General features: G+C 39.5%; 1 protein-coding gene across 1 annotated transcript; it reads right to left on the reverse strand.

Moving 5' to 3' along the window:
* Positions 1–2604: 2604 nt before the first annotated feature.
* On the reverse strand, positions 2605–25436 carry VPS4B (vacuolar protein sorting 4 homolog B). The gene is made up of 11 exons (XM_049900265.1): positions 25154–25436; positions 23192–23303; positions 21674–21830; positions 18747–18814; positions 15140–15259; positions 12534–12690; positions 11919–12067; positions 11146–11227; positions 9475–9694; positions 6774–6914; positions 2605–4040 (listed from the first exon to the last, which is right to left on the reverse strand). Exons 1-11 carry the CDS (start codon positions 25178–25180, stop codon positions 3939–3941), a joined length of 1335 nt encoding a protein of 444 aa, XP_049756222.1. The 5' UTR covers positions 25181–25436; the 3' UTR covers positions 2605–3938.
* Between the last annotated feature and the right edge of the window lie 46653 nt (positions 25437–72089).

Below are 72089 nucleotides of genomic sequence, written 5' to 3' on the forward strand. Positions count from 1 at the left end.
ATATGTATTTAAAGGTATCTGATACTTTCTGATACTATTGTAATTGGTATTGTTTTTATAATTTCAATTTCTAATTGTTCCTAGAGAATACCAAAATACAATTAAAATTTTTATTGATCTTGGATCTTTAACCCTACTAAATGCGTATAATTTCTAATAGCTTATTTTTAGATTATCTCAGATTTTCTACATACACAATCCTATTATGTCAATAATGGCTATTTTATTTCTTCCTTTTTAATCCTTAAGCCTTTTCTTTTTCTCCTACTGTCTAGAATTTTATGTACAAAGTTAGAAGAGAGTCATGATAGCAAGCACCTTTGTCTTTTTCCTGATCTCTGGGGAGTAAAGTTTTCAAAAATTAACAAGTATGTTTGCTACAGTTTTTTTTTGTTTGTTGTTAAATTAAGAAGTTCCTTTCCAGTTTATAGTTTTTTAAAAATCATAAATGGGTGCATTTTATGCTTTTCATGCATCTATAATTTTTCACCTTTATTACTATCCCCATTGCCGTTGGGTCAATTCTAACTCATAGTGACCCTATAGGACAGAGTAGAACTGCCCCATAGGGTTTCCAAAGCTGTAATCTTTACGTAAGCAGACTGCCAGGTCTTTCTCCAACAGTAGCTGGTAGGTTCAAATCACCAACCTTTTGGTTAGCTGCTGAGCACTTAACCACTGCACCATCAGGGCTCCTTTTATTACCATAAATGCAGTGAATATTAATTTTTCAGTTTTAAACTACAAGCAGTGCTTGCTTTGCATGGTACCATCTTAACTGAAACTCTTGCCAATTTCTGCAAGGTGAATATACCGCCACCACGATTTCTGTTGTATGAATACAAACATTAGGTCACTGGATTCAGCACTAGGAAGTGATGCGCACAGGTGTGCAGTCAGTTCCTGTGAGCTCGTGAGCCAGCTCCCACACACCTTATGAGTTCCCAATACCCCGGACAGAAACAATCACAATTTCACTAGACCAGCAGCTAAAGCCAGTTCAAATTACTTGTTCTATAAAAAGCCTCACAGATCATCCCTGAAGTAGGTCAAAATTGGGACACAACTTGCTTATTCAAGCCTTTACTAAGTACGCAGTAAACAGTGACCCAAACTATGCTAATTGCTAGCGAAAATGTAACTCTTTGAAGAGTTTACAGTGTACATAGTCTAACAAGATTAACAGAACACACTTGAAACTTAGAGGAAAACCTCTAATACTAGCCACTAAACTGCTACAGAAATTCAAAGGCAGGATGGGGATAGTTTAGGAATTCTTTCTGGAAGAAATTCCATGGATCATGAGGTGGGTCTTAATGTAGTACCAGATCTGGACTAGCAAAGAGAAAATGACACCATGTTGGAGCAACAGAATGTTAAACATGAAGATCTTGAGGTAGAAACAAGATGGCACCTGTGAGAGCTCACAGCCTTGAGAAGACATCAGTGTGGATGATGGACACTGTGTTGCTTTATGTGTGACAATGTTAAGCAACATTTATAGCAGCAATGTTAGGTGCATATGCTTCCATCTTTTAATGATGCTTCAATTAGCACTAGTAACCAAATACACTCATTCTGTTTCCTTGCATGTAGGCCACAAGGAACTCAGAAGTCAATACTTTACTGACAGCTTTATAAATAGAGCCCCTATAGAGTTTTTAAAGGAGCCCTGGTGCTGCAGTGGTTAAGTGCTTGGCTGCTAACTGAAAGGTCAGTGTTTGAACCCACCAGTTGCTCCACAGGAGAAAGATGTGGCAGTCTGCTTCCATAAAGATTACAGCCTTGGAAACCCTATGGGGCAGTTCTGCTACACTTGTTCAACAGAATCATCTCGTCAGCAATGGGTTTGGGTTTTTGGTTTATACAGTTTTCAGGCTGAAACAAACTGCTCTTAAACACCCAGGGTGGAGCTTATGGAGATGCTCAAGCAGGGCCTACTTGTTAACTCAGAAAATGTCTACCCAAAATGTCTTGATGGTCAAGGCCCAGAGAAACAGCACATACATTCAGGCTCCTCTGAGTATGTATCTGTTCATGAAGATTATATGGAAATAGCCCATAATAAATCTAAAGTTATTAGATCCCAGGAATAGTTTTAGACCCAGAAATTTTTCTAATGAACCGTGGCTGGAAATGACATGAATATTGAGACATAGCTCTGAAAGCATATATAAGCATTAAAGGTGGCAAAGTATCCACTTATCATCAACTCTACACTATTTGGTCACATATCTGATCAACTGAGTAGAATAATCTCCTCAAAACAAATTTAGGACTCACAAAAAAAATTATGGATTTCTACTATAATTACACAATTAATATCAATACTATGTAATTCTGAGGCTGATTAACAGATAAAGAATGTCAGTTACAAGACATCTACAAAGTCAGTTTTGGTCTGACAAGTTAATTCCCAGCCCTCACATAAAAGTTACTGAAAAATAATTTTGATATACCCCGTACCCAGTGCCAATTTTCATATATAAACTCAATTTAGATTTTTTTCTTAATGATTCCTTTGCATCTAATCAATTTAGACAGTATTTTCTCTAACACAAAAGGTCCCCAAATAAAGAAGCATACACAAAATATAGCCAATAGTAGGTTGTACCAATTTACTTCACATAAGGACAGCATACTTCAGGCCTACGATTTCAGTTTAACATCAACAATCTGTACAGAAAACCAAAGGCAACCGTATAGCATAATATGTAAAATGTGCAAATATACTTTAAAAAGCAAGTTTATTCCATAGCATTTGCAAGGTAGAGCTTTGTAGCAAGTAGGGAATCTACCTCATTCTAGCTAGCAACCAACAGTCTTTTCTTGTATAGCCAATGCAACTGTACAAGGCACAACTTAGTGTTGATACTAAAGTGTAACACACATCTTCAGATTATTTATTTGAAGATATTAACAAAATATCATGTTTGCATTTTATTATTTAATAAGACATCTACTCATTTCTAAAGCTTCATAAAGCATTACGCTGATAACATATGTGGCCAGGACAAACTGTTCCCTGAACTTAAAAGGTAAAAGCCTTTCTATGCTGTATTGTTTTAAAATTTTTTATATGCATATATATACACATACATACCCCCACATCACACAATAGGTCACTTCCCTATTAGCAAAGGTTCCCGTTACAGTATTTCATGACAGAGTTATTTAAAAATTACATACTTACTTACCAACTGTTTTGGTCAAACTTGCTACAAAAGACACTGAAACAGACAATTTTTCCACTTCAAGGTAAAGACAATGCCTAATTTAGAAAGTCTTTGCCTTGAGATTGCACAGTGAAAGGCATTTAGTTAAATACAAAAGCTTGCTGGTTTTAAAGAAAATACTTAAATCCACATGGAGAAAAAAGTCAACCTATCAGAAATTAAGAGTACTGGCTGTAACACAATTCAAAATTCTTCAAACCCAATCACGGTGCTCTTTGTGGTTTTATCATATATCGCCCATCCCTGAGAGTAAAGATTCTATCATTTTTAATAGTAAATAAATTTGACTTTGATAATAAGAATGATGTTAAAGATTTTTCCCCAAAATATAAAATAGGCCTTATTTCACTTTGGTTAAAAAAAAAAAAAAAGCACTCTTTGCAAAGACCACCATTCATAAAAATTGCAAATATTAATCTATCAATTTTAATCTGCTTTTTTACTGGGTAATTTCTATTATTTGCCATTCATATAGCACTCATTTCTTTATAACGCATTATTTTATAATTTTTGTTAACAGGAGCATTTAATAGGTAATGGAGGAAAAGTACAGTATAAAACTTAAGGGAACTGTGAAGTGAGATCTATATATCCCTGTGGCAAGAGAGAGTTTTAAAATTGGAAATAATCTGAACGCCATCCAAGAAAGGCAAAAATATCTAGGAAAGACTATGTATGGTAAACCTCTTCCTTGTCTTTGGCTTAGCCTTCTTGGCCAAAATCTTCTGTAAACTTCTTTAATTTCAACAAATCATGTTCATTTACCGTGGGTTTTGTGTTTGATAGCGACCGTAACATATCCGACTGTCAGGGAAAAAAGGGAAGGAGGAAAGTATTAGTAACAGATTTGGTAAAATAAAAGTTACATTATTATAATGATTACTACTTCTTTTAACCTAAGGTTAAATATGAACTTTTGCCATGTGCCATAAATTATGGACAATAAACTCTTATTCTTTCTAAAGGTGCCCTGGTGGCTCAGCAGTTAAGTGCTTGGCTGCTATGCTAACCACAAGGTCGGTGGTTCAAACCCACCCAGCAGCTTCGCAAGAGAGACCTGGTGATCTGCTCCCATAAAGATTACAGCTTAGAAAATCCTATGGGGCAGTTCTACTCTGTCACAAAGGGTTGCTATGAGTTGGAATCGATTCAATGGCACGTGACAACAATAACATTCTTTCTAAGGACATCACTGATTATGACATTGAATTGCATAGAAACTTTCAATTCCTCCCTCTGTCTTGATCAAAACCAGAAGCATAATCCTCTTAGCCTAACGATTAAGAAGGCCCTCAAAAATATGTTCACAATCTATTTTCTGACCTTTTCTGTTTTTTTTTTTTTTTAAACAAACGCCAGTGTTCCGAGCAACTGCAATTCAAAAGGTATATAGTCATTTACCTGTACTTATATGCAGAATGAGCCCTGGTGGCATAGTGGTTAACAGTTCAGGTTGCTAACCAAAAGGTCAGCAGTTTGAATCCACCAGCCACTCCTTGGAAACCCTATGGGGCAGTCTTATTCTGTTCTATAGGTTTGCTGTTAGTTGGAATTGACTCAATGGCAGCAGGTTTGGTCTGCTTTTACACACAGAATATCATTTTATCAAAATCAATTAACCTGATTTTTTAACTAGTTAAAATTAAACCATAAAAGAAAGAAAATATACTAATATCAGGGATTCATTAAGAAAAAAAAATCAACTTCTAGGCTGCATCTCCTGTGAAACAGTACGTGAAAGGTTAAGGATCAAAAGGACCACCCTTCGTTACAGCAAATTCTTCAAAGGTGGAAAAAGCACAAAAACTTTTAAAAATAATTTATCAAGGGTTGAAATAAATAACGGTTTCTGATTAACCTCTCAGATAACCATTAATGGTTAATTAAACCCACTGCCATGGAGTTGATTCTGACTGACTTACAGTGACCCTACAGGACAGAGCAGAACTGCCCCACAGGGTTTCCAAGGAGTGCCTGATGGATCCAAGCTGCCGACCTTCTGATTAGCAGCCAAGCTCTTGACCACTGTGCCACCAGGGCTCCTATGGTTAATTAGCAGACAAAATTTATCTATTTATGTATCTACACATGCATATTCACGTATTCATATCTCTGTATACATATACATGTGTATATACCTACATGTATACGCCTACATATATATCATATACAAATGTCTCCTCTGGAAATTGTTAATCCTGCCTTGAAGTTCTTTGAAAATAAGTAACCGAGGCAGAAAATTTTAAAAATTGAGAGTGTTCATCAACAAGAAAAAACATAAGCATATTAAATGTAACTTTTATAACCATAACCTCCCTTACAATATACTACTTAGTAAAAGTATACTACTGTAAATTGTTTTAACTATTTCAATATAAACCAAAACTCTAACTTTTTGTAATAAAAATTCTGTGGCTCAGAATTTCAAGTATTTTTAAAGTAGTGCATTGCTTGAACTTTCTAATGGAGCCTTGAGAAGTAAAAGTGAAAAACACCATTTATGAATACTATTATATATGAGTGGGAGTTGACTTGATAGCAACGGGTCTGGTTTTGGGTATGATACACATATACACGTAGTCCCTGAAGACATGTTCGAGTTATGATGACTCCCACTTGTGACCATTTTGTGTGTGTGTGTGTCCTACTGTTAGTAATATGTTGCAGTGCATGATTTGCTTAAAGTATCCTTCTCAGATGTTCACCTGCAGATGTTCAGTTTTATGATTTACTGTTCAAAACACTACTGTATTTATAAAGATACTGATAATAAAAGGCAATAATAATGACAATAAAAAAAAAAGATGTTAAGTATTCGACTTATGTCAGAACCAACTTACAACAGAGTTGTTGGAATGGAACCCCATCCTAAGTCAGGGACTACCTATAAAGGTTACTGAGTATTTAAGAAACTCTGAGATCACAAGGGGGGAGAAAAAAAAAACTCCTCCAATCCTGCTTTTTAGTTACGTCATAACAATGAGTTATGTAATGTATATGAGCATTTTTGGATAATACTTCATTCAAATTTCAAGTTTTACTACCAGAAATAAAACAGAAGGTCTATAGAAAACCTATGTTTTTGAAAAATAGTTTTTTCACTTAATATTAAAATTTCCTCAAAGACCAAAATATATTTTAAATGTAATTATTTTTATACCTTAAGTTCAACCCACCCTTACAATTTTTTTGTAAGTGAATATATATATATAAAAAAAGCCAAACCTGTTGCCATCAAGTTGATTCTGACTCACAGCGACCTTATAGGACAGAGTAGAACTGCCCCATAGAGTTTCCAAGGAACACCTGGTGGATTCGATCTGCTGACTTTTTGGTTAGCAGCCATAGCACTTAGCCACTACACCACCAGGGTTTCCAAGTGAGCGTATCGGATTAAATAAACAAGCCTGATCATACTAACATTTTCCAGCTAATCTGCAAAGATTAAGTGGAAAAAAAAAAAATTTTATCTTCATTTGAGAAATTACAAAATACAATGCTTTAAATTTTTTCTTAAAGGAAAACAAAATTTCAAACCATGGAAACAACTGGCTCCAGAAGTTTATCGCCAGGGACATCCATCCACGTCATTTCAACGGCACCAGGGTCACCTGGAGAACAGGGTGTTAGCAGATCATCTACTATGTTGTTAGGATCAGCCCGTGAAGGTCCCCGAACCTGGAATAAATGATAACCTGAAATGTTTATGTGAATCATAAACTAAGATTTAAGCCATTCCTCACGAAAGCTGAAAATACATTCAAATCTTATATTTTGTTAACATGTTTACTTCTACAAATAGAAAGGAATTTACAACAAAAAGTGGTGATCTCTAGGTGACGGGATGGATTTTGGTTGATTTTCACTTTTACATTGATGCTTTCCTACAGTTTTGAAATTTCCTAAATTGCTCATATGTTCACAGACAAAAAATGAGTTTAAAAACAAAAAAGGAAGAAACAGTTACCTGTGGCTAAGACTTCTCTTTTCTCTAATGCTTATTATGTAGTAATAAACTTAAGAGACCAAAAATACACATTGAAAATTCTCTTAACTTTCTCTATTTTCCACAGCTGAAACACTTCTGTGATATACGGAAGCTCTAGCCTGAAATTACTGAGTCCTTTTATTTCTTTCGACAAAAACGCCTTCAAATATAAGTGCAAAATTAAATGCTAAATGCAATTTCAGTGCCATTTTATGATTCGCCGTAACTGAATTAAAATAAAAATTTGTAACATTAGCCAGAAAAAGAGCCTCTGTGACATACCAAACCAAACAAACCCACTGCCGCTGAGGTGATTCTGACTCTTAGCGACCCTACAGGACACAAGGAGGACTGCCCCCCAGAGTCTCCAAGGCTATCAATCTTTATGGAGGCAGACGGCCACATCTTTCTCCCGGGGAGCAGCTGGCATGTTCAAACCATCAACCTTTTGATTAGGTGCTGAGCGCCTAACCACTGTACCACCAGGGCTCCTTTGTGACATACAGTCACATAAAATGTTTAGATTGCTACACATGTCACTTTTAATATTTGCTTTATAATGATCAACTTTAAATACCTTAGGAATGATGAAGGTGTGGAGAACTAAACATTCTTGCTTTAAACATTTAAAGAACACTGTTCAGTTATTATTGTTAGGTGCTGTCGGGTCAATTCTAACTCACAGCGACCCGATGCACACCAGCAGGAAACAAAGCCTGGTCCTGCACCATCCTCCTAATTGTGGTTTATGTTTGAGCTCATTGTTGCAGCTGCTGTGTCAATCCATCTCATTGAGGGTCTTCCTCTTTTTGACTGACCCTCTCATTTTACCAAGCATGATGTCCTTCTCCAGGGACTGGTCCCTCCTGATAATATGACCAAAGTATGTGACATGAATTCTCGCATCCTTGCTTCTAACGTGCATTCTGGTTATACTTCTTCCAAGACAGGTTTGTTCGTTCTTCTGGCAGTCCATGGTATAGTCAATATTCTTCACTGACACTGTAATTCAAGAGCATCAGTTCTTCTTCGGTTTTCTTTATTCACTGTTCAGCTTTCACATGCATGTAAGGCAAGTGAAAACACCACGGCTTGGGTCAGTTGCACCTTAGTCCTTAAGGTGACATCTTTGCTTTTTAACACTTCAAAGAGATCTCTTGCAGCAGATCTGCCCAATGCAATGTGTCGTGTGATTTCCTGACTGCTGCCTCCATGGGTGTTGTTCGTGGATTTACGTAAAACGAAATCCTTGACAACTTCATTCTTTCCTCCGTTTATCATGATGATGTTGCTTACTGGTCCAATTTTGAGGATTTTTGTTTTCTTTATGTTGAGGTGTAATCCATCCTGAAGGCTGTGGTCTTTGATCTTCATCAGTAAGTGCTTCAAGTCCTCTTCACTCAGCAAGCAAGGCTGTATCATCTGCGTAATGCAGGTTGTTAATGAGTCTTCCTCCAATCCTGATGCCTTGTTCTTCTTCATATAGTCCAGCTTCTTGGATTACTTGCGCAGCATACAGAACGTTAGCTGTTATTATTTTCACTGTGTTAGTGAGCTGTAGATGCACCAGATTCCCATCAAGGATGTTCTAGTTATATCAAAAGCAGCTTCAGAATGATGTATTTGTTTCTACACTTAAGTAAAATATTAATACAGAGATGCTTCAAAAATCGTTCCAGAGAAAACTTTAAAACATTTTAAGACTACTAATAATGTCTATTAATAAACTAAATTTTGTTTGAGAACTTATTTTCAATGAAAAAGAAATATTTCTATTACATAGCCCACTTACTGAACTACTACCAAAACTGAAACTGCTCCAAAATCCTTTGAAGAGAAACCAAGGATGGTCTCGAAACTTGCTTTTAACAATATATGTGAGAGGGCAGACAGAAGTTACTTACCTTTTTTCTTTTTATCATGCTTCTGGTGAAAGTTTACAGCAAAGTTAGTTTCTTATTCAAAAATGTATACACATATTGATTGCAATCCCCACAATGTGACAGCACTCTCTCTCTACCCGCCCTGTTCCCCGTGTCCATTTGTGCAGTTCTCCTGTGGACTCCTGCCTTCTCATCTTGCTTTAGGGCAGGAGTTTCCCATTTGGTCTCGTATATCTGACTGAATTAGGAAGCATGGTCCTCACATGTGTTATTGTTTGTTATATAAGCTTGTCTAATCTTTGTCTGACAAGTGGGCTTTGGGAGTGGTTTCTGTTCTGAGTTAGCAGGTTGTCTGGGGCGACTTTACCTTTTTAAAATGAGTGGCGGACTGCACTTTTCTAACAGGCTGCATAAGTGCATCTCGCACAATGATACTAATATCTGCCCCTGAATAACCATCGGTTTTCTTTCCAAGGTCTCGGAAGTCTGTTTCTGTTAGGCTGTTCTGAGTGGTCCCCAAGTGCAGTTTAAACATTGCTGCTCGTGCATGGGCTTCAGGCAAAGGAATATAAATTCGTTTCTCAAACCTGAAAATGAAATATAAAATACATCAAGGATATTAATATACATATTAATGTATATATGCATCTTTAACTTTGTTTGAAAATTAGGATATTTTCAAAAAGAAACAAGATATTTAAGTATTCTCAACTATGTAAAGTTAGAAGTATTGGTGGTTCAGCAGTAGAATTCTTGCCTTCCACACAGGACAGCCAGGTTGGACTCCCAGCCAATGCACCTCATGGGCAGCTATCATCCATCTGTCGGTGGAGGCCTACGTGTTGCTATGATGCTGAACAGCAGAGCTTCCAGACTAAGACAGGCTAGGAAGAAAGGCCTGGCAATCTCCTTCTGAAAATCAGTCAATGAAAACCATTAGGATCACAATGGTCTGTTATGTGTATTTTATTAATAATTTTGCTGGCCTTCTTAGAATTTCAGTATTTGGAGATAGGGAGGAAGCAATGAGGGACAATTTCAGTGGTCTGTTCAGACTCTTTTTCTCTAGGTAACTTCCTGTGAGAAGAATTTAAAGTTCCCATCATCTCTACAGCTGGACTCAGAATTAGGACATTTTTCAAAAATACACAGTGTATTTCTTCCTTCATATGGGATGGTAATCTAGCCTGCTGGGAAACCATCAAGTAATGGGATACAAGTGGCAAAAACCGAAGCGCTAATTTTTGCCATGCAAAATTAATGAAAGGAACAGGCAACTGTGATGAAGTAAAGAGTGGAGAGTCTATACACCTTTCTAGAGTTGAAGATTCATGTTAAATTTAAAAATCAAAGATGAAATTTTTAACTAAATACATATCTTGGTTATCTTACTTTGAGGTATGTAATTGTCATTTTGCTAAAATTGCATATGAAGGCTTTTCACTGAAACATCTAACTATATTTGTAAATTTCTGCAGTATCGGTGTCTGTTAAGGTGAGCCAACCAAAAAAACCAAATTCACTGCCATCTAATCGATTCCAACTCGTGGCAACTCCATGTATTTTAGAGTAAAACTGAGTCCACAAGGTTTTCTTGGCTGTAATCTTTATGGAGGAAGATCACCAGGCCTTTCTTCTGTGGTGCTATGGGATGGGTTCCAACCACCAGCTTTTATGTTAGTAGTAGAGCATAAACCCTTTGTGCTGCCCTGGGACCAAGGTAAGCATTAAGCCAAAAAACCAAACCAGTTGCTGTCGAGTAGATTCCAACTCATAGCAACCCTATAGGACAGGGTAAGCATTAGGTAATGTATTTGCCAATGGGAAATATTCCAGTATGTGCACATCGCGTTTCTTCAATATAGCAAGCAGACAAAAAATGCCTGTCTTTCTTCCCCCAGGTGGAGGTCAGCAAGGCAAGGCCCATTAAAAATATCCTGAAAAGTTATCAGAATACCTCCTCATTAGACACAATGGGAATTATCATTTTCTTGTTACATCTATAGTCAGGAGTAAGATATTTACTGTGTCATCATACCTTCGCCTAATGGCAGAATCCAGAACCCAGGGTATATTTGTAGCTCCGAGGACCAAAATTCCATCATTGTCCACACCAACTCCTGCATCAAGATACGTAGCGTTTTAAGTAGTTGGCCACTTTAGTATTCTTTAAACCTTGTCTGTATGTCCTATTAAGACTACCAAACCGAACTCATTGCTGTTGAATCAATTCCAACTCATAAGCAGCCCTACAGGATACAGCAGAACTGCCCCACAGGGTTTCCAAGGAGTGGCGGGTGGATTCGAACTGCCGACCTTTTGGTTGGCAGCCTAAGCTCTTAACCACTGCACCACCAGGGCTCTCCTATTAAGAACTGTGGTGCTTTTAATATTAAAGTAGTCTCATCTTGAAAAAACTATACTTAAAAGAATATTATATTACTAAAATAGGTAAAAATATTTCCAAGATTGAAATCTCCTAGATTTATAGACAAATACTCAATATTCTTTTCAAAATATTTCTTGAAAGGTTTCACTGGAAACCTACATATCACTTTTACTGAAATTGTTCCTAGTATGTTATAAGTGAATATGTTATTCATCTTACTATTTATACCAGTGAGTCCTACAAGATGATTACAGCTGGGTAAAAACCATGCGTGCACCTGGAGGACAATTAGAATGAAACAGAGCATACTGAAGCAGCTGAGTCTGTTAAAACGAAGAGATTCTCCTTGCATTATTTTTCCATTATTGCTATAATACTGGTTATAAAATAAATAGAAACTTAAAAAAAATCAATAATATTACCTTGCATTTGAACTAGGAACTCTGTCTTAATTCTGCGTGCGGCTTCACTTTCATTTTCACTTCTTGAACCGCAGAGAGAGTCAATTTCATCAATGAAGATGATGGAAGGTTTGTTCTCTCTGGCAAGTTGGAATAAGTTCTTAACAAGCCTGGAAATTAAAAAAAAGTTTCAATTTCTAAAAGGTAGCTAAAAAAAAATAAAGACTAAAACAACATAATATGCCAATAATACAGGCGCTCCACGGATTAAAACACCGATCATGCTTCAGGTACAAAAAATAAGAATGCCATACTGGTTAATCCACTTTACACCTTGTCAAGTTACACATGTATGTTATCTTTTCTCTATGAAATAAATTTCAAACTAGGATCTGATCTGACAGAGGTATGAATACATATGTCACCTCTCTGAATGTCTATATATGATGTAAGAAAACTATTACCTCAGTGCCTGGCTGTTTAAATATTTAAAAACTGTATTAAAAAAAAAAACTTTAAAATTATCTTTCACCTTCGTGCTGTAACTCTTAAGTATCTCTCTAATTTCTGAACAATAATATTTCATACAAGTAACTATGAGACCCCCCCGCAAAAAAAAATCAATTTACTACTTACTTTTCACTTTCACCTAACCACTTAGAAACAAGGTCAGAGGAAGACACCGAAAAAAAGGTTGAGTTGTTTGCTTCTGTTGCTACAGCTTTGGCTAAATAGGATTTTCCCGTGCCAGGTGGCCCAAATAACAGGATGCCCCTCCAAGGTGTTCTCTTGCCTAAAATGGTACATTATAAAAATAACATCAGATTTTTAAGACTGAGAATTTCAGTTACATAGACCTGAAGAGGTTTTTACCCCAATGCTATCAGTAAGAATAAGAACTACTTTAAAAATCAATCACTCTAAGGTAGGCATGTCTTAAATGTATTTTATTTGCTGTTTCTAGAGAACACTTTGTCAAAATTGTGCTTAGGTAGATATAATCCTTCTAACAGGAAGTTCAATTGCTTGCTTGCTTGCTCATTCATTCAACCAGTATGTACGGAAATCACAATGCAGACAATGAACTATGCAGACAAAAGGACCTCCAACCACTCTGAGCTGACAGAGTAGTCAAGGAAAACAGTTCGGTCACAAGGCCCATTCTGCTCATCTCCTATGTGTACTGCTCCACACCACCATGTTGTAGGATAAACTATACCCTCAGGAAAGAACAACTGTAAATATTTTATACGTTTGACTTTTGCAGGAATAAATGCAACACAGTTTGGATGACTTGCAAAAATTGAGTTCCAGTCAGTTCTTGATTCCACAATGAAGCACAGATAGATTACCTCTTATTCAAATGAGAGGTAATGGTAAGCGGACCACCTCACATCCTAGCTTTACCAAAATATAACCAGCAAGCAAGTCTCAATTTTTCAAATGAGAAATGATAAGACTGGCTAAAATGAACTGGGCTAGGTTATGGCTGATAGTATCAAGCACGCATTTAAAAGATCACTACCTGCAAACTGTGGGTGGGTACATAGTATTGGCAAAAGGATAAAATACTAATGACTAATGGCAAAATGAAATATTGCTAGATTTATTGTTATGAAAGCCTCAACTTTTACTTGAATATATTTTCCTAACTTAAACGGATGCGATTATAAATCAGCGTTCACCTAAGTGTGGCAGATACACCACAGGTGGCATATTAAGCGCTTTTAGGTGGTATATAAATTTTACCATTTAAATAATTATTAAATAGTCATCTTTTTAATGTGTACTAGAAAAACACTCATTTTTAATTTTATAGTAGATACAAGGCAGTCTTTTAAGATCCAAGTATTGAGAGAAATGAGTGAAATGACTTAAAAGTTCAAAAACAGGCAAAATAACCTATGGTGTAAGAAGTCCAGAGAGAGTGGTCACCTCTGGGAGGAAGGTGGGCAGGGATTGAAAGACGCAGAAGGGGGCTCTGGGTGATGGTGAAGTGCCATTTCTCAATCTGGGTGATGATTACACAGGGGTGTTTACTATGTGACGATGTGCTACACTGAACACTTAGGGGTTTGTGCACATCTCTGTGTACTTATGCTATACTTTAACAAAAAGTTTAAGAAGTGACTTAAAGAAAGATATTTAAAAAAAAATGCTACACATATATGGCAAAGTCCATGAAAATGACACATAAATGACTCTCATTGGGAAACACATATGTAATACAACACAAAATGAGCTCAGTAGTATTCTTGTACCTTTATAGAATTATGATGCCCACTTTTACACTTTGTTTCACATTCCTGCAGTTGGGCTGTAAGTCGTAGGGGAAGCTGGTGGACAATGCTGACCCACAGGTTCTGTGCTCCCCATCACTGCCCTGTGCGACAGCACTGTCTGGACCTGTTCGCTTTGAGGCCAACATCACAGACTTGCTCTCTACACAAACCAGCTTGTTTTCAAAAGGAAAAACCTCTGCTTCTCTGTTAGCTGGCAGGGAGAGCCCTATCACAGACACAGGCTACCAGTCACAAGGAGGACAACACATCACTCACTCACTGCTGGGACTCTCACGCCAACTCCCCGCAGTTAGGGGGCAGCAGCATTCTCCAAACAGGAAGAACCAGCTGTCCCTCTGCTACTAGAGGACAAACACTTCACCCGAAACTCATCAACCATTCTGACTCCTCTTTGAAAAACGGGAAAGACTTTCAAAAAACTAATACATGTCCATTGTACAAATTCAGAAGAAAAAAATTCCCTCCATAGAAAAGGTAAAAATCACATACTCTTATCTCCTAGACATATATTAACATTTTCATGTCCATCCATCTATAGTTACCTCTCAGCACACGCACTTCCATAACAAAATGGGATCATACTATACATATTTTACAACTTGCTTTTTGATCTTAATATAGCATGGACATTCTTCCATGTCAGTAAATTATAATATAGATCTACACCATAATTTTTCATGTTCACATAGCATTCTACTGCGTGATGGTGAACTGAACTGCCCTAGCCCCTACTGGTAGACATTCAGCTTGTTCTACATTATTTATGTATTTTAAAAAGGAACAAACATCTTTGTGTAAAGATGTATTCTCTCCTTATTAACAATCAGAATTTGAAGTAATAACCCAAGATGTGGCAGACAAGAATTCACAATGCTTGACATTAGTCATCAACATGTCCTTCAAAAATCATCAGACAAAAGTATTTAATAGTCATCTCACCCGTAAAAAGATGTGGGAATTTAATAGGCAGTATCACAGCCTCCTTAAGGGCTTCTTTGGCTCCTTCAAGACCAGCAACATCGCTCCACTTCACATTTGGTCGCTCCATAACAATGGCGCCTACAAAAAAGCATGCCATCTTTAAATTAAAGACTATTTTATCAACTTTACAAGATAACTTGAAATGATGATGCTAAAGAAATGCATTATAAAATTGCTTGGAAAAGCTTTTTGTGTTAAAGAATTTAATGAAATAGTGTGATGAGGAAGCAGTTGTAAGTAAGAGTCAGAAGCCTGGGAGGGGCAACCAGACAACCCAGGGGAAGTCACTTAACCTCTCTATCTCAGCTTCCTAATTTGTGAAATGAAGAGAATACCATCTGCTCAACCTTCTTAGGTGGGCTAGTGTGAGGCTGAAGTAACATTGAGTACTAGAGTGCAAGAAAAAGCATCAAACATTACACAAAGTACCTATAATACTTGAACACAGTGATTCTGGAGTATCAAAAGAACTCATTGAATGAGGTTGACCCACTGTTCCTCCTTTTCACCAAGAGAAAAGGTGATTTAATGCCCTTCTTAACCACAAAAAGAAAATACGCTCAACTGAAGACAGAAGAGAGGAGAGGGGAAGGGAGATAAGAGGTGGGGGCAAGAGAAGAGAGAAAAGGCATATTCTAGTTGATCTGCAAAACTTCCCAGAGATTTGCTAAACTTTCTATTTGGCTCTTCAACAGACTTATCAAAGCCTTCCTAGTTTTCCAGTGCATGGAAACTGCTCAACTACAAACTACTAACCAGCATGTTCTAAGATGAAGTACAGCCATTTTAATGTAACAAAATACCACCGCTTGCACACTGCACTTGCACCATTTGCACAAATTATTTTTATATACCACTTCCTCCTGTTAGGAAAGATCATTTATTATTCTAAGACTAGTTATAATCTGCAATGTATGTCACAAAATTATGAAAATCTTTAGTCAGTAGGTTCAAATGAAATGAAACCACATTTTTTAGCATTCTATGAGTTCAGACTAAGTATAAGGTAAGAAAAAAGTCAATTCCCTTTTTTCTATGTTCCATTCAGATTACCAACCCCACATGAAAAAATATTCACATCATACAACAGGATTTTGGGTCAGTTAAATCAAAGTAAATTTACCTTATATATGAGCATCATCTAGTTAACTCAAGATTTTTTGCTATGAATTTACCTTCACATTTAACTAATACTTCTCTCCTTAAATTTAAAAGGTGACTTTGTAATGTTTAGCGATAAAAGGTTATTTAAGTGCTAATAATATTAACTACAAGGAGCCCTGGTGGCCTATTGGCTAAGTGCTCTGCTGCAAAGCAAAAGGTTCGCAGTTCGAACCCGCCCAGTGACTCTGTGGGAGAAAGACCTGGCAATCTGCTTCTGTGAAGATCACAGCTCAGAAAATCTTATGGGCAGTTCTAGTCTGTCCCATGGGGTCACCAGGAATCAGAACTGACTCAACCGCACCCAACAATAACAACAATAGCAACATGAATTACAAGACATGGCTTAACGGTATGTAAGATTTTAAAAAGGAGGGGCTGTTGGAAAATAGAATTAAAACACTTTGCCAGTACTTCCAATTATATAAATTTACATTTGATTATACTATTACCTATAAAAAAAAAAAAATTACTGAATACCAAAATAAACTAATAAAAAAAAACCAAACCTGCTGCCATTGAGTCGATTCTGATTCATAGCAACCCTATAGGACAGAGCAGAACTGCTCCACAGAGCTTCCAAGGAGTGCCTGGTGGATTTGAACTGCTGACCTTTTGGTTAGCAGCCATAGCACTTAGCAACTATGCCACCAGTGTTTCCAAAGTAAACTAATAGAAAACTCAAATCATAAACCCCGTTTTTAATTTTAACAATCAAATACTACACTTAATGTCATAACCTAAACCAGAAGTTAAAGTTTTAAAATACTGTTTCAGGAAAAAATAAGAAAAATCCAAAAAAAAAGAGGATATTACACCGTGAAATCCATCAACAAACCATTAAATTAAAAGATGGACAAAAAGGACTCTCGGATATGAGAGGTGAGGACTCCTTTCGTATTCCATCTTCATCCTGAAATTCCAAATAAATTCCTCACTTAAATGTTTTAAGTGTTTGCATTTCTCTGTGTCTCTGGTTCTGCTCATAGCTGATAGGGAATTTAAAGAAAAATCCTATACTAAAATCTATCGTTTTCCAAATTAATGATACAAACTCCAATTCTTAATGTGGAGAGTGAAGAGAGTAAGGAACAAAACCAGAACCAAAAGAACAAAGACAGAAAATGGCTTTTTGCATTACAACTGAAATAATGTCACTTCTCACAGGCCACTGGGTCACCCAATAAACACTTACTGAGAACGTAGTGTCTGCCGGGCCTGCTCTGGCAGCAGATACAGAAGTGCAAGCTCAAAGTTCTGCCCTTGGACTATATCCATCATTGCAGTTCTTGGTATATAAAAATACTTTCTATCTTTACTAACTTTAGAATATGATCCTTATTATAGTATTCTAATTACTGTATTCTCCTATACAGCCCAGTGGGGTTGATGAAACACAAATCATCACCAAAATGAAGAGACCAGTAGAGCAGAGGTCAAGGCCTGGCCAAACTTGGCTGAGCTGATATAACAGAAATCCTTCCCAGTTGTGCATTCTATTTGTTAAGATTCAAATGAACAAAATAGATATTACTGATGATTGAGCATAAAATTCGACTTGAAAAAATCATCAATTAACATACCAAAGAACAATCAAACCACAGCAGTTAAAGAAGCCAGCAATTAAATACCTGCCTTTTTCAGATACATAAGAGCTACCATTTACTGACCCCCCAGAATGTGTCAGATATAACATTAGCCAATTTTACATGGTCATCAATCTCTGAATAGTCCTGAATGAAAAATGTTATTAATTTCCATTTTGGAGATGTGGACTCAGGCTCTGAGAGGGTAAGTAACTTGTCTAAGATTCGACAGCTTTTAAGAAGTGGGTCCTGGAGTGGATCCAGACCCAGATCTGAATGGAACTAAAATCTTGCCCTTTCCATTATGCCATTCTGCTAGAACAAAAGGGCTTCTGTAGGTATGGAAGGTAAAGATGGAGAACTTAAAGGGAGAAAAGTACATGGAACACTGAAAGAGCAGGGAGGAAACATGAAATAAACCATCGATGAATAAGCTACAGCAACGGTAACAGTAACAACAGCCAAGTGGAAACCCTAATTCATCCTGTCTTGACAGCTGGTTATAAACACACCAACAGATTTTATAGTGTGCTGATAGTATAAAGGCTACCTTCTGTAAGAGGGGGCAAATAAGACAAAACTAAAGACAACAAGCTGACTGAAAGCCTTTTTAAGGGAGATGTAAAACCAAACAACATTTTTAGTACATGAAAGGAAAAAAAAAAAAAATTAGAGACCCTACAAACTCTATGGAAAGTGCTGTCAACACAGCCAGCATGTGATGGTTGGGGACCAAAAGCATATGTATAAGTCAAATGAGCAATTCACTATGAGTCTTTTCAGTAAGATATTAATTTAAAAATAAGATCTAAAGCAACCTTGAAGCTGGTTCTGCAGTTTCTTTTTTTCAGGATCATCAGATTCTCCTTCCCCATCACTGTCATTCCTAATAAAAAGAATTTGATATATTCAAATGATCACTCATTGCTAGCAAAATAAGGTAAAGACGAAGAAAAGATTAACCTGAAACATTTAGAATTTAAATAGCAAAATAAGACACTCACATTAAAAGTTATGCTTATTTTACTATTTTTAGGAATACATTAAATAAAATGGTAAGCAGGCACATTATCAATAGAGAATTATAAACAGGACAGGGAGAAAAAGATCAGAATAAAGTCAGGTACCAGCTCCACATTCCCACGACATGCATACATACGTATGTATTAATATATAAACACAAGCCCTACATCTCAATCCACTAAAGATTTAAAATTACAGGGAATCATAAACAATAACAACAACAACAAAAAAAACAAGAACAGGAAAATATGAATTAGAACAAGAAGCTACAACTCTGAGGAAAAAACCTGAATACTTATTATCTAAGGTACAAAGGTCTACAACCTTAGTTTAGAGGTTTAGATGGATGAAGCTTCCTGATAAATATGAACGGAGCCCAAAAAACAAAGATCAATCCAGGAACTTCATTATCTAGAAACTTATCCTGAGAAAATAATTTAAAATGAGCTCAAGGGTATGACTACAAAGATAACCATGGCAGCACTGTTCACAACAAGGAAAAACAGAAATAACGTATATTCAATTACAGGGATTAGCATATGATCGAATATATTACAGCCTTTATAAATGTTGTATAAATACCTTCCTGGGAAGATATTCATGATACAATGTGGAGTGAAAAAGTAATAAACTATGGTATCACACCATTTTTTCATATAAAATATAAAGGTGGATAAAAAGCATGACAGATTTTATCTCAAAATGGGACCGTTTTAGTAATCTTAGAATGGTGGGATTATGGGGAAGCAAATACTGCCAACCATGTTTTCTTGTAAAGGCTTATTCTTATAAAAACTGTCATTCCTAGGCTCCCTTGCAGCTAGGGTTCCACATGAGGCCTAAGTTCCACCGCAAAGACACAGGTATGCACTACTTAGAAGGAAAATTCGAGCAAAATGAAGTGGGGGCTGCACACCAGATAATATCTGGTGACGCACTGGTTTGGCTGAGGAAGCTGCAGCAGAGGTCCTATTGGTGGCTCCCCAGCATCAGTGCTTGGGAGGGGAGTTGGCAGCAGCGGAATAGCTACTTAAACAAACCTGGCATGGCTGGGCTTTCTCCTAGCTACATGGAATCCAGGCTTGACTCTTTAGCCCAAAAATTCTGTAAGTAATAAAAAAAAAAAAGTAATACCCTGTAATAAATGGCTTTTTGTTTAAATTAGCCAAAGTGCATTCCTGCTATAGGATGGCTGGTCATCTCAGGGGAAGTCATTACAGGGTCTTCAAGAGGAAGAGACCACGTTTCTGCTGGAAAGGGCGCTGCAGGGAGAGATGGGGTTCTGGGTGCTCGGTCAACTGAATTCTTCTCAATATTTTAAGTCCAAGTTTGGATGCCAGTCTTCTAATAAATGCCCTAACTTTCACATAAGAAACCTGGTCAAGTTCAACCTATGTTGAAATTCAATAAACCACGAAGTCAGACTGTGGTCTGATTTTTGTTGTCAGAGCTATGCCTGCAGAAGACAAACATTCTCAGGTGTCACCAAAGCTCCTCAGGCCCAGATCACATCCTGAACAGAGAATATAAAACCTTGAGCTTGTAATTTGCAAACTCTCCTAGCTAGTTTGAAGCAGCCGGTCGACTCTGGGTCTTACATTCTTCATGTGCTTCAATATATGGTCTATGGTAGCCACCACAAAGCTCTCAAAGCACTTCACTCCTGGTGATCAGAGGGGATTACCTAGGTAACTCGGGCCCCTGCATACTGTGAACTAGAAGTACCATATTCCCTAAAGCTAGCCAGAACCTCTCTGCTTTCAAACTCAACAGGGCCAGGTAACCCCAGTCCAGATGCTCATTCTTGAGTTTGTCATCTGGAAACACTCTGGTACCAATTAATAACACTCAGAGAGACTCTGGTTAGAATTTGCACCTTTTGCTTAGCACAGAATTTGGCATGCATACATTAGCTGTTGAATAACTAAATTCTGCATCTGTAAGTGATATATCCCCCACCTAAGGAGATATTCCAAAAATGGGTTTCGATGTTTATAAATTATGTTTGTTGTAACTCTAATGCTGATCTACACTAATTTTATGTAAGATAGCCCAAATTTTTATGATTGTTCTTCATATTGTCCATGTGGATAGTATTCACTAAGAGCCCCACTAGTCAAAGGATTAATTCACAGATTACTACCATTAATTTTAACTTCAAAATTACATAATGGGACCCCTCGTGGCACAGTGGGTATGAGCTCGGCTGCTAACCAAAAGGTCGGCAGTTCAAATCTACCAGCTGGCTCCATGGAAACTCTATGGGGTAGTTCTACTCTGTCCTATAGGGTCGCTGCAGGCAATAGGTTTGGTTTGCTTTGTTTTAATTACATAATGGCCAGGGGGTACATGTTTTCCCCTTCTACTAGCAAACATCACAGAAAACTATTTGAACCGTATCATCCTAAGAGCCTGGCTTAAGCTGGATATCAGCAAACTTTTTCTTTAAATGACCTGATAGTAAATATTCTAAGCTTTGTGGGCAAAATGGTATCCGTTGCAACTACTCAACTTCGCCATTTTATTGCAAAAAGCTGCCACAGACAATAGGTAAATGACTGGGTGAAGCTGTGTTCCAATAAAACTTTATTTTTACAAAAACAGGAAGCTGGTCAGATTGGCCGTTGGGCCATCCATAATTACCAATATCTGGTTTCAGCAAAGGAAATTTCACAAATTAAAAATTAAGAGACGATAAAATCCAACACTCTAAAATACATACCCCTTCTCCTCAGATGGACTGGGCTGTCCCTCTTTCACTGGCTTCTGTGGTTTTTTCTCTTTCTTTTTCAGGTACTCCTTCAGTTCTTCTGCTCTATCAAGATATTCTGTACACTTTGCCCTGATACTCTGCTTGGCTTTATCACCCTGGGCTTCATCTATTGAAGGGAAATGACAGAGATTTTTTCCATTGGTAGTCTACACAGGAAAGGTTTAAACTCTGAAGAGAGATACTTTCTAAACAAGGAAAATATTTTGGGGGAAAGAGAGAATAAAGATCACCTCTAGTTCAGCATAAACAGTGATTATCAACTCTTTTCTGCTCCCTTCCTGAGCAGGGCCAGAGGCCAACAGTGGGTAAGAGAACATGATCTCAGCAAGACAATAGGACATTTTAAGTTGGTGTAAAATAATAGGAAGAAATTAATAGTCTGTACATTTCAAACTCTTCTCTCACATTCAGTGCATACAGATGAAAACTGCTTGTCTCACACAAAACCAATTAAGAAAGACAAATATAAATAAAGCAATATTAATCATCTCCGTTAACATCTACCTAAGTTTTATTTCAGAGAGTATAAAAAGTGAAAGAAATCCCACATGTTATATATACCACCAATACAGTAACTTCACTTTATAAAGGCCTCTGCGAGGCTATTTTCAGAAGAGGTCTTCACAGTGAGTGCAGTGCATTGGACTAGACCCATGTAACTTTGCAAATCCACAACTTACCTGTTATGATTCATTTTAGTTTAGCTTTGACACAACACCTCAAAAGAAATCTTAAACAATCTAATTGCCAATTTTTTTTTTTTAATAACTTTAAGTTTACTAGCAAGATGTCCTTTTTTAACACATAAACCAAAAACCAAAAATCCAACCCATTGCTGTTGAGTCTATTCTAACTCACAGCAACCCTACTGGACAGAGTAGAACTGCCCCAGAGACTTTCCAAGGAGGACCTGGTAGATTTGAACTGCCGATCTTTTGGTTAGCAGCTATAGCACTTAACCGCTACACCACCAGGGTTTCCTTTTTAACGCATACAGCTCTTAACTCACAGGTCTGGCATTAGGTTTAACATCCGTGAGGGCAGGGGTTGTTATCCAATTTTTCTTCACTGTTTCATCCCCAGTGCCTGGCACGCGGTATACGTGCACTACGTATTTGTAACATACACAAATAAAATGTCTGCCAACCTATTTTTAAAACAGAATATTCTCAAACAGATGCTAAGAAAATGAGTTAAGTTGAGATTATATAATTTGGGTGCATTATCAGTAAAATAAAAAATGATCTCCATTGACTGACATTTTAAGATGGTTAGGTGCACAAAGTAATAACTGCCATCGTTGTGCACATCTGTTAGCCAAGTCTCAGTACAATATTTAAAAGTCACTGCAAAGTAGGGAATTTTTCATACGGATGGTTTAGAATTTTCTGGCATTATATTGCAATTTTTATTAAATGAAATAGAATACTCGTTTTAGTGTTTTTAAATAAAAAATAAACTGCGTACATTTAACTACATGGAGAAAATACTGCACAGCATGTTGATAGAGATGAAGGGCTTCCTCATAGTTCCCAGCTTTGTCCTCTTGTGTGGCTCTGCTAGCAAGGTCTATGGCTTTCTGTCAAAGAGAAGCAAAAGAATACCATTAAAATCAAAACATAAGCTGTCAGAAGTGAATCATATTGGAAACTGTTGTGTCCGTTTTACATAAAAGCAACCTCAAGACAAATTTCCTGCGTGCCAGCATTTATATTCGAGTAATTCCAGCTCAGCCCTCACTCCCTAGTTCCACACACACATATCCTATTGCTCACTGGACATTTCCACTTGAATGTCCCCACAGGCATTTCAAATTTATCAAGTTTAGAGCTGAACTTATTTTGCTCCCCAATCTCCACCCCAGCCTCAAGTATGCCCCTTCTGTATTCCCCAAACCAACTCCTACCCACTCAGATATCCAATCCAGAAATTCAGGAGAAAGCCCAGACTCCTCCTTTTCCCTCGCTTTCTAAATGCAGATCCATGCCTTACTAGTCCCCCTCTTACATCTTTCTCTTATCAATCCTTTCCTCTTTATTCTAATAGACACCACTCTAACTTGGACCCTCACTGTATCCCATTTCATAGAACCCTGCCTCCTAACTCGCCTCCCTGCTCCCAGGCTTCCTACTAGTCAAGTTTTTCTAAGACAAAAACCTGATCACAGTACTCCATTGTTTAACCCTTTTCATGCTCAGAGGTACCTCTAGGGACCAAGCGCTTTTTCTGCCTCTGAAGGTTTATTGGGAAGCTGCTGCACCACTAACCAAAACAACTTCCTTTCCGAACGGACTAGAAAGTGAAGATCACTGTATCTTAGTTCAATAGTCTTGTTGGAAAAGATCAACAAATCAACACCCCACTTATCCCTTATTGTAGAAAATTAGCCATAGTTGCAATTATATTTTGTTAGACATAAAACACTTATTTTCATTATATCTTAGTCCAATTTTCAAGATAAAAGTGCCAACCAAGATGTCACCTCTATTTTTTTTGTAAAGTTCTGATCTATTTAGGTGGGTCCCCTCTGAGTGGTCTTTCTTCAGGATCAACTATTCTGTGTTAAGGAGGCCCTCCATTATCTTGCCTGTTTGGTGAACTATGTAGGAATTCCATACTTATTCTTTTGCCCCAGACTGACCTCGTGGACTGGGGATCCTCGAGAGTAAGTCACTCTCTAAACCCCACTGGAGCCCCAGATCCATTCTGGGAATGGGAGACACTGCTTTATAAATTCATATTCTCAATGAATTCAGTTCCACAAGGGGCTAAAGCTTAAATCTAAAATCTTAGGATTCTATTATTTATGTATGAAGCACTATGCTCAGTGTAGTTTGGTGGGAGGAGGAAGGGGTCGGTGCAGACACAGGAATTGAAGAATGCTCTCTGATCTTACATAGTCTACATTTTCGGAGCTATAAAATAGCGCAATTAAACATACATGCTCAATGAATATCTGGCTCCAGCCTCAGATTCCAGGGCTGTTCCCGTATTTCTTATGACCTGACAGCCCGAAAAGCGAGGCTTTGTTATATCAGCTTGAGAAACGAAGACAAGCCTATGATCACACTATTTTCAAATGCCCCAGAGGAGTGCTTTGTAAAAATTACACTCTTTTCTCGCTCAATTCTATTAATTGGGGAGTCTTCGCCTTTTGTACGGAACTCTGCCCACCCCTGTGTAAACGTGGCTGGTTACAAAAACCCAAAACCCACAAAGCCCGTGGGCTGCGCAGACCCCAAGCGCGGCCCGGAAGTGCCTCTTCCCCGGGAGAGTGCCCACTCCCACCTGCGACCGCGCCCGGCCCCGCCTTCCCCGGCCAGCAGCCGGGGCGCGGCCATTTCTCCCCCTCCTCTCCGCCGGCACCCCACTTCTCGCACCTCCCCTCGACTCTGGATCTTTGAGGGAGCGGGAGAAGAGTAAGGATACCTGGAGGTTGACTGAAGTGGATGCCATGGCGGAGACGCTAGGCGGTTCCTCAGGGAGGAACTAGAGGTGAGAAGGACCAACAGAAGCAACGTCGAATCGTGCCCCGTCTCGCCCCAAACGTAGAGAGGATGGTGGCTCCGGGACCCTGAGCTGCAACTTCTCTTCCGGAACTTTATCCGAAACAACACAGCACGCCAAAGGCCGCCAGACCCTCCTCACAAAACTTCCGCAAACCCGAGCCCCTCCGGGCTCTTGTCCCGCCTCTGGGCGTGAGCGCTTCCGCCTTCGTCATCAGCGCGCGCACTGGTCACCAGCTGCCTCGCGTCTTGTCCACAGTTCCTGCAGTCAGGAGGCGGGGAGATGGCCTTGAAGCCTGCCCCAGGTCGGGCGGAAGCCAGGCTGGGCGCAGGCGCACTGCGACTCAGCTGTTGGCGGGGAAGACCTGAAAAGGTTCAGGGGAAGTTCCATTTCCTCTTTTCCGGTTATTTTATGCTCTGAGATGAGTTATTGGTTCTGGCTCCTTCTGTTACCACAGTGCATGCTCAGTCACTCAATGGCTTTCGAAGGAAAAAAATCATCCCGCATTAGGAGCCCTAATACAAGGCATAAACAGAATACAAAACATTACAAAAAAATGACAAAGAGAAACCAGATGACTGGGAGCTCCTAAAAATCAAACACCTACGCTCATCTAAAGACTTCACCAAAAGAGTAAAAAGACCACCTACAGATTGGGAAAAAATTTTCAGCTATGACATCTCTGACCAGTGTCTGATCTCTAAAATCTATATGATTCTGTTAAAACTCAATCACAAAAAGACAAACAACCCAATCAAGAAGTGGGCAAAGGATATGAACGTGCACTTCACTAAAGAAGATATTCAGGCAGCTAACAGATACATGAGAAAATGCTCTCGATCATTAGCCATTAGAGAAATGCAAATTAAAACTGCGATGAGATTCCATGTCACTCCAACAAGGCTGGCATTAATCCAAAAAACACAAAATAATAAATGTTGGAGAGGCTGCGGAGAGATTGGAACTCTTATACACTGCTGGTGGGAATGTAAAATTGTACAACCACTTTGGAAATCTAGCTGGCGTTTTCTTAAAAAGTTAGAAATAGAACTACCATACAACCCAGAAATCCCACTCATTGGCATATACCCTAGAGAAATAAGAGCCTTTACACGGACAGATATATGCACACCCATGTTTATTGCAGCACTGTTTACAATAGTAAAAAGCTGGAAGCAACCAAGGTGCCCATCAACAGATGAATGGTTAAATAAATCATGGTATATTCACACAATGGAATACTACGCATTGATAAAGAACAGTGACGAATCTCTGAAACATTTCATAACATGGAGGAACCTGGAAGGCATTATGCTGAGTGAAATTAGTCAGAGGCAAAAGGACAAATACTGTATAAGACCACTATTATAAGATCTTGAGAAATAGTATAAACTGAGAAGAACACATTCTTTTGTGGTTACGAGGGGGGAAGGAAGGGAGGGTGGGAGAGGGTTATTTACTGATTAGTTAGTAGATAAGAACTACTTCAGGTGAAGGGAAGGACAATACTCAATACATGGAAGGTCAGCTCAACTGGACTGGTCCAAAAGCAAAGAAGTTTCCAGGATAAACTGAATGCTTCAAAGATCAGCGGAGCAAGGTCGGGGGTGTGGGGACTATGGCTTAAGGGGACTTCTAAGTAAATTGGCAAAATAATTCTACTATGAAAACATTATGCATCCCACTTTGAAGTGTGGCATCTGGGGTCTTAAATGCTAACAAGCAGCCATCTAAGATGCATCAATTGGTCTCAACCTAACTGGATCAAAGGGGAATGAAGAACACCAAGGTCACAGGATAACTATGAGCCCAAGAGACAGAAAGGGCCACATGAACCAGAGACTTACATCATCCTGAGAGCAGAAGAACTAGATGGTGCCCGGCCACAACTGATGACTGTCCTGACGGGGAGCACAACAGAGAAACCCTGAGGGAGCAGGAGAACAGTGGGATGCAGACCCCAAATTCTCATAAAAAGACCAGACTTACTGGTCTGACTGAGACTAGAAGAATCCCGGCGGTCATAGTTCCCAAACCTTCTGTTGGCCCAGGACAGGAACCATTCCCGAAGACAACTCATCAGACATGAAAGGGACTGGACAATGGGTGGGAGAGAGATGCTGACGAAGAGTGAGCTACTTGTATCAGGTGGACACTTGAGACTGTGTTGGCATCTCCTGTCTGGAGGGGAGATGGGAGGGTAGAGAGAGAGGGTTAGAAACTGGCAAAACGGTCACAAAAGGAGAGACTGGAAGGAGGGATTGAGCTGACTCATTAGGGGGAGAGTAAGTGGGAGTATGGAGTAAGGTGTATATAAGCTTATATGTGACAGACTGACTTGATTTGTAGACTTAAGGCACAATAAAAATTACTAAAAAAAAAAAAAATCATCCCGAATCTGAGTCCCACTGGTTGGAGTCTGGGCCTCTTACTGTTCGTTTTCACTCGGTTTCCTTATCTGTAAAATGGGATGATTAAAGTACTTAGCTCAGGGTTGAGACCAATATGAGAGTAATGCATCTTAAGACACATGGCATAGTGATTGGTCTACAGTAAGATTTCAGTAGGTGGTTTTGTTGTTATTAGGTGCTGTTGAGTCGGTTCTGACTCATAGCAACCCTACGTACCACAACAGAACTCTGCCCCAGCCTGGGCCACGCTCACAATCCTTACGTTTGAGCCCATTGATGCAGCCGCTGTGTCAATCCATCTCCTTGAGGGCCTTCCTCTTTTCCCTGACCCTCTGCTTTACCAAGCAGGATGTCCTTCTCCGGGGACTGACCCCTTGTGATAATATCTAAGCTACCTGAGATGAAGTCTTGCCATCCTTGCTTCCAAGGAGCACTCTGGCTGCACTGCTTCCAAGATAGACTTGTTCGTTCTTCAGGCAGTCCATGGTATGTTCAATATTCTTCGCCAGCACCGCAATTCAAAGGCGTCAATTCTTCTTCAATCTTCCTTATTCATTGTACAGCTTTCGCATGCATATGATGTGATTGAAAAATACCATGGCTTGGGTCAGGTGCACCTTAGTCTTCAAGGTGACGTCCTTGCTTTTCAACACTTTAAAGAGGTCCTTTGCAGCAGATTTCCCAAGTGCAATACATCGTTTTATTTCTTCACTGCTGCTTCCATGGGTGTTGATTGTGGATCCAAGGAAAATGAAACCTTGACAGCTTCAGTCTTTTCTCCATTTATCATGATGTTGCTTGTTCATCCAGTTGTGAGGATTTGTGTTTTCTTTATGTTGAAGTGCAATCCATACTGAAGGCTGTGGTTTTTGATCTTCATCAGTAAGTGCTTCAAGTCCTCTTCACTTTCAGCAAGCAAGGCTGTGTCAGGTTGTTAATGAGTCTTCCTCCAATCTTGATGCCCCGTTCTTCTTCATATAGTCCAGTTTCTTGGATTATTTGCTCGGTATACAGATTGAATAGGTATGGTGAAAGGATACAACCCTGACGTACACCTTTCCTGACTTTAAACCGTGCGGTATCTGCTTGTTCTGTTTGAATGAATGCCTCTTGATCTATGTAAAGGTTCTTCATGAACACAATTAAGTGTTCTGGAATTCCCATTCTTTGCAATGTTATCCATAATTTGTTATGATCCACACAGTCAAATGCCTTTGCATAGTCCACAGAACACAGGTATACATACTTCTTGTATTCTCTGCTTTCAGCCAGGATCCATCTGACATCAGCAGTGATGTCCCTGGTTCCATGTCCTCTTCTGAATCCAGCCTGAATTTCTGGCAGTTCCCTGTGGATATACTGCTGCAGCTGCAGTGTATCGTACTGCTGCACTACATGGTGGTGCTTATTAATAGCCCATTCACATGTTCACACGATACTGTCATTTGACAAACATTTTTTGAATGGTTACTGTCATTGCTCTCTTAAGGCTCTGGGAATATTGAGACAGACATGGCTGCTACCCTGATGAGCTGACTGTCCAGTGGGAAAGCAGGCTCCTGAACACAAGTCTCATGAGAGGGGTAGGTCAGATAACCCAGATGGTCAGGTACTGGCATAACTTGTATGAACTCTCTACTTGTAAACCCCTTTAAAAGTAACCTGCCTGCCCACTCTTGGTGAGCAGTCTTCACAGCCATAAGCACCGACTGACTCCATTTCCTTGTACAGCAAAATTAAGGTGACTTTTTTGTTCTCTCACTTGGGTCTCTCATTTATCAGCCAGTAGGATTCATGCTGAGTAAGAATTTGGGGTTTCCACATGGTAACATTCTCAAAGGAGAACGAACTTGACCTTTAATGACTCTACCGTTTCCCATTCGCTCCCTAATTCTCTCCAATCATCTGGCATCTCCTAAATAATTGAAATACTCTCCTCCTTCTCATTTGGTATTGTTGACTACTCATTTCTTGGATCTGTCTCATATAGCTTCCTAATGTTTCTTGTCTCTCTCTTAAGTGCAGAATTCCCTCAAGATTCTGATGTCCACTCCTCTCTCACTACTCCATCTGTCTTAGGCTGTCTGTCTTAGGCTGGGTTCTCTAGAGGAACAAAACCAGTAAAACCTATAAGTATAGAGAGATTTATGACAAGGAAACAGCTCACGCGATTGTAGAGGCTTGAACAATGTAGGGACTTCATAAAATGTTTTGTTAGTTGATTGGTTCTTTTTCTTTAAATATACTTAGCTCATTAACTGATTTGTGCAGCAAATATTTAATGGATATCTGTGATGGTTAAGATCATGTGTCAACTTGGCTGGGCCATGATTCTCAGTGTTTGGGCAGTTGTATAATGTTGTGATCACTTCCCTGTTGAAATTTAATATGTGATCACCCCAGTGATGGAATCTGCTAAGTGGTATTGGTGGTGGCAGGGCCTGTGGTGGCTCACTGCCCCCTCAGCCTTCAAAAATCCCTGTTGCATCTACACTAATAAGCCATGTTGATATCATGTAGCCCTGATATCCAATGCGAAGGGCACTTGTGTATTGTTCTTCCCAGAAACCCACACCCTCAGTCTAATCATGAGAAAACACCAGAAAAACCCGAATTGAAGGACTGTATACAAAACAGCTGACCAATGTTCTTCAAAAGTAAAAGATATGAAAGACAAGAAAAGATCGAGAAACTGTCACAGATTGGAGGAGACTAAGGGGACGTGGGACCTCTGGTGGCACAGTGTTGAAGAGATTGGCTCCTAACCAAAAGGTCGGCTGCCAACCAAAATGCACCAGCTGCTACTTAGAAACTCTATGGGGCAGTTCTACTCTGTGCTATAGGGTCGCTGTCATGGATTGAATTGTGTCCCCCCCAAAATGTGTGTATTAACTTGGTTAGGCCGCATGTGGTTGTCCTCCATTTTGTGATTGTAATTTTACGTTGAGAGGATTAGGGTGGGACTATAACACCTCCCTGATCCAAGGTAAAGGGAGTTTCCCTGAGGTGTGGCCTATACTACCTTTTATTTCTCAAGACATAAAAGGAAAGGGAAGCAAGCAGAGAGTTGGGGACCTCATACCACCAAGAAAGCAGCACCAGGAGCAGAGCACATCTTTCAGACCTGGGGTCCCTGCAACTGAGAATCTCCTTGACCAGGGGAAGATTGAGGACAAGGACCTTCCTCCAGAGCCGACAGAGAAAGAAAGGCTTCCCCTGGAGCTGACAGCCTGAATTTGGACTTGTAACCTACCGGACTGTGAGAGAATAAATTTCTCTTTGTTAAAGCCATCTACTTGTCATATTTCTGTTATGGCAGCACCAGGTGACTAAGACAGTCACTATGAGTCAGAATCAACTCGATGGCAGCAGGTTTAAGGGGACATGACAATTAAATGCACTATGAGATCCTAGATTGGATTCTGGAACAGAAAAAGGACATGAGTGGAAAAATGGATGAAATCTGAATAAAGTCTGTAGTTTAGTTAGTAGTATTGTACCACTGTTAATTTGTGAGTTTTGGTAAATGTACTGGAATTCTGTAAGATGTCAACAGCAGGGGAAGCTGGATGAAGACTATGGAATTTGCTGTATATCTATGCAACTCTTCCTTATATCTAACATTATTTCAAAATTTTTGTTTTTTAAATCCCTGTTCTCTGGGAACTTACATTATACTGGAATAGAAACATTTGACCTTTTACATGTTTACAAATGTAAATGTAACAATGCACCCGTAAACAGCTTACAAAGTACTTTCACATTAAAAAAAAAATTTTTTTTTCTTTCTTTTTTATACATTATAATATTTAATTCTGGGAGGAAGGTTTTATGTATCCTATTTTTTTTACAAATGAGGAAACTAAGACTCAGAGAGATGGAAGAGATGGATTAGAAGTCCCCCAAGCCACACAGCTCTAAGTGGCAGAGCTGGAATTGGAAACCAGGTCATCTGGTTTTGGACTGCAGGTCTAAAATCAGAAGACAGACAGTGACAAGGGGTATAATAAAGGCAGAAGGCACCATGAGCCACAGAAAAGAAAACACTTAATTCTGAATGAATTTCATAGGGAATTTCATAGGGAAAGTGTAATTTAAACTGAATCTTAAAATCTTTAACAGGTTTGACAGAGGCAAGGCCATTTCAGGCAGAAGGAAGAGCATGAAAATAGGCGGAGAGAAGTAACACACCTGGCATGTGTAAGCAATGGCTGGAATGTAGGAAGTGGCAGCTGATGAAGCTAAAATGCACCAACCGGCACCACAAGGTTCTTAAAGCTTTGAATGATAGAGAGTTTGGACTTTAGTCTGTAGGCGGTAAGGTTTCCTTGAAACATTTCTCCTTTCGCCCCTCCCTTTCTTCCTTCTTGCTGGAGTTGTGATTTGGTCAGATATTGATTTTATGAAGATGAATCTGACAATCATTTGTAGAATGGAGCAGGCAGGAAGACATAAGAGGCAGGAGGATACTGCATTCTAGAAAATACAGGGTGTATGGAGCCCAACAGGAACCTCGCTGGTACAACCTTTAAGTGCTCAGCTGCTAACTGAAAAGTTGGAGGTTTGAACCCACCCAGCCACTCTGAGGGAGAAAGACGTGGCAATCTGCTCCCATAAAGATTACAGCCTAGAAAACCCTACCGTACAGCTCTACTCTGTCACGTGGGGTCGCTATGAGTTGGAATTGACTCGATGGCACCCAACAACAACAGCAATGAAGGTAAATAGAGTCTTCGGGTGGTGCAAACAGGTAACACATTTGTATGCTAACTGAAAGGTTGAGGTTGGAGTCCACACAGACTTGCCTTGGAAGAAAACCCAGGCAAACTACTTCGATAAAGCAGCTATTGAAAACCCTGTGGAGCACAGTTCTACTCTGACACACATGGGATTGCCCTGAGTTGGAATTGCCTAGATGACAACTGGTATACTGGCATAGAGACAACTGGTATGCCGGCATAGAGCTCCATATTTGCCAATCCTGGTGCCATAGCCCCTATTTCCTTGCCTCTCGTCCTTTGATTAAGACATCTCTCTCCCTCAATTGCTTTCACCAATTCAGCCTGTTAAAATCATACCTATTCAAGTGCTAGTTCCAATGTCACTTCCTTAAGGAACCTTATCTGAATCCTCTCTGAACTCTCATAGCACTTTGGACCTTGCATTGCCTTAGGTAATATATGCTAAGTGCCTAGTAAAGCGCCTGGTGGATAGCAGGTAATCAAGAATGGTCAGCCTCACCTGTATGGTGTTCCACCTTTCTTAGACTGTAAAGTCCCCACGGGCTGAAACATCACTTTATTCATTTTTGTAACCCCCACATGCACACACATAAAGTAAAGGTGTGTGCTTAAATAGTTTGTTGAACACAATGAAGTTTCCATCCTTCTGACCAAGGGTTTTGGAGATTGGAGAAGTTGACTGGCTGATGGACATCGTTTGTAGATTCGACCTTCAACAGGACCCACATCTAGCCCACCCAGGGCTGAATCCACCCTACTGGGATCATATTACAGGAAATGCATACTGTTTAGGACCTTTGTAACCTGTCCTGCACAGTCTCTCAGGTCCACCCTGAAGTCAGATCCCTGCCTGTTGAGTCACCAGTTCCCTCTCTGACCCTGAGCAGAGCTATAAGGAAGGTACCAGTGCTGACAGGGCTGTTCATCAGGATGAAGTGACTCACAACACAACTAACACGCATATGAAGAAATATTTTCAAATACCTTTGCCCTCCACCTTCCCACCTACACACACGCGTACCCTAAGTCTTTTCCAGTACAGTTCTCTCCAAAAATGCCTCCTTATTCTAGATTCAGTATTCCAGTGGTTGCAACTGATAGTGTTGCATGATTCTACTTGTTGAAAGAAGTGAAAAAAATTTAATCTCTTCTCAGGTCTCCCTTTTTCCGTCTCAGGGAGTATCAGTTACATTTTTCATTTTGCTTCCCCTCTTTGAGACCCTCACCTTAATTAATTCCAATTAACTGACCTTTGCAAATACAATAGGAAAATGTTGTTGTTGTTGTTAGGTGCCGCTGAGTCGGTTCTGACTCACAGTGACCCTATGTACAATAGAACTAAACACTGCCCGGCCCTGTGCCAGCTTTGCAATAGTGGCTATGCTTGAGCCCATTGTTGCAGCCACGGTGTCAATCCATCTTGTTGAGGATCTTCCTCTTTTTCACTGATCCTTTACTTTACAAAGAATGATGTCCTTCTCCAGGGACTGATCCCTCCTGATGACATGTCCAAAGTATGTGAGACATAGTCTTGCCATCCTTGCTTCCAAGAAGCATTCTGGTCATACTTCTTCCAAGACAGATTTGTTTGTTCTCTTGGTGGTCCATGGTATATTCGATACTCTTTGCCAACACCACAATTCAAATAAATGAATTCTTCTTCGACCTTCTTTATTCATCAGCCAGCTTTCGCATGCATAGGAGGCAACTGAAAACACCATGGCTTGGGTCAGGTGCACCTTACTCTTCAAGGTAACGTCTTTGCTTTTCAGCGCTTTAAAGAAGTCTTTTGCAGCAAATTTGCCCAGTGCAATGCGTCTTTTGATTTCTTAACTGCTGGTTCCATGGGAGTTGATTGTGGATCCAAGTAAAATGAAATCCTTGACAACTTCAAGGTTTTGCCCATTTATCTTGATGTCGCTTATTGGTCCAGGTGTGAGGATTTTTATTTTCTTTATGTCAAAGGCTGTGGTCTTTGATCTTCATCAGCAAGTGGTTCAAACCCTCTTCACATTCAGCAAGCAAGGTTGTTAATGAGTCTTCCTCCAATCTTGATGCCTCATTCTTCTTCACAGAGTCCAGCTTCTCAAATTATTTACTCGGCATACAGATTGAATAGGTGAAAGGATACAACTGTGATGTGCATCTTTTTTGACTTTAAAACACCCCATATCCTCTTGTTCTGTTTGAACGACTGCCTCTTGATCTATGTACAGGTTTCTTAGGAACACAATTAAGTATTCTGGAATTCCCATTCTTTGCAATGTTATTCATAATTTGTTATGACCCACACAGTCAAATACCTTTGCATAGTCAATAAAACCCAGGTAAACATCTTTCTGTATTTTCTACTTTTAACCAGGATCCATCTGACATAAGCAATGATGCCCCTGGTTCCACATCCTCTTCTGAATCCAGCTTGAATTTCTGGCAGCTCCCTGTGGATATACTGCTGCAGCCACTTTTAAATGATCTTCAGCAAAATTTTACTTGTGTGTGGTATTAATTACACCGTTTGATAATTTCTGCATTCAGTTGGATCACCTTTCTTGGGACTAGGCATTAATATGGATCTTTTCCAGCTGGTTGTCCAGGTAGCTGTCTTCCAAATTTCTTGGCATAGATGAATGAACACTTAGAGTGCTCAATAGGAAAACAGCATTTTATAATCTTAGGTATGTTTTCTAAAATCTTTACAGATAATGTGATTTGCTTCATAATAATGCAGTGTGGGAGTGGGTGAGTTGGGACTATGGGTGTGGGAGATGAGTGAAACTAGCGTGGTTGTAAGTTGATGACTTGTACCTGGGAATGGGTGTGTGGGGTTCAATGAACCAATCTCTCCACTTTTGTGTATGTTTGAATTTTTTTTTATAATAAGTTTTCTTTTTTTTAAATTGCATTTCTGTATTTGTGTTGAACTCTGTCCAAATTCTTTGTCCTATTTTCTATAAGGGCATTCATCTTTTCGTCTTTTTCTTATTGATTTCTTGGAGAATTTTGTGTATTAAGGAATTTATTTTGTTATAGGCGTTTTAAATACTTTCTCATTTTATTCTTTTAGATATTACTTTTTTGTGAGAAATTTTAAGTATAAACATGTCACATTTATTATTCTTTTTGTTTTTTGTTATTTTAGAAAGATGTGGCCTACTACTAGCTTATTTAAAACAACACCACCATACCTGTATCTTCTAGTATTTTTAAGGTTTATATTTTTGCATTTAAATCTTTGACCTCTCTGGAATTCATTTTGGCATAGCGTTTGAGGTCAAGGTCTAGCTTTGTTGTTTTACTTTATTCCAAATGGATTTTAGTATCTCGTGGGACTACCTGACTCATTCTAAGCAGAATGGAGCACTAGTTAAGTGCCCAGGCTTTGATGTTAGTAATCTTGGTTCAAATCTTGGCTCTAGCATGTCTTAGGCAATTACTTAATCTCTCTAAGGTGCTGTTTCTGTATTTCTAAAATAGGGACATGCATATAAATGTGTGTGTAAGTATTACATTGATTAAGATAACAAAAAATTGGTAATAAAAAATGGAGTGACTAAAGACAGATACTTATAAAGAAAAGCTTCATGATAAAGCATGGCCTTGGGATACTGTATGGAGGGGAAGCATTCGGTTTAGGAAGAGAAATCTCTTCTCTGAACATTGGAGACATGCTGATCAAGAATATTTTAGCAGCAAAATCTGCTATAGCTCATTTTCCAGAGTTAGGCTCATTTCAGTTGTCTTTAGGACAGACAAAATTTCATAAGATTAGTGCCACTAAACGGCTGCAGAGTCTAGGGAGACAGTGCTGGGGTGAATTTCAATAATTTTTCATCCAAAAATAAGCTAGCATTTACTTCTCATTGACTAGTTTCAGGAAAAAGACTTAGGAAAATTTAGGCTCAGCATCAGGGTGGTCTCCAGCGCTGAATAACACAATCTCCCAATTAGCAACAATGCCTTCATCAGGTTAATAACAGAGTAGATTAGCACAGGAATTTTGCATTTTGTTTTCTAAATGAACATTTTCCCAGCAACTATAGCCTAAATTAGCTGTTGTTCACTGACCTACTTGATTGCTAAAGCAAGTCAACTCTACAATGAGATTAAGCAGAAATAAAATGAATACATTGTAAGAGCAGCAATTACGTGTTGTATCAGAGAGGGCTCAAATATGATGTCTGTTGAGTAGAGTTTTTTTTTTTTTTTCCTGAAAATAGTGTGATGTGCTCTTGGCTTTTTTAGAAGCTCCTTAAGATCAACTTTGAACAAGTTTTTGTAGAGACTTAAGCTTTGCTTCAGCCTTCCTTTTCCTCCTTGAAAAAGTGCCTGGACTTCCTATGCTATTTCTTGATATTGCAAGTATTTTTTAAAAAAATATATGTAATAATATCAGAAAAAAGTATGTAAGTTGTGGTTTTGTGTAGAACATGTAGAGATTCCTCATGCTTTGATTACTAGCTAAAAATTTGGTAAATGGCCCTTTGGTAAGTTTCTGAGTAACGGGTGAGAGTAATACTTGAGTAGAGTATTATTATTTGAGTAGATCCCCTGGGGCCCAGGCTGGGAATCTTTACATAAAAAGTCAACCTGATCAAAACTTTAAAATTGAAAATCAGCTGATAACTTTCTTCCTTGTGACATATCATTTCCCCTACTTGATGTTAAAAACAGATTTGAAAATGAAACATTTCTACAGTGAGAATAAAACCAAAAATTGTCAAACTTATTAAATGTTTTTATTAGCAGCTGCTTTTTCATTGCACCTTAAGGTCACCATTTTGACTAGATAAGACACTTAATACCCCTGTTACTGCTCTGTTTATAGATGTGTTGGACTTTGGAATCAAAGCATGTGGAGTGGGATTCTTATTTATATGTATAAATAGCATAGATTCAGACCAGTTAGTTTCAGTTCAAATTTCTGCTGAGAATTTGCCTTTCTAACATGTTCCCAGGAGATGCTAATGCTGCTGGTTAGGGACCAATTCTGAGAACCACTAGTAGAGCAGTGGTCCCTGAAATTTATTATTCATAAGAATCACCTGGGGAGCTTGTTAAAGTGTAGATTCTGATTCAGCATTTCTGGGAGTGAAATGCAAATTCTCAGCAGGGGTTCCAACTGGAATAAACTAGTTGGAGGTCCTGGTAAATAGAATTGAACTATGAGACTCTAAGAAGAGTCAATAGAATTGGTGACACACCTGAGCTTGACTCAATCATACCCTTCAATTACTCCATCAGCTAGTGCTAACTGAGTTCCTATTACATATGTAGCGCTGAATTTGAGGCTTAAGTGATTCCAAAAGAGAAATCAAACATGGTGGCTTCTTTCCAGGAACTTCTAATATACTTGGAAAAATAAAGCAAATGCAAACGGAAAGCAGCCCATACACATCAAAAGGAATGATTGAGACAATGTGCGCCTTATCAATTAAAAACAAGTAGAAGGCAATGTTGACTGCAGTCTTCCTGGAAAAGGTTGGGTCAGAACTGGGCATTGAAAGGAAACTTTAGGTACTATGAGGGAATTTATGTTTGTTCATACAAATATACTCTGTGTTACAGAGGAGAGTTGTCTTTCATATCATTCAAATTATAATTGCAAAATGGAAGTCTTGAAAGCTCAACTGTTTATGCATAATCTTGGCCAAATTCCACTTTGGAAGAGTAAGGATAGGTTTAAAACCACAGCCAATTCAATTATTTAATTTAATTTCACTGTGATAAAGCTCAATGATCTCATTACCAAATTATATCGTAAGGTCATTCCGGGGAAATAAGCTATTCTATGCCAGATAAACTACTCCCAAGAGCAACTCCTAGCCAATGATATTTTTCAAGTTGGGAAATGGTTATGTTTTTCGTTGGAATATTCCATCCTCTGCCCCTGGTACTCTTGGAGAGTTCTGTGGCATACCTAATCTAGTACAATAAAGCATTGGGCCAAACAGTATCATGTAAAACACATTCAATAACATACGAATGACAACTAATAGCAGTCTGAAAAGCAACTTTGTAATGATTTTGTAAAATGGCAACTGTGTTGTTGTTGTTAGGTGCTATCCTTAAGTCTATTAAAATCTTAGGAGAAAGCCATTGTTAGTCACAAGTGCCTTCTATCATTAGGGTCAGGTATTCACAGAAAAAAAAAATTTTTTTTTTTTTATTCACAGGCTGTTAAAACACCACAGTAAAGAAATGTCATGCTCAAGACAATTACAAATAAAGTGAAAAGCCCGAAATGTTTAGCTTTCATTCTTCTTGTCTGAGGATCTATTTTTCAATGGCAGCACTTTGTAGAAGCAAAAGGTTCAGGTTCCCTCCTAAAAGTAAAAGTATATTACCCCTATTAAGGTAAGGAATACCCCATGACAAAGTTTTATTGTGCTAAGGCCAAGTGAGAAACTCCAGAAAAGGGATATTATAAGAGTCCCCAAGGGGTAGATTTTGGTCAGGGGAAATATGTACCTTGGAGGGAGATAGAAGCATTAACTTATTTAGAAATTGGCTCTCTTTGAAGACCCTGGAGTGTAACATATCAAGAAATTGATCCAAGTGGACAATATGTCAACCAACAAATCTAAATTGAGTTGACTATTACGTGAAAGGCACCTAGCCCTCCAAAGCTCCTTCTAAATTCCCTGAGTGAAAAAGACAGCATTGTGCAATGATTGTCCAACTAACGGGTATTACAACACAAATATATTTCCGAAGCGCCAACATTTGAAGTTGTTTTTTTAATGTGCTGTATCTGCACACCGTAGTGTGGTAGAAAGAGCTTTCTCTGGGTTTGGAGTCCTGAAGTCCTAGGTTCTAATCCTGACTCTTCCACTCAACAGCTATGTGGCCTTTCTCCTGTGTTAAGTGAGGTGCTTGGGTGAAAGGCGGTGTGATTTAATCAGAAGACCCTAGGTCTATATTCAGCACTGTCTTGCTTTGTAACCTTGGGAAAGTTACTTAGCTTCTCTGGTCTTTAGTTTGCTTCTCTGCGATGAGCATGCACTAGACCATCTCTCACACCTCTTGCTATTCTAAACCAATCCCTTGGAGAATAATGGTCTGACTTGCAATTATTGTGGGTGTGTAGAGTTGCATCTTTGTTTTCACAACAAATATTGTTGAGGCACTCTGGTGTAATGGTAAGCATTGGAGATTTTGGAGTGAGACCCAAGGACAGGCACTTAACTGCCCCGAAATTTAATTTTCTTATTTTTAAAACTGAACTAATAATTCCTACTTTACATGGCCGATGCAAAGATTAGAGATAATGAACTATGATGTCTGGCTTATAGTGGACACCCAATAAATGGTGTGCTTTTTGTTTTTACCTCTATAAACTACTTGATGCTGAAGTGTAACCTTGTACCTATGGGAAATAGACTCCATAATGAGCTACTGTTTCTAGGGCTTCAGTGTGGCAGACACAGCATAACACGATCTTTTGTCATGTAGACTGCCAGGTATGAAATTTTAGGAAAACGTACTAATGGACTCCAGCACTGGATATTCAAAGGTATTGGGTGTTACCTTTGTAAATGCCTCTCGCTTAGATCTTAGTTAATTCTGACACTTAATTCTCATGGTTTCCACAGGTAGTTAGCCAGCTTTGGTTGCCACCAAGTTGACTTGAAGGGCTAAAATGCAGATTGAATGCAGCTTCTTCTCAACTTGGCACTTTCTTCAAAGTCGTTCTCGCTAGGGTCTCCTTCACCATCCTCTCTGGCACGTCTTACTCCCCCATTGCTCCGAGTTTTTGCATTTTTGCTACACGGTGGGTACCATGGGATGCTTCCTCTGTCCTTTTGGCAAACACAGAAGAGCATGCAGGTTTCTGCCACTTCCCTCCACCTCTTTTGCATCACCAGTGATCATCATAAGGTGCAGAGTTACCAACACTTTAAACTTTTACACGGTAATGCTTGATTCTGGAACCCACATCAAATTAATTAATTTATTCCATTTTTGAGTACCTGTCATTTGCTGTTCTTGGGTCTAAGACTTGTTGAGACTTACAAATGAGCATTAATCAGTAGTGTTTCTACCCTTCACAGTTTTGCTGGCAACTCCTTGTGTAGGGCAGAACACCTGTTCTCAAGGAGTTTACGATCCATTCACGTATCATGAGATAAGCAACATACAGCCCTGTGTGATGTGGGTGAGGAGGCCCTGGGTGGCTCAAAGAGTTAAGTACTCAGCTTCTAACTGAATGGTTGGTGGTTTGAATCCACCCAGAGGTGCCTTGGAAGAAAGACAATCTACTTCTGAAAAATCACAGCCATTGAAAGCCCTATGGAGCACAGTTCTGCTCTGACACACATGGGGTTACCATGACTCAGAATCGACTCCACAGCAACTGGTTTGATTTGATTTGGTGACGAGTGTGAGCTGAGTGGCACAAACTGCAGGAAGGGCAAGGGATTGCTGCGGGTTGGCCTGGGCTGGTCGCCAAAAGGACCTACTATAGAGCTGGTCCTTCACAGTGGAAGAGGGAGGCGATGCCAGGCATGGCTGTGTGTAGACAAAGGGAGTGTGTGGTGCCAACCATGTGGTTCAGGAGGGTTCTTCCTCAGAGAACTTTCAAGGAAGACTCTTATTTTCCAATCTACCCATAAGTCATCTCTGCTGCGGACTTCATCTTTAGCCTAAAATAGGGAAGAAAAGTGGGCATTGTATCAGATGTGTGACTTTGGGCCAGACCACGTGTCCACATCAAGCCCAATTTCCTTAACCCCAAATGAGGACAGTTAACATCAGTATAGTACGGTGAATGTGAAGATTAAGATGTAGCACATGAGGTTACTGGGAGGGAACAGACTCTATACAGAGGTGAGGGGTCTGTGCCCCGTTTTGCTCCACATAAATGTGTATATATGACACCTGGTCTTGTGTTGTATTTATTGCTGTAGTTTATTACCTTTATGTAAGATTTTATTTGTAAGTTACTTAACAAATTTATATGACTAAATGTAAACATAGTACATCTGTAGATTTCCTGGCTCTTTGCCATGTCCGAAATATTTCTGTGAGGGACTGAAAGAATTAAAAAAATAATTCTAAAGAAATCTTGTTAAACATATTAGCACATAAAACTGAAGTTTGTGTCTGAGGTTTTCGGTCCCAGCTTCCAAACTAGCCTCCCTGGTTTAAGGTACCCCTGTATTGGCCAAGTTGAGGTAGAGAGCAAGACCCTGCTTCCCAGGGGGAATGCTGGGATGGGGGTGGAGAGGAGCAATCTCCCTGGTGACAGAACAAGGATCACAACCTCAGCTTTGATCATCTGGGTTTTTGGATCCTGAGTCACTTGCCCAAAGCTTTAGCAACATTGAGGTTGGACTTCCTAACCAGCCGGTGGAAATGGTGGCCCTGTGTGTGGCACATGAGTGGGTGAGGAAGGAGGCTCTGGTCAGACTGTGCTCAGCCTCCTTCAGTTCCTGCTTGAACCATGGACTTGATTCCCCAACCTTCCCATCAGTTCTATAAGCTTCATAATACCGTTCGGAATTCCCTCTCCTTTGCTTAAGTTAGACAAAGTCAGCTTTTCTTGTTTGCAAGCAAGAACTCTGAGTAATGGCAATGTCTAATTAAACAAACTTTTTTATTATAATAGGACGGAGCCCTGGTGACCAATGGTTAAGTGCTCAGCTGCTAATCTAAAGGTTGATGGTTTGAACTCACCTAGAGGCTCTGTGGGAGAAAGACCTGCGGATCTGCTCCCGTAAATGTTATAGCCTGGAAAACGCTATGGAGCAGTTCTACTCTGCCACATGGGATTGCTATGAGTCATAATCAACTCGATGGCACCTAACAACAACTAATATTATAATAGGAGCCCCAGGTGGTGCAAAAGGAGTCTTGGCACTGCAGTGGTTAAAGCACTTGGCATCTACCCAAAAGGTGGGTGGTTCAAACTCATGAACACCTCCTTGGGAGAAAGATGTAGCAATCTGCTTCTGTAAAGATTACAGCCTTGGAAACCCTATTGGGGCAGTTCTACTCTGTTCCGTAGAGTCGCTCTGAGTGGGGACTGACTTGATGGCAGTGGGTTTGGTTTTTTGGTTTGGGTGGCACAAACGGTTAAGTGCTGGACTACTGCATACAGGCTTGGTGATCTGCTTCCAAAGGTCACAGCCTTGAAAACCATTTGGAGTGGCTCTACTCTGCACACATGAGGTCGCTATGACTTGGAACTGCCTTGATGGCAATGAAAAACAACAACAAGAATTAGCCAAATGTTACATGGAAGCCTCTAAGTGGAAGCAGAACCTGGGGACAATTAGCTTCAGAAGAGCAACTGCCATTAAGAACAAAATTATGATAAAATATTGGCTACAAAATCACCTTTTTGCTGTAAATATTTTTTACAAATGACAAAGGATATTTGCCAGACTTTTACTCTTCAGTATTTAGAGGCCTGAAAGGTGAATTTATATTATTCTAAATTGTAATTCCAAGGGTTTTAGGAAAGAACTTTAAAAGAGAAGGGGTTCAAATATTGCTCCTTTCAAATTTTTTTTTTTTTTTTTACTATTGGAGCAGTTCCCTAATATCAGGTCCATCTGAAAATTTTGAAGATTTTTTCCACTCAATGTTAATCCATTTTATTTTCTTCTTTCATTCAATCTATCTGTTAATCAATTAGCAATCCATAGTTGGTAAAAATGAATTTATATTCCAAACTGTAACAATTAGTTCCTTAGTTTTTCAGGCCTAAATGTGGTAAGTGCTCCCCCTACTGGCTACTCTCCAGAATTACATTTCACCCACTCACCCGTAACCAAAAAAACAAACGAAACCCATCGCGGTTTAGGCGATTCCGACTCACAGCGACCTTACAGGATTGAGTAGAACTGCCCCCATAGGGTTTCCAAGGAGCTCCTGGTGGATTCGAACTGCCAGCCTTTTGGTTAGCAGCTGTAGCGCTGTAACACCGGAATTCAAAAGCAAGCAGCTTACTTTTTGTTGTTAACCCGTTACCATGGGGTCGATTTCTACCCGTGGAAACTGTATAGGACAGAGTAGCACTGCCCAGTAGGGTTTAATCTTTACCAAAGCAGACTGCCACATCCTTCTTCCTCAGAGCGGCTAGTGGGTTTGAACCGCCCACCTTTCAGTTAGCAGCCAAGAGCTTAACCACTGCACCACGTTGTTGTAGCCCCCTTGAAAACTGTCAGAGGAAGTAGCCTCAGGGCAGGAAGAAGGAAAGGCACTGATCAGGAAAGCAACTGTGAAGTAACCTTGCCTTACAGTTCTCCCGTTTGAACTGAAAAATGCTTGCTGCTGTCTAGAACAAGGCTGTCCAATAGAAATACAATGCTGCAAGGCACAAGTCTGCGCCCCATCTGTCATTTTAACATTTTGAGTGGCCACATTAAAAAAGTAAAAAAGAAGCAGGTGTAATTAATTTTAACAAAATATTTGATTTAACCCAATATATCCAAGGTATTATCATTTCTGTATGTAATCAATATAAAAAATTAATGAGATGTCTTACTTTTTTTTTTTCTAATTGCACTAAGTCTTTGGAATCCGGTATGTACTTGTGGCTTGTAGCACATGTCAGTTCGGCCCAGTCACATTTCAGGTGCTCAGTAGCCCCATGGGCTGGTGGTTGCTGTACTGGACAGCACAGACCTAGAGAAACTCCAACAGCAAGGGCAAGGACACTTGAGATATGACTCTATGCTTCACAACTAACAATTCAAAGCTCAGCGTAATGCCTCACCATTTATCCAAAATCCACTTAGAAAAGGACCATCAAACATGAATAAATTGGCTTGCAAGAGACTACAGGTTAATGTTTTCTTTGTATCATTGTTGGTGGAGTATAAAGTTGTACATAGTCTCTGGAAAGTAATTTGACGTTCAAATGTTCAGACCTTCCCACCTGCAGTTCCTTTCATTGGGATTGCAAACTGTTAATGTACTCGAAGGCCAACCAAAGTGTTGGATGCTTGAGTCACTCAGAAGTGCCTCAGAAGACAGGCCTGGTGACCTACTTCTGTAAAATCAGCCATTGAAACCCTGTGGAGCACATCCTACTCTGATACCTTTGGGGTCTCCATATTCTGACAGAACAATGACTGGTTTAGCAGTGGTACGTGAGGACAACAATGGCTCTGGGTGCCAAACTCCTGTTCACTGGGCTGGACACTCCATCATGACTCTACATCTTCCCAATTTCCCCAAGCCTTTGTGGCACTCAGGATATCTGCAGCCTCTGCCATAGACCTCTGCTTGCATCCCTCAGGCCTGGTGAGAAGCATCTGGTGGCTGCCTCATCCTGGACCCAGGGGCAGCCGATGCACCTTGAAACTGCTGGTCACACTCTTGACTTGCCTTCCTTTTCCCTTTCCCGTGGGGTAGGCTAATTAAAAATAAAATACATAAATAAAGTTTAATTAATTAACCCATATAATTGAACTAATTAAGCATGTATGTAATTAGGCTAATTTATTATTGATCATGAAGCTGTCTGTCCTCAAGGGCATTTTTATTGGGTCTAATTAGAAGGGGAGCCCTGGTGGCACAACGGTTAAGAGCTTGGCTGCTTACCCAAAGGTCGGCGATCGCTCCTTGGGAGAAAGATGTACAGCCTTGGAGAGTCTGTGGGGGCAGTCCTATGCTATTCTATAGGGTCACTATGAGTTGAAATCCACTCAATGGCAACAGGATTTTTTTTTTTTTTTAATTAAGAGGGGCCACGGGTTACAGTAGAAGAGTATGACTTTTCTATCAGAGCCCACCATCTTCTGCCCCAGGATGTGCGTTTACCCTAAGGGTATAATCAGACATGCAGACCAAGATCCGCATATGCAGCTGTTTCACACAGCCTTGTTTATATTAGGAAAACAACTTACACATTCCACCATATGTGATTGCGTACCAATATGGCATCTCCATATGATGAATTATTATGCAACTTTCAAAGTAAGGTTTCAATGAATTTTTTTCCCTTATAATTTTAGTTTTTGGTTTTATCCATGATGTCTAAGAGTTTTGTATGGTTTGTTATACAATGCATCAGCTCCCACTTCCCTTTCATGTCCTCTCCTTCCCAGAGGCCACCTCTTTGGCCTCTTTTTAACTGCTCTTAGTATTTACTTCTGATTTTCCAACGAACACACTTGTATTTCTACTTTTGGATTTTTTTTTTTTTTTTAGTTATTGTGTATTGACTTTTTGCTTTGGAAGATGGGGATTTAGCTCTTTCCCTTCCCGTCCCCACCATGAATGCTCCCCCTTCTTGTTTCCCATCACCCCTCTGCCTTCCCCGTCTTCTACCCTGGAGTTCAGTGGGGTCTGCAGGCTGGGTCTCTGCTTCCTCTCCCCCTCTACCCCACATGCCCTGTTGTATCACTTGTTTGGAGGAAGTACAGTCAGAATGCTCCCTAGAAGTGAGGGTGGTGAGACTTTGCCTCACATACTTCGGACATCAGGAGGGGTCAATTCCTGGAGAAGGGCATCATGCTTGGTAGAGTAGGTGTTCAGCGAAGAAGAGGGATACCCTCCGTGAGATGAATTAACAAAATGACTGCAACAATGGGCTCAAACATAGCAACGATTGTGAGGACGGCGCAAGGCCCAGGAACATTTAGTTCTGTTATACGTAGGGTTGGTATGAGTTGGAACTAACTAGATGGCACCTAACAGCAACAACGTCATGTGTCCCACACTTGGTTGTAATTGTCCACTTCTTTGTTTGTTTCCTCACTGGACTGGCAATCTTTGAGAATAAGGTCTATGCCTTTCTTCCCTGTGTCTTGAATATTTGATCCGTTTCCGATGCTCAGTTTTTTTTTTAATATGCCATAATTTATTCAGCCATTTCGTTGATGATGGATAAATCCTTTTATTGCCGTTATAAATAGTTTTGTCATAAAACCCCAAATCAAACTCATTGCTGTCAAGCTGATTACGACTCATAGCAACCCTATAGGACAGAGTATAACTGCCCTGTAGAGTTTCTAAGGAGCGCCTGGTGGATTCGGACTGCTGACCATTTGGTTGGCAGCTATAGCTCTTAACTGCTATGCCACCAGGGTTTCCTTATATACATATATATGTTTCACTTCAAATGAGGCTTTTATTTCTATAGACTATATATCAGAATGAGATTACTATGTCAAAAGTCTATGTTTATAATTTTAATTGATACTGGCAGGTTACTTTCCAAAATGGTTGTTGCATTTCATAGTCTTTTGTAGACTGGATGTGATCAATTAAATAAACCTTTGAATTCTTGCCAGAATGCTAAGAGGGGATCAGGAGAGGGATGAGGACATGGGAAGAGATAGTCAGGGCCAGGGGCTTGCAGTGATGGTAGGTCTGAGAATTGAGTCAAGAGAAGTGTCAAGGCAGTCGGGTTGGGGAATTCAGAGTAGACAGAACTTACCCTTAGGTTCTATAAACCATTTGTATCATAGTTCTGAAAAATTTATTTTTTATTTATTCCATTTAAGGAGTACTGTGGTTGAAACAAGGATTGTTTATTTTATTTCTTGGGTATTAAAAATCACTTTATTTTTTTTATTTTTTTTTTTTTATAATAACTTTTATTAAGCTTCAAGTGAACGTTTACAAATCCAATCAGTCTGTCACATATAAGTTTACATACATCTCACTCCCTACTCCCACTTACTCTCCCCGTCTTGAGTCAGCCCTTTCAGTCTCTCCTTTCTTGACAATTTTGCCGGCTTCCCTCTCTCTCTATCCTCCCATCCCCCCTCCAGACAAGAGTTGCCAACACAATCTCAAGTGTACACCTGATATAATTAGCTCACTCTTCATCAGCGTCTCTCTCCCACCCGCTGACCAGTCCCTTTCATGTCTGATGAGTTGTCTTCAGGGATGGTTCCTGTCCTGTGTCAACAGAAGGTCTGGAGAGCATGACCGCCGGGATTCCTCCAGTCTCAGTCAGACCATTAAGTTTGGTCTTCTTATGAGAATTTGGGGTCTGCATCCCACTGCTCTCCTGCTCCCTCAGGGGTCCTCTGCTGAGCTCCCTGTCAGGGCAGTCATCGATTGTGGCCGGGCACCAACTAGTTCTTCTGGTCTCAGGATGATGTAGGTCTCTGGTTCATGTGGCCCTTTCTGTCTCTTGGGCTCTTAGTTGTCATGTGGGCTTGGTGTTCTTCATTTTCCTTTGCTCCAGGTGGGTTGAGACCAATTGCTGCATCTTAGATGGCTGCTTGTTAGCATTTAAGACCCCAGACGCCACATTTCAAAGTGGGATGCAGAATGATTTCATAATAGAATTATTTTGCCAATTGACTTAGAAGTCCCCGCAAACCATGTTCCCCAGACCCCCGCGCTTGCTCCGCTGAGCTTTGAATCATTCATTTTATCCCGGAAACTTCTTTGCTTTTGGTCCAGTCCAATTGAGCTGACCTTCCATGTATTGAGTGTTGTCTTTCCCTTCACCTAAAGCAGTTCTTATCTACTGATTAATCAATAAAAAAACCCTCTCCCACCCTCCCTCCCTCCCCCCCTCGTAACCACAAAAGTATGTGTTCTTCTCAGGTTTACTATTTCTCAAGATCTTATAATAGTGGTCTTATACAATATTTGTCCTTTTGCCTCTGACTCATTTCGCTCAGCATAATGCCTTCCAGGTTCCTCCATGTTATGAAATGTTTCAGAGATTCGTCACTGTTCTTTATCGATGCGTAGTATTCCATTGTGTGAATATACCACAATTTATTTACCCATTCATCCGTTGATGGACACCTTGGTTGCTTCCAGCTTTTTGCTATTGTAAACAGAGCTGCAATAAACATGGGTGTGCATATATCTGTTTGTATGAAGGCTCTTGTATCTCTAGGGTATATTCCGAGGAGTGGGATTTCTGGGTTGTATGGTAGTTCTATTTCTAACTGTTTAAGATAACGCCAGATAGATTTCCAAAGTGGTTGTACCATTTTACATTCCCACCAGCAGTGTATGAGAGTTCCAATCTCTCCGCAGCCTCTCCAACATTTATTATTTTGTGTTTTTTGGATTAATGCCAGCCTTGCTGGTGTGAGATGGAATCTCATCGTAGTTTTAATTTGCATTTCTCTAATGGCTAATGATCGAGAGCATTTTCTCATGTATCTGTTGGCTGCCTGAATATCTTCTTTAGAGAAATGTGTGTTCATATCCTTTGCCCACTTCTTGATTGGGTTGTTTGTCTTTTTGTGGTTGAGTTTTGACAGAATCATGTAGATTTTAGAGATCAGGCGCTGGTCGGAGATGTCATAGCTGAAAATTCTTTCCCAATCTGTAGGTGGTCTTTTTACTCTTTTGGTGAAGTCTTTAGATGAGCATAGGTGTTTGATTTTTAGGAGCTCCCAGTTATCGGGTTTCTCTTCATCATTTTTGGTAATGTTTTGTATTCTGTTTATACCTTGTATTAGGGCTCCTAGGGTTGTCCCAATTTTTTCTTCCATGATCTTTATCGTTTTAGTCTTTATGTTTAGGTCTTTGATCCACTTGGAGTTAGTTTTTGTGCATGGTGTGAGGTATGGGTCCTGTTTCATTTTTTTGCAAATGGATATCCAGTTATGCTAGCACCATTTGTTAAAAAGGCTGTCTTTTCCCCAGTTAATTGACACTGGTCCTTTGTCAAATATCAGCTGCTCATACGTGGATGGATCTATGTCTGGGTTCTCAATTCTGTTCCATTGGTCTATGTGTCTGTTGTTGTACCAATACCAGGCTGTTTTGACTACTGTGGCTGTATAATAGGTTCTGAAGTCAGGTAAGGTGAGGCCTCCCACTTTCTTCTTCTTTTTCAGTAGTGCTTTGCTTATCCGGGGCTTCTTTCCCTTCCATATGAAATTGGTGATTTGTTTCTCTATCCCCTTAAAATATGACATTGGAATTTGGATCGGAAGTGCGTTAAATGTATAGATGGCTTTTGGTAGAATAGACATTTTTACTATGTTAAGTCTTCCTATCCATGAGCAAGGTATGTTTTTCCACTTAAGTATGTCCTTTTGAATTTCTTGTAGTAGAGCTTTGTAGTTTTCTTTGTATAGGTCTTTTACATCCTTGGTAAGATTTATTCCTAAGTATCTTATCTTCTTGGGGGCTACCGTGAATGGTATTGATTTGGTTATTTCCTCTTCGGTGTTCTTTTTGTTGATGTAGAGGAATCCAAGTGATTTTTGTATGTTTATTTTATAACCTGAGACTCTGCCAAACTCTTCGATTAGTTTCAGTAGTTTTCTGGAGGATTCCTTAGGGTTTTCTGTGTATATAATCATGTCATCTGCAAATAGTGATAACTTTACTTCTTCCTTGCCAATCCGGATACCTTTTATTTCTTTGTCTAGCCTGATTGCCCTGGCTAAGACTTCCAACACGATGTTGAATAAGAGCGGTGATAAAGGGCATCCTTGTCTGGTTCCCGTTCTCAAGGGAAATGCTTTCAGGTTCTCTCCATTTAGAGTGATATTGGCTGTTGGCTTTGCATAGATGCCCTTTATTATGTTGAGGAATTTTCCTTCAATTCCTATTTTGGTAAGAGTTTTTATCATAAATGGGTGTTGGACTTTGTCAAATGCCTTTTCTGCATCAATTGATAAGATCATGTGGTTTTTGTCTTTTGTTTTATTTATGTGATGGATTACATTAATGGTTTTTCTGATATTAAACCAGCCTTGCATACCTGGTATAAATCCCACTTGATCAGGGTGAATTATTTTTTTGATGTGTTGTTGGATTCTATTGGCTAGAATTTTGTTGAGGATTTTTGCATCAATGTTCATGAGGGATATAGGTCTATAATTTTCTTTTTTTGTAATGTCTTTACCTGGTTTTGGTATCAGGGAGATGGTGGCTTCATAGAATGAGTTGGGTAGTATTCCGTCATTTTCTATGCTTTGGAATACCTTTAGTAGTAGTGGTGTTAACTCTTCTCTGAAAATTTGGTAGAACTCTGCAGTGAAGCCGTCCGGGCCAGGACTTTTTTTTGTTGGGAGTTTTTTGATTACCGTTTCAATCTCTTTTTTTGTTATGGGTCTATTTAGTTGTTCTGCTTCTGAATGTGTTAGTTTAGGTAGGTAGTGTTTTTCAAGGAATTCATCCATTTCTTCTAGGTTTTCAAATTTGTTAGAGTACAATTTTTCATAATAATCTGAAATGATTCTTTTAATTTCATTTGGTTCTGTTGTGATGTGGTCCTTCTCATTTCTTATTCGGGTTATTTGTTTCCTTTCCTGTATTTCTTTAGTCAGTCTAGCCAATGGTTTATCAATTTTGTTAATTTTTTCAAAGAACCAGCTTTTGGCTTTGTTAATTCTTTCAATTGTTTTTCTGTTTTCTAATTCATTTAGTTCAGCTCTAATTTTTATTATTTGTTTTCTTCTGGTGCCTGATGGATTCTTTTGTTGCTCACTTTCTATTTGTTCAAGTTGTAGGGACAGTTCTCTGATTTTGGCTCTTTCTTCTTTTTGTATGTGTGCATTTATTGATATAAATTGACCTCTGAGCACTGCTTTTGCTGTGTCCCAGAGGTTTTGATAGGAAGTATTTTCATTCTCGTTGCTTTCTATGAATTTCCTTATTCCCTCCTTGATGTCTTCTATAACCCAGTCTTTTTTCAGGAGGGTATTGTTCATTTTCCAAGTATTTGATTTCTTTTCCCTCGTTCTTCTGTTATTGATCTCTAGTTTTATTGCCTTGTGGTCTGAGAAGATGCTTTGTAATATTTCGATGTTTTGGACTCTGCAAAGGTTTGTTTTATGACCTAATATGTGGTCTATTCTAGAGAATGTTCCATGTGCGCTAGAAAAAAAAGTATATTTTGCAGCAGTTGGGTGGAGAGTTCTGTATAAGTCAATGAGGTCAAGTTGGTTGATTGTTGTAATTAGATCTTCCGTGTCTCTGTTGAGCTTCTTACTGGATGTCCTGTCCTTCTCCGAAAGGGGTGTGTTGAAGTCTCCTACTATAATTGTGGAGGTATCTATCTCGCTTTTCAGTTCTGTTAAAATTTGATTTATATATCTTGCAGCCCTGTCATTGGGTGCGTAAATATTTAATATGGTTATGTCTTCCTGATCAATTGTCCCTTTTATCATTATATAGTGTCCTTCTTTATCCTTTGTGGTGGATTTAAGTCTAAAGTCTATTTTGTCAGAAATTAATATTGCTACTCCTCTTCTTTTTTGCTTATTGTTTGCTTGATATACTTTTTTCCATCCTTTGAGTTTTAGTTTGTTTGTGTCTCTAAGTCTAAGGTGTGTCTCTTGTAGGCAGCATATAGATGGATCGTGTTTCTTTATCCAGTCTGTGACTCTCTGTCTCTTTATTGGTGCATTTAGTCCATTTACATTCAGGGTAATTATAGATAAATAAGTTTTTAGTGCTGTCATTTTGATGCCTTTTTATGTGTGTTGTTGACAATTTCATTTTTCCACATACTTTTTTGTGCTGAGGCGTTTTTCTTAGTAAATTGTGAGATCCTCACTTTCATAGTGTTTGACTTTATGTTAGTTGAGTCGTTACGTTTTTCTTGGTTTTTGTCTTGAGTTATAGAGTTGTTATACCTTTTTGTGGTTACCTCATTATATACCCCTATTTTTCTAAGTAAAAACCTAACTTGTATTGTTCTATATCGCCTTGTATCACTCTCCATATGGCAGTTCAATGCCTCCTGTATTTAGTCCCTCTTTTTGATTATTGTGATCTTTTACCTATTGACTTCCATGATTCCCTATTATGTGTATTTTTTTTTTAATTAATCTTAATTTGTTTGTTTTTGTGATTTCCCTATTTGAGTTGATATCAGGACGTTCTGTTTTGTGACCTTGTGTTGTGCTGATATCTGATATTATTGGTTCTCTGACCAAACAATATCCTTTAGTATTTCTTGTAGCTTTGGTTTGGTTTTTGCAAATTCTCTAAACTTGTGTTTGTCTGTAAATATCTTAATTTCGCCTTCATATTTCAGAGAGAGTTTTGCTGGATATATGATCCTTGGTTGGCAGTTTTTCTCCTTCAGTGTTCTGTATATGTCGTCCCATTCCCTTCTTGCCTGCATGGTTTCTGCTGAGTAGTCAGAACATATTCTTATTGATTCTCCCTTGAAGGAAACCTTTCTTTTCTCCCTGGCTGCTTTTAAAATTTTCTGTTTATCTTTGGTTTTGGTGAGTTTGATGATAATATGTCTTGGTGTTTTTCTTTTTGGATCAATCTTAAATGGGGTTCGATGAGCATCTTGGATAGATATCCTTTCGTCTTTCATGATGTCAGGGAAGTTTTCTGTCAGAAGTTCTTCAACTATTTTCTCTGTGTTTTCTGTCCCCCCTCCCTGTTCTGGAACTCCAATCACCCGCAGGTTATCCTTCTTGATAGAGTCCCACATAATTCTTAGGGTTTCTTCATTTTTTTTAATTCTTTTATCTGATTTTTTTTCAGCTATGTTGGTGTTGATTCCCTGGTCCTCCAGATGTCCCAGTCTGCATTCTAATTGCTCGAGTCTGCTCCTCTGACTTCCTAGTGTGTTGTCTAATTCTGTTATTTTATTGTTAATCTTTTGGATTTCTACATGTTGTCTCTCTATGGATTCTTGCAACTTATTAATTTTTCCAGTATGTTCTTGAATAATCTTTTTGAGTTCTTCAACAGTTTTATCAGTGTGTTCCTTGGCTTTTTCTGCAGATATCCTAATTTCATTTGTGATATCATTAAGCATTCTGTAAATTAGTTTTTTATATTCTGTATCTGATAGTTCCAAAATTGTATCTTCATTTGGGAAAGATTTTGATTCTTTTGTTTGGGGAGTTGGAGAAGCTGTCACGGTCTGCTTCTTTAAGTGGTTTGATATGGATTGTTGTCTCCGAGCCATCACTGGGAAACTAGTTTTTCCAGAAAATCCGCTAAAAAAAAACTGCAGTCAGATCCCTATCAGAGTTCTCCCTCTGGCTCAGGCTATTCAGATGTTAATGAAGCCGCCTGGGGAGGGTGGGGGAGGGAACAGAGAGATAGGAGAGTAGCACCTCAGAATATAGCCAGAGTTGCTTGTCTTGCTTGGAATGACTATTATATCTGAGATTCCCGCGGGCGCGTCGCCTATGTGTGCTGTCTGTGTGGAGATTGCCCCCGGGGGGTCTGGCCCGCTGGAGTCACGGTCAGATCCTCCGCTTCCAGCCCCACGCCCAGCGTCAAGGCTCCCCTACTGGGACGGTGCACTCTCGACTCCAAAATCAGTCGCTGCCTCCCGGGGACTTCTCGTCCCTCCAGCCGCGTGGCCGTGCCGCCCCCGTGAACCAGGTGGGCCCCCTCCCGGGGTTAGTTCAGATGGGTGGAGTAGCTCCCCGTGCTTGGGCCGCGACCGAGTGTCCCGGCTGGAACGCTGTTCTCCCCGCTCCAATACCAGTCGCTGCCTCCCGGGGACTTCTCCTACCGGCTGCGTCCCACGCCGCCCGCGCGACCCGGATGGTCACTTTCCCGGGGTTAGTTCAGGGGGTGGAGCAACTCTCCGTGTTTATGGCGTACCTGCGTGCAGTCCAAATCCCTGTGGGACGGTTCCCCGGCTCGGATGCTGCTCTTTCTGCTCCAAGATCAGTCACTGCCTCCCGGGGACTTCTCCTAACGGCTGCGTCCCACGCCGCCCGTGGAACAGGCTAGTCCCCCTCCCGGGGTTAGTTCAGGGGGGTGGAGCAGGTCTCTGTGCTTGTGCCGTACCTGACTGGTATGCTGGCTCCAGGCTCTGGAAACAATCGCTGCTTCCCCGTATTAGTTCGTTCTCCGTCTCTAAATCTGTGTTTGTTGTTCAGGGTTCGTAGATTGTTATGTATGTGATCGATTCACTTGTTTTTCCGTGTCTTTGTTGTAAGAGGGATCCGAGGTAGCGTCTGCCTAGTCCGCCATCTTGGCTCCGCCCAAAAATCACTTTATTTTAAACTTGAGTAAATGCGTAGACATTTGAAAACACAACGCATTAAAAGCATGTGGTAGCTTATAAAAGCATTACAACACACACACATATGCACAGTGTGTGAGTGGGTCAAGCTGAGTCTATCTCCAAAACCTGCTCTCAGAATGAGGCAGCAATTATGTCACTCATTGGTACTAAACATGTGGGAAGCCATCATGGAGGCTGACAGGAAGTTAAGAAAATGAGTCCCTAGGGAAACACAGTGCTGTGCTTCTAGTTCCATGAAATGTAAATATGTCTATGGAAATGCATATATATATATGCTTCATTTCTTATTACCACATAAAAGTTTGTCCCAGCGGAATGCATGTGTACATGATGGATGGGTATACTTAGCATTTATTCTCTAAGGTACAGTTCAGTAGCCCCATTCCTGGGGTCACCAAGGGCCTAAAATATGAACCTTTTCAACTGCCCCACAAATTTCTTTCCCACTCTTCCTCAAAGTGTGAGTTCATTCTGTTGAGCTAAAAGTCAGTGGAGATCAGGCATGCCCACACCCTGATGAAACATTCTTCTTGAATGCACAAAGAAACACATTCATTCCTAGAAATGGGACTCCACTATCTTCTTGTAGCAGCCTGTTAGGGCAACACTCTGTTGGATCAGACCCTACTGGGGCCTGTGCCCACTCTCTGGGCAGAGAACCTGCCTGATCAGATTTGTACCCTGAAGCCAAATATTTTGTGTCATGGGGAAATTAGTGAGTTCTCCTACATATTTTATGGGAACAGCTGAAGTGGTGGGTTTGATGGAGGAGAGAGAGAGGAAGGCAGGCCTGGAAAGAGAGGAGCAAATCCTCATTGGTTTGGAATTACTGAAAACAAACAAAAAAGAACTGAATTTAAATGAGGGAAAACTCTGAATGATGGAATATTTGAAAAGAAACATAATTTAATATTTTCAAATACTCTATATAAAAAATACCAAAGGGTTATTAGTGAACTAAATGAAAAAGTATTTTTTTACCATCCCGCATCATACACAAAAAAAATAATTTCGACCTTTTAACCAAATACAAATTCTATGCATGCATGAGAATAAATTTCGAATTAGTAGAGTCAAAAGCATTGAAGATAGTTGGCTTATTATTACTAATGTTAAAGAGATTGTTGCTTAATTACTAAAATCATTAGTATTATTTCAGTCCACCTTAGTTATCTAGTGCTGCTGTAACAGAAATATCACAAGTGGGTGGCTTTAACGAAGAGAAATTTATTTTCTCACAGTTTAGGAAGTTGGAAGTCTGAAATCAGGGCACTGGCTCTAGGGAAAGGCTTTCTCTCTGTCAGCTCTGGGAGAAGGTCCTTGTCTTCATGTGGAGTGGCATCTGTCTTCCCCCACCTCTGCTTCCTTGTTGATTGCTTGCTCAATCTGCTCTTTTTACATCCCACACGGAAAGTGAGATTTCTCCCACTGACCACCACTGCCCCCATACCCTCTTCTGTAGCCCCCTGAAAACATTAACAGCATCTTGTTCTTTTCTTTTAGGGACTCCTCATCCACACCAGTGCGGCCTGCCACTGTGACTCAGGCCCTTTCTTCTCAACTGGGCACAGCCCTGATAGTCCATATTCCTCTCTGGGCAACATCAGGGATGAGGTGGGGGCTAGGAGTTAAAGTTTTTTCACTCTGATTGCTTTTTTCATGAGAAACTTCCTCTCAAAATGTCTCACCTCAAAGCTGGGAGAAGTGCAAGAAGGAGGAAAAGGAAGGTGCAGAATCCCAACATGTTATTAACCTATAGAAAAAACCTATACGCTTTCCCAATCTAACAGACTGCTGTGTCTCCTACACATTCCTTCATGTTCAGATGTGATAGGTAGATGGCTTTAGGAATATCCTCACCCTGAATACAGAGTTTGGGTCATGTATCAAATAGTTGGAGTGGAAATATCTGGAATAATGTTTCCCAAATCTCAGACACCTGAGTAGATATAAATAAGAATCACCCTTACTGGGGGTGGGGCTCAGAGAACTGTCTTTTCAGCCAGATTTAGGAAGTTTTGGTTTAGCTTCTCCTTCCCTCCTGGTTAAGAATTTTAGCCTATATTATAATCACCTGAGGAAGGTGTTTCGAAATGGAAATTTTAGGCATCCTTCCAGAAATTCTGACTCAGTAGTAGGCAAAGGGTGGGGCCCTTGAATCCTCATTTTTCTATCAACCCTGGTGATTCTGTTGAAACTGATTCTAGACCACAATTCGAGAACACTTCTGTCCAATAATTGTCAATCCTGCCTGCTATTTAGAATCTCTGGGAAACTTTTAAAAATACTTGTGCCTGGGCCTCATCCCAGGTGGATTACACCAGAATTTCCGGGGGTTGAGCTCAGAAAGAGCATTTGTTAAAAGCTTCCAGTAATTCTAACGTGTGGCCAGGGTGGGGAGGAGCCCAGTGAGGCAATTAATATCTAGTCAAAAGTTGGCACTCTTCACATGCCTGGAGACAACAGTGCTCACATACAATTTAGCATACTTATTTAAACCTCACAACAGTCCTATGAGTTTAGTATCATTTCCCCCATTTTGTAGGCGAAAAACTGAGGCTCAGAAAATCTGTGTAATTAATCTGAAGACAGATATCTAATAAGTGTTGGAACCAACATTTCAGAATTTGATTCTGGTATTAAAGGTGGTGCAAACAGTTTGCTAATGGCTGCTACGCTGAAAGTTGGTGGTTCGAACCCACCCAGCAGCTCCACGGGAAAAAAAGGCCTGGAGATCCGATTCTGTTAAGATTACGGAAAAAAAAAAATTTTTTTTTTTTCTTTAATCTTATACAGCCTAGAAAATACAACGGAGCAGTTTTACCCTGTCACATGGGGTCACCATGAGTCGGAATTGACTGGATAGCAACTAAGAACAACCGCATGTATCTTTTTGACTGCTCCCACTGAGAGACGCTATGGAAAAAAAAAAAAAAAAGATTTGTTTGATTCGGATTTGAAACTCAAATGAACTAATGTTCAAAATGCTTTAGAAATAATGGCACCACTGAAATCTGCTTTTAAGCATTGTTTTATAAGCTTAGGTAGGTCACCAGCACATGGTGTGATGAGTGATTAGCCAATTGGATATAACATTGCCCCGTGGATAGAAGCAGGCTGCTGATTCATCATGGATGTTGAGGACGGGGAAAGGGTCCAGGTGAAGTCACCCCAGACAGATTCATACCATTTATTGTGGCTGAAAACTTAGTACCGAGTTGAGTCCCATTCACGAAAGCCGGTCCCTCCTTCCAGGCAGGGACTGACTACAACAATTGCCTCTTATTTCTCCCCGTTCAGAAGTTGTTTTGAATCTCAGTGGAATATTAATTCACTTTTAACAATAGAATGTTTAATCCAGAGTCCCCTCCTGTGTTTCCCCCTTTGCAGTGTTTCCATCTGATACCTCGTCTATAGAGGTTATGACAAGGTCCAGCCATCTGTCCTTTACCTCCTTGTGATGTCATTGGATGCCAGACAACTCAGGGAGGCCTTGCTGTGGGCATTCATATTTACTCACTCCTGGTCTCAATAGCCTGGGGATGTCTGGACCCTGCCATTAATGGCCCTGCCCATTGCTTCATTAACCTGCGGGTTAAGGGAGAGGTTTTGTACAGCATTCCTTTCAATTAAATATAAGAATCTTCTATCTTTTCAGTATTTACATAAGGTTTCATTAGATGCATTTTTCTCGGACACAAAACAAAAACTTTAAATTTGAAGGTAGACTTTGAGTTTGAAAGGGGGTTTTAGATTTTTCAGTAATACTCCAGAATGATAATCAGAATGCTGCTGAGAAGTGTTATTTTTGGATGATATATAATTGCAAAAACAAATCACTTCCCCAACAATTTATGTACCCAAGATCCTCTTTTACTTCCATCTTCAAGGTCCCCCTCCTTTTAGTCTTCTTTTTCAGGTCTTGGTTATGAGAATTATGCTGGCCTCATAAAAAGAGTAAATGCTTTCTTCTGCTGTTTATTTCCTATTTTATGGAAGAATTTGTGTAAGATTCATGTTATTTTTTTCTTAAATTTAGCAGAATTTCCTGGTGAAGCCATCTGAGCCTGAGATCTACTTGGTGCAAAAGTTTTTATGTATCGATTGAATTTCTTTAATAGCTACAGGACCATTCAGATTTTCTATTTCTTCTTATGTCAGCTTTGGTAAACTGTATTTTTCTAGGAATTCTCCTTTTCATCTAAATTTTCAATTTTACTAGCACATACTTCCACTCTCCAACTTTTTCAACATTTCTGATACCAGCTGTTCCCCCAATGACACTTTCTACTTTTCTGCTGGGTTTGATAATTCATTGCAATGACCACACAGAACTCACAGTTATGTGGTTTATTAAGCCTATTACAGGCTACTACTCAGGGTCAACTTCATCAATTAGGACAGCTTCTAACCAGGACAGCTCTCAGCTCCTTCTTGGCTGTGTCAGCCAATGGCCCTTCTCTCGGCCATGCCAACTGACGACCATCCTAGGCCTCTGCTGCCAGGCCTTCCTAAGCCTCTTCCTTGCTTGGGCAAGTGTTACAGCTCTTTTAGTTCTGCTGACAATTGCCTGAAGGCACCCCTTTTTTTCAGCAAGTCTCCTGTGCAAAGGTGCCCTTCTCTCTTTCTGTGAGTGCCAGCAAGCCCAATGCAGCCCTCTGTTGGTCTCTTGGTCCCTGCCACTCATACTGCTGCCACTGTTTCTCTGCTGTTGTGCTCTGTTTTGCTTTCCACTCTTTCTGGCCATCTTGCACCATCATCAGTGTTAGAGTTCTCTCTTCTGGGCCTGGAAGATTCTCAGTGCAGGGATCCTGGATCCAAAGGATGTGCTCTATTCCAGGCGTTTCTTGACGATAGCGAACTCCCCCTCACTCTGTGGGATTGGCTTTTTATGTAAGCAAATTCGTTGTCAATTTCAATGTATGACCCTCCCAGCAATCCCTGCAAGTCACTCAATCCTGTCGGGTAGTTTTATGCACCCTATTTGCATAGTAATTGACCAGTCCCTGCAATGTGCATAAAATAGACCAAACACGGGGCAGACTGTGGCCTAACAAATAATTTCAGCAGAATTACAAACCCAAGGCCAGAAAGGCCATATGAAAGAGAAACCCACTACACTGCAGAGGCCTTCTCACAAGGTGCATTTAAATTTAAAATGATAGTTTCAGTAAATTAAATCTTTTATCATTTTTATTCCGCTTTATCTCTAGTAATCTTTTTTTCTAACAGTAATATTTATTTTGATTAATTTTGTCATAGTATATCTTTTTAATTTTTTTACTTGCAACTTTTCAGAAACTTTATTATTTAAATATGTCTCTTTCGAATACGCATACATACACACACATACACACAAGAGACAACATGGTGGTGTAGTGGTTAAGAGCTACATCTGCTAACCAAAAGGTTAGCAGTTCTTCCAACATCAATACTAAAAACCAAACCCACTGCCAATTCTGATTCATAGTGACCCTATAGGACAGAGTGGAACTGCCCCATAAGGTTTCCAAGGAGCAGATGGTGGATTTAAACTGCTAACCTTTTGGTTAGCAGCTGAACTTTTAACCACTGTTCCACCAGGGGTCCAATACCTCTCAGTATTTCTTTTAGTTAGAGCCTGCTGCTGCTGCTGAAGTTTCGCAGTTTCTGTTTGCCTGAAAATGTCCTCATTACACTATCATTTTCCCACTCAACTTTTTATTTTTAAAAGTTGAAAGAACAATGCAATGATTACTATGAGCTCATACTTGAATTAAAAAATTTTAATATTTTCCCTCTTTCTATAAATATGCGTCTTTGCATGTACCTTGAAACCTCTGACAACTGGAACTCCAGGGGACTCCTTGTTTTTCTGGGTCTCGCAAGTTTTCTGCCTTTGATAGAGAATATTTATTCGGCACTGAAAGAATCATTTCTGCAGAAGATATTTAAGTTTTCCTCTTCTGACAGTTTTCTGTGTTACACAGGTTCTGTATGTACATATCTGTGTATAGTATATATATGTATACATACATATGTTTTTTGCTTATTTTGAAAATAAATTTTGGATTTTACCATGGTTCTCCTCTAGACACTACAGCATGCATCTCCTGAAAATAGTCAACTTCGTTCTTGAGGGCTATTTTTGCTGGCATTTTTCTCTTTTCTTTGAGCTCTTTAAAATGACATTGTCTTCTGGCTTCCATTTTTGCTGTCGAGAAACCTTATCATTGCTCATTTGAAGGTAATTTTTAAAGAAGTTTTCTCTTTGTCATTCATTTTTGGCAGTTTTACTATGACTTGCTTAGATGTGGATTTCTTTTCATTTATCGTGTTTGAGGCTTATGGTGCTTTTCAAACTGAGACTTGATGGCTTTTATCAGCTTTGAACAATTTCCAGCCATTTCCTATTCAAATATTGCTCTGCTCATCCGCTGTCTCCTCTCCCTCTGGGGCTCCAATTACATGTTTCACTTTTTCACTGTAATCCCTGATTCTTCTCTTCTGGACTTTTTTTCCTCTCCATGTGTCATTCTAGGTATTTTTGCATGACTTGCCTCTTAGTTTACCAATTTTTCTCTCCTGTTGTGTCTAATCTTCTATTAAAATCATCCAAGTCCTTAAATTTAATTGCTGGAAACCCCTGGAAGCTAGAAGAAAGATGTGAAGCAGACTCTCCCCCAGAGCCTTCAGAAGGAACCAACCTTGGTGACATCTTGATTTCAGCCTTCCAGTCCCGAGAACTGTGAGAGAAATAAAGTTCTGTTGTTTTAAGCCACGCACTTTGTGGTACTTTGTTACAGTAACACTAGGAAATGAATACCAGATTGTCAGAAAAAACAACTCAAATTTCCAACCTAAAACCCCACAATCTCTCTTCCCCTATCTCCTGCCTCATCATGGTCATTTGGGACAGGTTCTAACTGTATCTTTTACAGAGGAGTTAATTTATTTTGCTTTTTGGGTATAAAGATTTAGATTAGAGGTTTAGATCAGGGCTTCTCCAACTTCTTGTGCAATGGAATCCTTGGAGATCTTGTGAAAATGCATATTCTGATTTGGTGACTGTGGGGTGGGGCCTGAGGTTCTGCATTTCTAACAAGCTCCAAGGTATTGCTAATGTTATTTCTCTGAGGACCTCACTTTAAATAGCAAGGACCTAGATAACTGCTTCCCACAAAGACCTTCTCTTTAGGAGATGACCTCATGGGACGCTGATAAGGCATACACATATTGTATCACTGTCTTGACTGTGATTCACCTACCTGATACTGTGTGGGGCCTGTACTTAAAGGCCAACTGCAGTGTCAAACCTCTTTGTCTAGCTGTAAATGCTAGTTTCTACTGATCATCAGCAACAACAACAAAGCAAACAACAACAACAAAAAACACTCAAAATACTTGTCAGATATTTAAGTGGTGAGGTTTTAAAAATGTTTTTAAAGGCTAGACAGCCCTCTAAAAAATTAATTTCTACTGTTTGGTTTCTGAATCTTTCCAGCTCTTAAAAACTATTGAGGACCCTAAAGAGCTTTGGTTTATGTGAGCTACAGCTATTGATATTTATTATATTAGAAATCAAAACTGAGAGGCTTTAAAGATATTTATGTATCAAATTTATTAAAAAAAAACAATAAAATCCAAAGACCAACCTGTTGCTGTTGAGTCGATAACCAAGTGCTACTCTGGTGACTCATGGCTACCCTATCTGTGACAGAGTAGAGCTACTCCATAGGGTTTTCTTGCCATAATCTCTATGGAAGCAGGTCACCAGGACTTTTTTTTCACACCAACAACCTTTAGGTTTGTAGTCAAGCACAAGCTGTTTATGCCACTCAGGGACCAACCAATCAATCAAGCAATCAATAAGTAAATAAATAAAATAACAATAACTCACCCATTGCATGCTAACCTAAATAGCATATATTTTTTTTTTTTTTTAAGAAAAATAATAATTGTTTAGGTTGTTCTGGGCAAAAAAAAAGTGTAGTGAGAAGAGTGGCATTGTTTTACATTTTGGGCAATGTCACTGAGGTCTGGCTAAGAGAAGACGGTTGGATTCTCATATCTGTTTCTGCATTCAGTTTGTTGGGATATCACGCAGCACACTTGGAAGCGAATGAGAATGATAAAGGCAAATGACCTCTTCGTATTATTATGAAAACAATTTTGATAAGAGAATCCCTGGAAGGATCTTCCTTCCCTCCCACCTGTAGCCCATCTTTCTTTGACTTTCTTTTCCAGCTTACCTCAAGTCCTAGAGGCTTTGATTACTAACTTGTTCATATTTGGACAGAGCAGGGCTTCCATTAATTAGTAGTCAATAAACCTGAACCTACAAAGAGTTGGCAAGGTCATAATAGCAAGTGTTAAACATGTAAGAAAATCTGCTGAAATGCATTGGAAAGTAAAGAACTGCCTGGATAAAATCTTCAGAAAGTATCCTAAAATAATTTTTAAAATTTAATTATTGATACCAAAGGTGAAAATGTTTGATATTTTAGTTGTTATGGGAAATCCCCATGAGGCAAGAATCTAAAAAACTTTTTTTTTCTCCTGCGGTTGTGACAATGCTTTTTCTTTAGGGGGGGAAAAAAGAGGGAGGGGGCGGTAAAGACAATCAGAATGCAAATGTGACAAGTAGTTGCCCATAAAATTCTTTCATTTCTTAGGCTTCAGCGGTGAAATAAATTAACTCCCTAGATTTTAAATAGCGAAGAAGAGGCAATGAATGCCTGTTTTATAGATTTCATGGGTAAACACATCCATTTTATTGTTTATATGTTATATGTTAACTATCATACCACTAAATGCCTCAAATTTTTCTATTTTTCTGTCATAGTGGTTAACTCAAGTGCTGCCCTGTGTGACAGACAATTCTGATTTTTTAATTTTTACTTTTTTATTTGTCATTCGAGAATTTCCTTTTACACTTGAACATTTTCTAGCACCATCATTTTTGGCTATAGGTATAGGTAGGTAAGGTTATCCAAAGGCACCACACCTTGCGTAAAAGCCGTGGCTCTCACAAAAGTAAAATGGAATTTTAGATGTTGACAAACATGTTCTAGATCAGAAGAGATACTGGGTATCCATGAGTCATCAGTTTCCATCTACTTCTTTCCTCACCTAAGCTTACAGTACGTTGATTTATGACATCCACAGCCCTTTCATAATGGACATTGTAATTGATAATCCTGTAAAATGTGAGACCTAGATTTTATTTCCTTTAGGTGTTTAACCCAATATGTAATTGTTTTTATTTTTCCCAGAGAATTCTGAAAAGAAAATTTTTTTATGCATAAAGGATTTCTGTAGGTTTGTCTTCTAGCTTCTAATTATAATTCATCTGGTTTTACCTAGAATAGTTTATTGAAAGACAAAAACTATTGGTTTTTCCTCTTCTGGTCACTTGTGTCTTGGAACTTTTAAAAAACTAAAAAATTACAAAAGCCATATTTGTTAATTGAAGTACATTTGGAAATACAGGACCACAAAGAGGAAAACACATTCTATAAATTATGGCTACTCCTTTTTTTTTTTTTTAACTTCTTATTGTGTTTTAAGTGAAAGTTTACACAGCAAATGAGATTCCGATTCAACAATTCATACACAAATTGTTCCGTGACATTGATTACAATTCCCGCAATATGTCAGCACTCTCACCATTTCCATCCCTGCTCCGCTTCTATCCCCCTAGTTTCCCTGCTCCTCCTTGCCTGCTTATCTCTTTGCTTTTAGGTAAATGTTGAATGTTTGGTCTCGTATAGTTGGTTGTTTAAAGGAACACATTCCTCATGGGTGTTATTGTTTATTTTGTAGGCCAATTTATTATTTGGCTGAAGGGTGACCTCCGGGAGTGGCTTCAGTTCCAGGTTAAAAAGGTATCTTAGGGTGATAGTCTCGGGGGTTCCTCTAGTCCCTATCAGTCCGGTAAGTCTGGTCCTTTTTAGGAATTTGAGTTTTGTCCTGAGTTTCTGATTCTAACAGGGACCTTCTATTGTGTTCCTGGTCAGAACAGTCAGTAGTGGTAGCCAGGTACTATGTAGCTGTTCTGGTCTCAGGCTAGAAAAGGCTGTGGTTGACGTGGGCCATTAGTCCTGTGGACTAATTTCTTCCTTGAGTCTTCACTTTCCTTTGCTCCAGATGGGAAGAGACCAATAGTTGTATCTTAGATGGCTGTTCACAAGCTTTTAAGACCCCAGATGCTACTCAGCAAACTGGAATATAGAACACTGTCTTTATGGATTGAGTTATGCCAATTGGCCTACTTGTCCCACAAGTCTATGGTTCTAAGCCTTCAAACCTACTAAATCAATCCCACGAGGTGTTTGGCCTTGTCTAGGAAGTATCCATAACTGTGCCCCTACATACTTTATTATGTATATGAATATACACGCAGCACTTACAAACATGTACATACATATACCCACAAATATACCTATACATGCACGCACATATACTCCCATATGCCTTTCTACACCCATATAGCATACATATCTACCTATGTAACCACTCACATATTTTTTGTTTGTTATTACTGTTATTGCAAAATCGTATATGTTATAGCATTTATAGTTGTCCTTTATTCTTGCATACCTTTCAGTGTTTTCATTTACCTTGGTCAAGTTTTGCTGACTTCTCCCATATTGTGTACTGCCTTTCCCACTACCAGAATTAAAACATGTCTACTATTTAGTAAGGAAACCCTGGTGGTGTAGTGGTTAAGTGCTACCACAGCTAACCAAAAGGTGGGCAGTTCAAACACTCCTTGGAAACCTTATGGGGTGGTTCTACTCCGTCCTATATAGTCGCTATGAGTCAGAATTGACTTGACGGCAATGGACTTGGACATGTACTATTTAGTAAGTGATTCTCCTTTTCTCGCCCTCCTATCTCTGGTAACCATCAAAGATCGTTGTTTTCTGTGTGTATACCTATTCTTGACTTTTTATAAAACTGGTATCACACAATATTTGTCCTTTTGTGATTGACTATTTCACTCAGCACAATGTCCCTCAGATTCGTTCATGTTTTAAGATAATTTGTGGACTCGTTATCATTCTTTATCATTGCGTAGCATCGCAATGAGTTGGAATTGACTCAACAGTACTGGGTTTGGTGTATTCCATTGTGTGTATGTACCATAATTTGTTTACCCATTCATCCGTTGATGGGCACTTAGGTTGTTTCCATGTTTTTGTTATTGTTAATAATGTTGCGATGAACATGGGTATGCATATGTCTATTCGTGTCACTGCTCTTATACCTCTAGGCTATATACCTAGGAGTGGAATTGCTGGATCATAAGGTATTTCTCTTTCTAGCTTTTTGAGGAAGCACCACACCATTTTCCAGAGTGGTTTTACCATTTGAAAATCCCACCAGCAGTGTATAAGAGTTCCAATCAACCCACAATCTTGCCAGAATGTGTTGTTTTCTGTTTTTTTGATTGGTGCCATTTTTGCAGGTGTGAGATGGTATCTCATTGTAGTTTTGATCTGCATTTCTTGAATGCCTAATGACTGTGAGCATCTCTTCATGCTTGTTAGCTGCCTGAATATCCTTTTTGGTGAAGTGCCTGTTCATGTCTTTTGCCCATTTTTTGATTAGATTGTTTATCTTTTTGTTGTTGAAGTTTTCTATATATTTTAGAGATTAGACCCTTGTCACATCTGTTATTACCCCTGTTTTTTTTCCCCAGCCCGTAGGTTCTCTTTATACTTTTGGCAAAGTCTTTTGATGAACATAAGTATATAATCTTTAGGAGGTCCCAGTTACCTAGTTTATCTTCTGTTGTTTACACATTTTTAATTGTGTTTGATAGTGAAATTGTGGCTACTCTTGACTGTCTTAAAATTACATTGCTTTGTTTCTCTAATGCTTGTCACCCTAGCCAGGTTCCAGAGCTTCCTTTTGCTACTTTTGTAGGATCAGGAGAATGGGGATGAGGAGTGGGATATGGGAGGTTAGAGAAAGGAGCTTGATTCCCTCAGAGCTAGACTGAGGCTGGAATTGCCCCACCCTTGAGACTGCCACCCCCTACCCTGGATGGGGGAGGCAGTTCTTCAGGCTGAACCAGAAGGACACTCTGCTTTCTTCTTGCCTCAGTGGGGCTCCCTGATTCTTTCTAGGCCAGTTTTGGAGTTCTGTTTATTTGAATATTCTATTCCAGGTTCAAAACATTTGACTTAATATTCTCAACTCCGTTGCTTTACTGTTTAAGTGAAGTGCAAAAAGTTTGCTAAAGTTTAAAAGTTCCATCTACTCTAAGGTTGCTCATATTGACTTTTTAAAAAAATTTTACTTGGAATGCTTTTAGACACTTACAGAAAAATTGCAATAATAATAATACAAAAAATTCCCACATTTTCCATACTTTACTATTTTAACATTGCTTCTTTCTTTTTTATTATATCTATCTGTCTGTCTATTTATCATCTCTCTCTCTCTCCATCTCTCATCTGTCTGTCTGTCCATCCATCCCTCTCTCTCTATCTCTGAACCACTTGAGAATAAATTGTAGACATGCCACCCTATTACCTCTAAATACTTCAATGCGTATTTCCTAAAAACAAGGACTTTTTTTTACATACACATAATATGTATATCAAAATCAAGAAATTGTCATTGATATAATATTATTTATTCCACAGACCTCAAAATTTTCCAGTTTTCTGGGTAACTTTCCATATAGCTAGAGGAAAAAAAAAATGTTTTTTTCTTCCTTCTGTTTCCTGTATTTCCTGAAATTTGTAGTTAGATCTAAAAGCTTGATAACATTCAGGTTTGGTATGTTTTTGTTAAACTAGTTCAAAGATGATGTGAACTCCCATCAAGAAACACACAATGTCTGGTTCTCTCTCTTTTTGTGATGGGGTCAGTCATTGATAACCACAGCCTAGATACATTAATTCATTAGAGGTTACAAAATAGTGTTCTAATTTCTATCATTCCTTCTTTATTTATTAACTGGAATACATTTATAAAGGGAAAACTTGTCCTCATCAACTATTTGAGATTCATATATAGAAAAGGCAAAATAAAGGTTGGGTTCTTTCACTTTTGTATCAATTTTCACAACAATAAGTCAGTTAGGAGAGGATATGCTTTAAGACAGTTGTGGTTGAATTGATTCTGACTCATGGCGACCCCATGTGTGTCAGAGTAGAACTGTGCTCCATAGGGTTTTCAGGGGCTGATTTTTCAGAAGGAGATCACCAGGCCTTTCTTCTGAGGTACTTCCAGGTGGACTTAAAGCTCCAACATTTTGGTCAGCAGCCAAGAGAGTTAACTGTTTGCACTACCCAGTGACTCCTTTAAGACAGTAGAAGAATGCATATACAGACAATGTTAGCCCGTTTGCCAAGAATTAACCATACAAACTCTTTTTAACATAGTCTCATCTTCTGTTTTCCTGAAGAATATGCCAACGCAAATGGAAAAGCTGGCGTCTAACGCTGTAAAATTAGCACAAAGAGTAATGCGGTGCTTTTCATCTTCAAAGCATTTCAGGGCTAATTAGCTCTCCCATCTCCTCGAAGAAGTAGCTGTTATTAGCTTCATTTGAAAGATAAGAAAATGGCGACTTAGAGGGGGCATAAAGGTGATTTGCCCCAAGGTAAGAGGGTGTCGCCATGGGAGATGAGAAGATAATTTATATACGGCTTAATGTTTAATTTCATCCTGAGGAAGATAGGTACAGGGAAAGCCAGAGTAAAAGGGAGCAAGAAACCCCTGACTCACTCCTGACACCAAAAATTGTACACGGCTACTGATACGAAGGTTGGTTCGAGCCCACCTAGTGGTGCTGCGGAAGAAGGTCCTGGCAATATGCTTCCATAAAGATGACAGCCCAGAAAACCCAGTGGAGCTCAGGTCTACTCTATCATATGGGGTTGCCATGAGTCAGAATCAGTTCAGTGGCAATGAGTTTTTGGATAGTTATGACGAACACACAAAACTCTCAAAATGATTCAGGCTCCTCAATTATTGTACATGGTTTTCTCTAAATTAAAACAATTTAGTGCACATTGATTACTACTTGTATAAACACAGATAATATTTCTGCTAAATGCTCAACATACCCAATTCGTATGGAAGATCACATCTAACTGTGAGCCTGGATCAAACAAGAGATGATATAATTGTGGTACAATTTTCTCAACATCGGGATTGGCACTCAGCTTTTTCATTGTAGACATGTCAAAGTTAAAATAATCCCAACGCCACAGAGCCGGAACATTCAAATTTTGTGTTCTCCACCCAGGCTAATTGCCCCAGCAGCGTATAATTGCCTGACCTCAGGTAAGCTTGCCACATCAGCATGAACTCCATTCTCAGTGGCGAGGGAGTGAGGGGAAAAGAGAAGCAACATAAGGTGTTCTTCTAAAGGAAGAAACCCGAAACCTCTTTCTTTCAGGAGATTTTTAGTAGGCACGTAACAATACCCCCTAACCTGAAACCCATGCCTCAAGTTTTAATGATGACTTAGCAATTTACCTCCTTCTTGAAAAGAACTGTCAATATCATGACTCAAATACTACCTGTTTGACTAACAGGGTGAGAAATTAATTCACATCTCATGTTTCTTCTCTATTTCAGAATTGACTTGACAGCAACGGGTTTGGTTTGGTTTTTGTGGGCCAGTGAACCTATTTATTGACTTTTTTTTTCTTTTTTTGAGGAGCTGCATTCCTTTTTAGCCTTTCTCTTCTAACTTAAAGCCTGCTTTGATGTTATGGCTGCTCAGGTATTCAGGGCATCCTCGTCGTATTTTGGACAGGTAAGGAGGAAGGAGGAGTGAGCCTTCCATTCTTACATAGCCTATACCTCCTCCACGTCTACTCAAAGACCTGTTCCACTTTCTTCAGGCCCCTCCTTTTCTGGGTAAGGATATCTACCTGAGAAGTCAAATAGCAACAACAGGTAAACACTGGCTTGCTCTTCAAACCCTGGAATACTGAGAGTATGAAAACAGTAGGTTTAAGACTAATATTAGGACACATTATTTTACACAAGGAGAGCCAATCTCTGTTATGCTAGCAAGTGGTGTAGCTGACAGAACTCAGTGCAGGAATGAGCAAGAATCACAGCTCTGTGATGGAGGGGTGTATGGGGGACAGCCATATGGGAGGGCCCAGGACTTTCCCACCTGCAAATGGCTCTTACACCTGTGGCAGAGGGATCTTAATGCAGACTCTACACCTGGTGGAGGGATCTTGATTCTGAGCAAGTGAGTCACATCATAGTTTGGCTCTGTGCTGATTCTTTGGGCTTCCCCCTTAAAAATCTCCTTTGAAAAGAAAACTAATAATAAACGTCAAGGGAATTATCTTTGGTTCATTTACATTCTCCATTCTTGAGCTATATTAAGAGATCTAAATTCATTTATTTTTCAAACAGCAGAAGACGGCGTGGTATTTGTGTGAAACCACGGTTTTGAGTCAGTTCTGGGTGTGAGTTTTGACTCCATCTTGGGCTAGCATTTACTTTAATTTCTAACTTCACCTTTTTTTTTTTTTTAAATAATGTTTTATTGCGTTTTTGGTGAAGATTTACACAGCAGTTTAGGGTCCCACTCAATAATTTCTACACAAATTGTTCAATGACATTGGTCACATTTTTCACAATGCGTGAACATTCTCATGATTTCCATTCTGGCTGTTCCCTTTCAATTAATCTAGTTTCCCTGCCTCCTTGCATTCTTACCTTTGTTTTAAAGTAGTTGACTGCTTGGTCCCATATAGCTGATTTTTTAAAGGAGCATGGAGCGCTTGGGTGATATTTATTTTGTGAGCTAATGTGTTATTTAGCTAAAATGTGGCCTCAGGGGCTAGTTTCGGTTCAAAGTTTAAAGAGTATTTCAGGGCATTAGTCTCCGGTAGAAGCCCTGGTGGTGCAGTGGTTAAAGCCATTGGCTGCTAATCAAAAGGTCGGCTGTTGGAGACCACCAGCCGCTCTTTGGCAGAAAGACGTGGCCGTCTGCTTCCGTTGAGATTTACAGCCTCGGAAACCCTATGGGGTCAATACGAGTCAGAATCGACTTGAAGGCAGTGAGTTTGGGTTAGTCTCAGATAGTCCTCCAGCCTCAATAAGCCCCGTGAGTCTGGTTTGTTTGTTTGGTTTTTTTTTTTTTTTTTGGTATTTGAAGTTCTATTCCACGTTCTTCTCCCATTCTATTAGGGTCCATTTATTGTGGCCCTGATCAGGAAGGTTGGCACTGGCAGCCGGGCACCATCTAGCTCCTCTTGCCTCAGGCTGTGGTTCCTGTAAACTATTAGTCCTGTAGAAGAATTTCTTCTTTGAGTCTTCGGTTTCCTTCTTTCTCTTTTGCTCTTGCTCCCATCCTCCAGCAGCAGCCACTCAGCGGTTACCCGGGGCAAGCTCCAGTTCCGGCCGCCCGGGGTGGTCTCCCGTGACCCATGGCAGACCTAGGTGTTGGTCAACACACAGCGAGACCCTGACCCTGGCTCCTGCAGCTCCTCTGCTTCCTCGAGGCCACCATACCTCTCTCATGTCACTTTCTTCATCTGTTAAGTGGGGATCATAATACGCCACTGGGTTATTGTGAGGTTTGGAAGAGATAATACATATAAAATTTCTTTGTAAATGAAAGACTTTGGATCCTTTTTTGGGGAACATGCTGAGTGTGCAATAAAAACTTACAAACTATGAAACACCATAAGTTGTTATAGTGATACTCATTATTTAATATAAAATTTAACATGAAATATTAACATTTCAAATTTAATTCTGACTTCTCTCTCACTGCTAGTAAACCGCTCTTTCATTCTATGTTTATTCTTTTCTTGTTTTTCTTTGCTGTTTAAAGATGCCTAGACACCCAGGCCTGAAGGTAGAAAGTGAATACTTCACATGAACTATTTTGTGTGTGTGTGTGTGTGTGTGTGTGTGTGTGTGTGTATGGGAGTGAGACATGGCCAGTGATTCTTAAGTCCTCTCAAAACTTTAAAGACTATCATTTTTTTTCTTCCACTTAAAGAAAACAGTCTTTTTTTTCTCTGTATCTACTATGTGGGTAAAACTAATCTCTCTAGGGTTTATAACTTCGCTACAGTTTTTGGAGAGTGAAAATCATGATAGTTAACATTTCTTGAATATTTACTAGGTGACAGGCACTGTTCTAAGCACTTTACATGTGTTATTAAAAATAACAACACCAACAATAAGCATTTGCCATACAGTCGACTCTGACTCACGGTGGCCCCATGTGTGTCATAGTAGAATTGTACTTCATAGGGTTTTCAAAGGCTAAATTTTTGGAAGTAGATCGCCGGACCTTTCCTCTAAGATGCTCCTGGGTGGACTTGAATCTCCAACCTTTCGGTTAGCAGCTGAGCATGTTAACTGTTTGTACCACTCAGTCTCATTTAGTCCTCATTATAACCCTCAGAGGTAGTTGCTAATGTTACCCCCATTTTGCAGATTAGAAACGAAGGCACAGTGAGATTTAGTAATTTTCCTGAGGCCACAGAGTCCGGAAATGGCAAAGCCGGGATCCCGGCCAGTTTCAGGCCTGAATCAGCACTAATGATTAGATAGCCTGAGCCAGCAGAGACCGTTCAAAACCCTGTGATTCTCAAAGTGTGGTCTGTGAACAGCCATGTCAGAATCAACAGAAGGAATTCAGATTCCTGGGCCTCACCCTAGACCTATTGAATTAGAATCTCTGGAGAGTGGGCCTGGGAATGTACACTCTGAACGTGCTTTCTTTCCTGTCCCCCTTCCATTCTGCCCCTGCTTCCTGCACTGCGATTTTGATACATGGTGATGGTGAAGAACCAGTAGGA

This window comes from Elephas maximus, chromosome 11, assembly GCF_024166365.1.
Source record: "Elephas maximus indicus isolate mEleMax1 chromosome 11, mEleMax1 primary haplotype, whole genome shotgun sequence".
Classification (NCBI taxonomy): Eukaryota; Metazoa; Chordata; class Mammalia; order Proboscidea; family Elephantidae; genus Elephas; species Elephas maximus.

Coding starts and splice junctions, on each gene's coding strand:
- VPS4B (XM_049900265.1), bottom strand. CDS start 25,180: ATGGCATCCACTTCAGTCAACCTCCAG. Junction 23,304..25,153: donor CCACTTCAGTCAACCTCCAG/GTATCCTTACTC, acceptor TCTCTTTGACAG/AAAGCCATAGACCTTGCTAG. Junction 21,831..23,191: donor TTTTCTCCATGTAGTTAAAT/GTACGCAGTTTA, acceptor TCCCTTCAATAG/ATGAAGCCCAGGGTGATAAA.